This window comes from Carettochelys insculpta, chromosome 33, assembly GCF_033958435.1.
Source record: "Carettochelys insculpta isolate YL-2023 chromosome 33, ASM3395843v1, whole genome shotgun sequence".
Taxonomy (NCBI): domain Eukaryota; kingdom Metazoa; phylum Chordata; order Testudines; family Carettochelyidae; genus Carettochelys; species Carettochelys insculpta.
The window spans coordinates 2960206-3029647 of NC_134169.1; the positions used below are offsets into that span (position 1 = coordinate 2960206).

General features: G+C 53.4%; 10 non-coding genes across 10 annotated transcripts; 3 read left to right on the forward strand and 7 right to left on the reverse strand.

The window, feature by feature from the left end:
- Positions 1–7488: 7488 nt before the first annotated feature.
- On the reverse strand, positions 7489–7562 carry TRNAI-AAU (transfer RNA isoleucine (anticodon AAU)). Its single transcript has one exon. It is a non-coding gene; the product is annotated as a tRNA-Ile (tRNA).
- Positions 7563–11123: 3561 nt separating this feature from the next.
- Positions 11124–11196, reverse strand: TRNAA-AGC (transfer RNA alanine (anticodon AGC)). Its single transcript has one exon. It is a non-coding gene; the product is annotated as a tRNA-Ala (tRNA).
- A 4473-nt stretch (positions 11197–15669) lies between these two features.
- TRNAQ-UUG (transfer RNA glutamine (anticodon UUG)) lies at positions 15670–15741 on the forward strand. The gene has a single exon. It is a non-coding gene; the product is annotated as a tRNA-Gln (tRNA).
- Positions 15742–29634: 13893 nt separating this feature from the next.
- TRNAQ-CUG (transfer RNA glutamine (anticodon CUG)) lies at positions 29635–29706 on the reverse strand. Its single transcript has one exon. It is a non-coding gene; the product is annotated as a tRNA-Gln (tRNA).
- Positions 29707–32754: 3048 nt separating this feature from the next.
- On the reverse strand, positions 32755–32836 carry TRNAS-GCU (transfer RNA serine (anticodon GCU)). The gene has a single exon. It is a non-coding gene; the product is annotated as a tRNA-Ser (tRNA).
- A 7061-nt stretch (positions 32837–39897) lies between these two features.
- Positions 39898–39970, forward strand: TRNAA-CGC (transfer RNA alanine (anticodon CGC)). The gene has a single exon. It is a non-coding gene; the product is annotated as a tRNA-Ala (tRNA).
- Positions 39971–46550: 6580 nt separating this feature from the next.
- TRNAF-GAA (transfer RNA phenylalanine (anticodon GAA)) lies at positions 46551–46623 on the reverse strand. The gene has a single exon. It is a non-coding gene; the product is annotated as a tRNA-Phe (tRNA).
- A 4005-nt stretch (positions 46624–50628) lies between these two features.
- TRNAI-UAU (transfer RNA isoleucine (anticodon UAU)) lies at positions 50629–50721 on the forward strand. The gene is given in 2 exon segments: positions 50629–50666; positions 50686–50721. It is a non-coding gene; the product is annotated as a tRNA-Ile (tRNA).
- Positions 50722–59562: 8841 nt separating this feature from the next.
- On the reverse strand, positions 59563–59644 carry TRNAL-UAG (transfer RNA leucine (anticodon UAG)). Its single transcript has one exon. It is a non-coding gene; the product is annotated as a tRNA-Leu (tRNA).
- An 8272-nt stretch (positions 59645–67916) lies between these two features.
- Positions 67917–67989, reverse strand: TRNAV-CAC (transfer RNA valine (anticodon CAC)). Its single transcript has one exon. It is a non-coding gene; the product is annotated as a tRNA-Val (tRNA).
- Positions 67990–69442: the final 1453 nt, after the last annotated feature.

Sequence of the window (69442 nt, forward strand, 5' to 3'; positions counted from 1 at the left end):
AGTGAGACTGGAGCATTTAAGTATCAAGAGGGTAATAACAAGACAACCTGGGGCTTTGTTTGGTAACAAACCTGCTCAGCACCCAAGTGGTGGCCACCAGGACTTCAGCGTTTCTGTAGCTGGCAGGATATGAACCTACACAGGGCAATCCCCCCGGTGTCTTTGTCCCTCAAACTCACCCCAAACCCCTTGCTTGCAGTGCCAGGCTTCTGCTCTCAGCCCTTGGTCCTTGCCAGAGGTTTGCTGGGAGCTTCCAGCACATTGGGAAGCCCAGGTCACACGTCTCATGCCAGGTGGCAGTGGTGACTCTGGGTGGTGCTTGGAGCACAGTGTGCCACCCCAGGGCACTCACGCTGCAATGGAGACAGGCACCTCTATGGTCAGTGCCTGTCAGCATCATGTAAAGCATCCAAATGTCCATTGTGGGTCAGGCCAAAGGTCTGTCTGGCCCAGTGTCCTGTCCTCTGGGAGGGGCAACACCACGTGTTCCTGAAGCCAGCAGGCAGGTACCACCGGGAGTTGAACAAAGGATCTCCCCTTTACTAGGCAGCTTCTTTACCAACCAGGACATGGTGCCTGCTCTAGCTAAGCTCTGCCCTCTGCCCACACCTGACTCCTGCCAGCCCACACCAGGGCCTGCCTGGCTTCAGTGCTGTTTGGATCCTGTCAGGCAGAGGCTGGAGCAGTTTTACTCCCAAAGGGGGGTGACTCATTGCACAGACTAGAGAACCAGGTCAGTGTCACTGTGTGAGTCAGGGCTGTAAAACCCACACCCCCTCCTGAGTAAGAGGGACACTGACCTACCCCTGGTGCAGATAGTGCGCTACCAACCAGACAGCTTTTCCCACGGCACTGCTGGTGGTGGAGGTAGTTGGGCAGTGCAGACTCAGCACACAGGTGGCCTGTGACAGCTGCAATGGGGAGGCTGGTGCCAGTGCTGGAAGCTCCCTAGGAGTGGAAGGGGCCCTATTTTGCTTTGCCTGCTCCCTCTGAGGCCACCTGTGCTCCTCCTGCTCCCATGACACCTCTTGCTATCTCAGCTCTGCCTCTTCCCCTGAGCTCTGCCCCCAGCAGCCTGCTGCTCTCTCCTCTCCTCCCCACAGGCCTCCCCACCTGCTGCTCATGGCTCTTCCCCCCTCCCCAGGGACTGCCAGCCAACTCCACCTGTGCAGAGACCCGCTCATCCCATCCCATCCCATGCACCTCTCTGCCCCTCTCCTGAGCTCCCATGGCCAATGCTGCTCATCATTGACCTTCCTCTGGTGCCTGCTCCTTTTGCCCCTGCATTCCACCTCCAGCAGCGACTGGGGGACCTCAGGGAAGAGGCAGGACAAGTGTGGGAAGAGGAGCAATGCAGGCAGGGACTTGCACCAGTGCTGAGTTACCTGGGCCTGTGGTGCTGCTGCACCAGCTGTGCAGGGAGGGAGCCTGGGAGGGCAGAAGGACTGGGGAGGGAAAGGGGACCAGACAAAGCCAATTGTGCTGCTGTAGAGGGTTGGTGCCCTTGGCAGGGTGCAGGGGCTGGTGCTTGTGCTCCTGCTCCCCCTTCCAAGGTGAGCTGTGTTGCAGAATTGGGAAGTTGGGGATCCTAACCTGGCCCAGGCCCACCCTGAAGCCCCTCCCTTAGCCTGGGGTGGTGACTCTGGCCTGCTCCCTGCCAGCCTCGTTCCTTCAGCTCTTTTGGCCTCCTGCCCAGAGCAGGCAGGTGAAGGAAAAAGGGCAACACCTTCTAATGGCCAGCATAGGGCTCGAACCCATGACCTTGGTGTTATTAGCACCACGCTCTGGCCACCTGAGCTCGCTGGCCTGTACAGAACCCTCTCATAAGGAGCCTTTTGGAAATGAGCAACAGGCAGCTGCAGGGCCACTGGAATGAAATTTCCTCCCCTCCCCCACCAGCCTGGCCTCCCCTTTCAGTCTCTGTCACACATTCCCCACTGCTCTGAGCCCAGCTAGAAGTTCCCTCAGCCCCAGCTGCCTCTTGCCCCCTGCCCCCTCTCTTTGGCCTCGTATGGGTCTGTGAACAACCTGCCAACGTAAAACAAATCCTAACAAGCAACTATACACCGCACCACAGTTACTCTATCTCAGGGACCCATCCGTGCAACAAACCTCGTTGCCAGCTCTGCCCACATATACACACCAGCAACATCATTACAGGACCTAACCGGATCAGCCACACCATCGTGGGTTCGTTCACCTGCACATCTACCAATGTAATTTATGCCATCATGTGCCAGCAATGCCCCTCTGCCATATACATCGGACAAACTGGACAGTCTCTACGTAAAAGAATAAATGCACACAACTCAGACATCAGAAATGGCAATATACAAAAACCCACAGGAGAGCACTTCAATCTCCCAGGACACACAGTAGCAGACTTAAAAGTAGCTATCCTGCAGCAAAGAAATTTCAAGACCAGACTCCAAAGAGAAATTGCTGAGCTACAATTCATCTGCAAATTCAATACCCTCAGCTCAGGATTAAACAAAGACTGTGAATAGCTGGTTAAATACAGAAGCAGCTTCCCCTCTCTTGGAGTTCACACCTCCAGATCTACTGATGACAATACAACTCAGCCTGCCTGACTGAGCTATCCTCGTTATCCCCAGCCTTGCTCTGGCCTATTTATACCTGGCCTTGCAGATTTCCAGAACCAGCATCTGAAGAAGTAAGTTAACTCACAAAAGCTCATGCTCTAAACTTTTCTGTTAGTCTATAAGGTGCCACAGGACCCTTCGTTGCTGCTACAGATCCAGACTAACACGGCTGCCCCTCTGATACTCGAATTATTTTAGTCACCCTCCACTGGATTTTCTCCAGTATATCCACATCCTTCCTAAAATTGGGGGCCCAAAACTGGACACTACTCCAGGTGTGGCCGGTGTTGGTCCAAGCAGGATTAGCACATTTTGAGGGGGGAGCAAAGGGAAGCCACAAGAGGGGTCCCAGGTTGCTCCTAGGCTGTGCAGGTGCATCAGTTCAGCACTGGGGGCAGCTGGGGGAGGGGGAATTACCACTGGGGGGGCAGAGCTGGGTGTGTGCATCTGGGAGTGAGACTCTCCCTGTCACTCACTAGTGTGGGGTGTGTCTGCAGAGGCAGGTCTGGGGCAGGGGCTGCTCCCACAGACAGGGCAGAACGTAGCTCCTGCCAGCTCAGGGAATTGTGTCTGTGTTACAAATGTGCTGCAGGAGCTGGTCAGCACTGACCTGTCTGGAGAGGGCCAGGAGACAATACACACTGTGAACAGGATTCCCGAGTGCTCAGTGGCCCAGGACTTAATGCTGAGCACTGTCCTGCAAATATCAGTTTGTAAATCACAAGAATCAAGGGCATCACCTCCCTGCCTGAGTAATGGACAAAGGGCTTTGGGGTTCCTCCCATGCTCCCCAGGCCCACTCTGCAGACACCTCAGCTGTCCACATCTCAGTGTCTGTTATTTCTTCCTCCAGAAGGACGGCAGCCGCCTCCTGCAGCTCTCTGAACTCTCCAGCACAGCCCAGTGGGGCTGCAAAGCAGGTGAGAGGCAGCCAGAAAGATTTGGCCAGGCACCACTGGCTGCTGCTTTTGCAATCTCCACTTCCCTGGGAGGTCCACGGCCAGGGGAGCCACAGAGCCTCTCTGGGACTTTTCTCCTAACTTGTTTGGGTTTTGTCAGTGACAAGCAAAGGGATGTGAGAGTAGAGTAATCCTCTGTCTCCTGCCCTGCCCCACCTGGAGAGGTTGCACTGTCACCCTCTGGTCACAGACAGCCACAGAGCTGGCAGAATCAGATTCTGTTCTTGCAGGTAGAGGCACCACGTCCACAACACCAGTTACAACTGTGTTTTCCTGAGCTCTACTCTATACCTGAATGCTTTCCAGTGTTCCTTGACCATCAGCATTCACCGTCCCCAGCAAGGGCTGGGATTGCCAAGGGAGGGCTCCTCAGTTCCCCAAACACATGTAGGAAAAGGTTATGAAAGACTTTTCACAAGGCACCACGGGGAATTGAATCCAGCATCTCCTGTTTATTAGGCAGCTGCTTTAACCAGCAAAGCCATGATGCACCCTGCTTTTTAGTGTTGTGGTTCCTGACAGAGAGGTATCACTGTTAGTCTATGTCTTTAACCAAAAAGCCGTCCTGCAGCACTTTGAAGGTTGCCAACCTAATTTATCAAGTGATGAACTTTCACGCAGCTGAAACACTGTGATGGGCTGCCCACAACAACCCCTTCCCAATGCCCAGCACAGACATTGTGCCCGACGGAAGCTGGAGTTGCACCGAGAGGACAGTGAGGATGAGGGGAACAAAAAGGCCCCTTTCACTTACTGTCCCCTCTGCAGTGTGTGGGTCGGACTCCACCAATCTACCCTCCTCTCTCCCCACCTGCCCCAGTGCCAGGGTCCCACCAGCAGAGCCTGGAGTCCTGCCCCTCCTTTGCTCCCTCAGCCTGACTCCCCCCCTCACTTTCACTCTGTGCTCCCCACACCCTCCTTTCTCCCTGTTCACACCCCAGGGGTGGGGCGAGGAGGGCCCAGCTGTGGGGCAGAGTTATCTCCTGTCTCTCACGGAGTGGGGGATGGGCTGCGCTGCCCCAGCTGCAGCTTTTCAGGGTGAGTGTTTGATGCAGTGTAACTGGAAGAAGAAGATTTTGCCTTTCTGTCTCCTGCCCTTCAGTCCCACTTGTGACCCTCCACACAACCCCTTTGGTTTATTACCAGCCCAGTGCAAATCCCCTGGGGGTGGGGCTGACTTCCCAGCTTTCCCTGTGTGAAACCTTTGAGCAGGGCCAGGGGTTTGGCAGCCAATCAATGGTCTCCCCTGGGCTCTTGGCTTTTCCAGGAGATCCCACAGGCAGCCCGGTCCCAGACTCCTCTTACAGGGACCAGCTGCCCTTTGGACCCGCCACACGACAGTCACTCACCTGCAGGCAGTGTGGAGCTGTGTAGATAGAAGTGGCATTGGGAGCCCAGCTCGAAAGTGCCCTCAGGCCACGTCTTTCAGTGTCCTTCACCCCGAGGAGAGGCGATATCTGCCCCTTCCCCACCCGCCTGGTGCTTCGGTGTCACCTCAGTCTGACGGTGCAGGAGTGGGGGTGCACAAGGGCTTGTGCACAGGAGACAGGTGGGTGGACACCCGGCTGGTGCTCCGGGAATGGAGGTCTATGAGGATTCCCCCCGCCTTGCTGCTGGACCCCTCCTCTGCCATCCCGAGTGGTGGCTCCTCGGGTGGTCCCTGGGGTGCTGAGCTGGTCTCTGGGATGGACTCCAGCTCCAAGACCTGCTGGGATTCCGCTGCTGCCATTTCCAATGTACCCTGGGGGGAACAGGTGTCCCAGGGCCCAGGATGGCCCTGAGCTCCCTGTAACAGGGGAAAGTGGTGGGGGCAGCCCCAGACTGGCTGGCCAACTCCCAGGCCCCCGCATAACCCTTCCACAGCTGCTTCACCTTGCTATGGACATGATCCCGAGTGCGGGCAGGGTGACTCCAGGTGGCCAGGCCCTCGGCCAGTCAGGTGAATGCTTCTGCTTTCTGCTCCATGCACCCCATCACATGGAGCACGTCCTCCTCACCCCAGAGCCCCAGCAGGTCTCAGAGCTCGACCTCCAACCAGGAGGTGTCCCACCGCTTTTTGTCCCCCGCTTGGCTGCTGGGGGTCCCTGGGTCCCCTCAGGGGGGCAGCCTGGGGGCACTTAGGGGGCTGGCTCAATGCCATGGTGCTGGGTGGGTGGGTCGAGGTAGGTGGAGGGCTTGCAGGGCTAGCATGTGCGTGTGCTGCTGCCTGCATGCTCTCAGCTTCCTGCCACAAGAAATCCAGGTCTGTGGTGCTTAAAGGGCTGCTGCGCGCAGTAATCATAGAGCTGCACAGGGGCTGGACAGCACATCTCAACCCCTCAGCTGATTGCTGCCATGGACGACCCTGTTATTTCGAAGTAGCAGGATGTGGATCGTCTACACACGCCCGACTTTGATGTTCACCATTGAAGTAGGGCGCGATTCCCATCTTTGGATGAGAATAGCGATTTCGACATCTCGCCACCTAACGTCCATTTCAACGTCGAACTAGCAGACGGTGCGTAGAATCACAACACGCTATTTTGACATTTTGCCAGTTACTTTGAAGTAGCCAGCTCATGTAGACACACTCTGAGGGTGATAGAAATATGAATTACTCCTCTCTGGAGCTGAGGGCAAGAAGACACTTTTCCTGCCTAAGGCCAGGAGTTCAAAGGAGAGAGAGAAAGAGAGAGAGAGAGCAGAGCCTTGGCTGGGCATCTCTTTGCATCATGATTCTAGCTCGTTCCAATTGCTATTTTGAAGCAGGGGCTTTGGAACAGGCTCCTTTGTTTATAGATGCTGAATGTCAAAGTAGCAGAGCAGTATTTCCAAATCCATGCTGCGTGTTACTGAGCTATATTGGAATCAGCTACTGTGGAATACTGTGCAGTGATATCCCCAGCATGCCTCCAGGGTCTCTATTCAAAACAGGCTCTCTTGTGTGTGGATGTGCCATTTGGAAATATGTTTTGTTTATTCTGGGGCTTTCTTGTAGCGTGGAGGCGTTATTGTGAACTAGATTATTTTGGAGGAATAATTCTGGAATAAACTCTTCTGAAATAACTCTGCACCTCTCTGGTCAGGGCCTGTCAGCATCATGTAAAGCATGAGAATGTCCATTGTGGCCTGTGACAGCTGCACTGGGGAGGCTGGTGCCAGTACTGGAAGCGCCTGAGGAGTGGGAGGGGATCTGGTTTGCTTGGCCTGCTCCCTCTGAGGCCACCTGTGCTCCTGCTCCCATTTCACCTCTTCCTATCCCAGCTCTACCTCTTCCCCTGAGCTCTGCCCCTAGCAGCCTGCTGCTCTCTCCTCTCCTCCCCACAGGCCTCTCCCCGTTCCCCAAGGACTGCCAGCCAACCCCACCTCTGCAGACACCCACCCACCCATCCTGTCACCTCTACCTCTCTGCCCCTCACCTGAGCTCCCATGGCCAAAGCTGCTCATCATGGACTTCCTCCAGGGCCTGCTCCTTGTGCTTCTGCACCCCACCCCCAAGGGCCCTTCCTGTGCCTTCCCCAGCCCTCTGCCCACCAGAGCAGCGGCTGGGGGATGTGACTGAAGAAGCAGAACTCATGTGGGAAGAGCAACAAGGCAGGCAGGGACTTGGGACTGGAGAGTTATCTGGGCCTGTGGTGTTGCAGGAACAGGTGTCCAGGGAGGGAGCCTGTGAGGCCAGAAGGCCGCTGGGGAGATGGGGAGCAGAGAAAGCCAATGGAGCTGTTGTAGGGGGCTGGTGCTCTTGGCAGAGGGCTCCTGCTGCTCCTTCCTGTGGGAGGTGTGTGTTGCAGAGTTGCTGATCCTCACCTCCCCCAGGCCCACTCTGCAGCCCCTCCCTTAGCCTGGGGTGGTGACTGTGACTTGTTCCCTGCCAGCCTCCTTCCTTCACCTCTTTTAGCCTCCTTCCCAGAGCAGCCACATAAAGGAAAGCAGAAAAGACCTGTCCATGGCCAGCATGGGGCTTGAACCCATGACCTTGGCGTTATTAGCACCATGCTCTGACCAACTGAGCTAGCCGGCCAGTTGCAAAAAGTCTCTCACAAGGGGCCTTTTTGGAAATGAGCAACAGGCAGCTGCAGGGCCACTGGACAGAGATTTCCTCCCCTCCCCCACCAGCCTGGCCTCCCCTTTCAGACTCTCTCACCCATCCCCCACTGCTCTGAGCCCAGCTTGGAGTTCCCCCAGCCCCGGCTGCCCCTTGCCAGCCGTCCTGGGCCCTGCAGTGGATCCCTCTGATCCTGTCTCTCCCACCCCTCCCCAGTGCCCTGATCCCCTTGTCCTCTCACACCCTGCGGACCCCCCCACTGCCCTTTTCCCCTCCTCCCTCAGCCACAAGCCCTGCCCGGGTTCCCCTTCACACCTGCCACCTCTCCCCCCTGGCAGCCAAACTCCTCCTCCCTCTGCACTGCACAGTCACCAGCTGAAACCTTTGGCCCTGCCCAGGGGCTGTGTCACAACGTCTCCCACCTGCACAATTCATGTCCACTGCAGGGGTTTTGCTTCCCAGCAGGGTTAGGAAATGTTGGTGAGGAAGCAAAAGGAAGCTACAAGAGGGATCTCAGGTGTGTCAGCTCAGCACTGGGGACAGCTGGGGTGAGAGGTGAATTACCACTGGGGTGGGGGCAGAGCTGGGTGTGGCTGGGAGTGAGATACCCCAGTCACGCACTAGTGTGTGCACATGGTGTGCAGGGACAGGGCTGGGGGGTGTCTCTGCAGAGGCAGGTCGAGGGCAGGAGCTGCTCCCGCAGACAGGGCAGAACAGAGCTCCTGCCGACAGGGAATTGTGTCTGTGTTACAAACGTGCTGGAGGAGCTGGCTGGCACAGGCAGCCCCCAGAACCACAAAGCTGTGAGGCACAGACTCTCTTCTGGCAGCCACAGCAGCACCTTCCCCACACCCATCACAACTGCCTTTTCCTGAGCTCCAGGCTGTGACTAGATTCTTTCCAACGCTCCTTTTCCATCAGCCTTTACCTTCCCCAGCAGGGAGAGACATTGCCCAGGGAGGTCTTCTCTGCCCCCCAGCCAGACGTAGGGAAACATTCGGGAAGACACACAAAAGGGAGCCACTGGGAGTTACCCTGTGATCTCCTGGTTCTTAAGCAGATATGTTACCCAGCTAAGTCACAAGAACCACCTTGTTAAACTGCAGCTTGCTGATAGGGAGGTGACTGTGTTAGTCTGTATCTTAAACCAAAAAACAGCCCTGTGGCACTTGAAAAAAATGTGTTTTTGTGGGGCCAACACACACAGCTGGACTGCCCACAACAACACCTTCCCATTCCCCAGCACAGACATTGTGCCGGAGGGAAGCTGGAGTTGCTGCCCAGAGGACATTGAGGACGGGAGGAGTTAAAATGCTCCTTTCACATATTGTGCCCTCTGCAGAGTACAGGTCAGAATCCACCAGTCTCCCCTCCTCTCTCCCCACCTGCCCCAGTGCCAGGATCCCACAGGACACTGAGGATGGGAGGAGTTCGGGTTTTTCGGGTTTTTTATGTGCCTTTTTTGTTGCAGACCCTTGGGGTGCGTTTGCAGAGGGGGCTGCCAGGGGCAGGACATGAGCCCTGCAGGGCACTGGTGGGTGTGTCTGTGACATCACAAGGGCCTTTGGAAGAACCTCAGATGATTGGTTAAAGGAGGTGGGGAGGTGGTGACCTCACAGACAGTCCAGTACAATGGCCAGGTGGGACAGGCTGCAGGGCCGGGGCCATCGCAGAGACCCACCCCCAGGGCTTTGCCTCAGGGAGTCTCCTTCTTGAGAGCTCTGCCCCGGCGGCTGGGGAGAGAATTCATGGTGAGGAACGTGAGCGCAAGGAGGATCCTCTTTGGCCCATTCTCCTTTCCCATGACTAACTGCGCTGGACGGCAGCGTCTGTGTGGGGAGGGTCAGAGTCTGACCCAGCTGGTGGTGGGAAAAAGAGAGACAGGGAAAACACCAGGTTAAGGTTCTGCCCTCGTCAGTGCTAAATTGTGTCAGCCTTAATGTGTTGTGCCAATATTACTGTGGGTGCATGAAGTGTTTGGGAGAACTGCAGCACCAGTGAGTGGCAAGACCAAGATTTCCTAATACTGCATCTACACACAGGAAGCTAATTTCAGATGCATCCAATGGACGCACAATGGCTTATTTCAAAATAGGCTCTAGCCCCATCTCCACAGCCCCTGTTTCCAAATAGCTGCTGTTACTTGTACTTGTACTTGTACTAGGAGGTTTACCCATTTCAAAGTAAGCCGTCCCCTATTTATTTCTGAATTACTTCAAAGCAGCGGTTGCCTTGTGTAGATGCTGGGATGGTTATTTTTAAATAACTTTGTTGTGCAGAAGCCCCTTATAAATCCAGGGCTGTGACAGGCACAGCAGCAGCTGCTCAGAAGATAACAAGCCCTGCAGGTCAGGTTGTCACTCATCAGCACCCCAGTGAAGGCACATTAGGAAGGGTAATGGAGTGAAGAGAATAAAGGGCAGGGATCCTCCCTGCAAAGCAGAGTGAAGCCTCCTGAGCAAGACTCTGGTCAGGTCTCCAGAAGTCACTCAACTTCCTTCATGTCTTTGGACATTGGTGCCTATAGCAGTCCAGCAAAGGGTAACAGAGCAACACCCTGTACTTATCTACTGGCTAGCAAGGGCTGGACCCCTTGGTTTTTTGAGCACCATGCGCTACCCACCTCAACTATCCAAGCTACAGAGAAAGAGGTCACAAGGGCCCTTTCAGAAAGGAGCAACAGGCAGCTGTAGGTGCAGTGTGGTTCCTGGAGTGAGATTGCTGTCCCTCCCCCCTGCTTAGCATCCCACCCAGGCATCCCCTCAGCCCCTCCCCCACCACCCTGAACCCCAACCTGGAATCCTCCTCTTAGACTCTGTCTCCCTTTCCCCACTGCCCTGAGCCCTGGCTAGGAATTCCCTCAGACCCTGCCGCCCCTCACCCACTGTCTTGGGCCCCTGCCGGGTGTTGACTCACACCCTGCCTGTCCCCTCCCTCTCTTCCCCTGAGCATGACATTAACACGGCCAATGTTCCCTGGCAGAGGGGTAACACCATCAGCCCCTGCTGCAATGTGCTGCCAATGGAGGGACCCCAGTCTGCTGCCTGCTCCTGAGCTCAGCTGCTCCCAGCTCACCCACAGCACATGGCCTTGGAGCAGCAGCTGCCCTGGCTGCTCTCCTACCACAGACACAGAGCCCACAGGAGCAGACCCCACAGCTGTCACCCCAACTCCGGAACCTTCTGCAGGTGCAGTGTGAAACCTGCCCACCAAAATGACTCACCTGCTACTCATTCCCACCTGCTCCAGGGGTATCTCCCTCTTCAGTACATGGCTCACCTGTGCATCATCACTTTCTCTCACCTGAGGCAGCCCATGGCCCTGACTTCCTCTTTCAAATCCAGCCTCCAGGTGAGAGCACTTCCTCTTCCCACCAGGTGGGAGACACGATGTTGATCATGCTCTCTTGTGCCATTGCGCATCATTCAACACAGACAGCCCCAAACCCCCATGTACATTGTCAGCTTTTTCCTGGGAGGGGGGAAAGCCACTCCCCTTCATTTCTTGGGGAGGAAATTACAAGAATGTCAGTTTTATTGGAGAATGTGGGTATCGATCCCACTGCCTCTTACATGCTAAGCAAGCGCTCTACCATTTGAGCTAATTCCCCACCTCTTTGCTCATTTCCTTTGTTCCAGAAGCTCCCCTGGTTCCTTTCCAAAGATGACCCTTGTTAGCCCAGTTCCTACCAGCTGGCTGGCTGAGCTCTTTAGACACAGCTGCTAATAATGCCATGGTGACAGTTTCAAGCTCTATGTGAGCCCTTGGGGCATCTTGACTAAGTGGCCTGGCTGCTATGGACAGGGAGGTTCCAGCACACACAGGGAGCTGTGCAGTGCCAGCCTTGTGGGAGGGCTCTATGGGCATCACTGCCCACATCACAATGCCACTGCCTGGGGCTGCTGGTGCCTGGCAGCCTGGCTTTGCACTGCCTGGTGTTCTCTGAACATGTTCTACTGGCTGTGTCACCTCCCTGGTCTCAGAGTTTCACTGATCTACATGGGCAGGTGATATACATGCAACAGGGGTGGCTCTGTGAGCTGCAGAGGTCTGTCACATGCAGTGCTTTGGCAGATGCTTCATTTCTGAGAGCAGCTGCTGATAAAAAATCAGCCACTCCCCAAGAGGGGCCTCTTAACTGTGGGGCTCCTTTCAGCTGTGGGGCAGCAGATAGGTCCCAAAGAGGCTTTTCCCCCGCTGCTGAGAAGCACAGAAGAACTCAGGGCCTGCACAGGGTGATGCAGTTGAATGAATTGTTGTTCCAAAGGCTCCTTTACAAAGGGACGGCTCCATCAGCTGCTTGTTGTGAGCCTACTCATGCCCTGGTTGTGGGTTCAGCTCCTGGGATGCCTTTGCTAGGTGCCCTACCTGCTCTGGCCAGGGGCTCTCTCCCATGCTCAGGGCATTGTGCAGGGCCAGCCTGGTGGGTGGAGTCCCTGGGCATCACTGCTGACATAATCATAACAATTCCAAATGCCCCTGTGCTTGGGTGCTGGGGACTGGCAGCCTGGTGTCACAGCTCTGGGTCTCCTCTGCGCTGCTCTGCCTGTCCCCTCCCTGCTCTCACAGGTTTGCTCAGCTCCATGGGCAGGTGCACCAGGGATGGTTTTGTGACCAGCAAAAGTCTGTGTCTGATGAGCGTTTTGGTGGATTCTCCATTTTGTGAGAGCAGCCGCAGTGGACACGTAGTTGTCTCTGGCAGAAGCAGTTTAAATTGGGGCTCTGTGGAAGATTTCTATGCTTCTTTTTATGCTCACTAACCTGTGCTCTGCAGGGGCTGTGGTCCCAGGATTCTGGCCTCTCTGGAAGCCCCAAGGTTCATTAATAAAGAGCCTTGTCTGCAGGAGTCCCTCCAAGGGCATCTCATCCTTTCTTCTCAGGGGGACTTACTGACTCCTGCTTGTGGAGTGGCATTTGTCTGGCTAACTGTTGTCTTGCTTTGGGAGCTCCAGGCCAATGCATGTGGCTTGGCAGCTCTGAGCCATCAGGTTCTTTTCTCTCTGGTATTGGTCCCTCCTGCAGCCCCCACTCAGGAAGGGCTGTGCCTGGCTCTGGGCTCAGGGCCTTTCTGGGACTCCTGGCAGCTCTGCCCCCTGCCTGATGATTAAATTCCTGCTCAGAGCCATGAGCTTACTCCTGGGTGAAAGGCAGGCTCCACTGTTGCTGACTGTAGCTGTGTCTACACGTGCACGCTACTACGAAGTAGCGGCACTAACTTCGACATAGCACCCCTCGTGGCTACACGCGTCGTGCGCTATTTCGAAGTTAACTTCGACGTTAGGCGGCGAGACGTCGAAGTCGCTAACCTCATGAGGGGATGGGACTAGCGCCCTACTTCGACGTTGAACGTCGAAGAAGGGACCGTGTAGACGATCCGCGTCCCGCAACGTCGAAATTGCCGGGTCCTCCATGGCGGCCATCAGCTGAGGGGTTGAGAGACGCTCTCTCTCCAGCCCCTGCGGGGCTCTATGGTCACTGTGGGCAGCAGCCCTTAGCCCAGGGCTTCTGGCTGCTGCTGTGGCAGCTGGGGATCCATGCTGCAGGCACAGGGTCTGCAACCAGTTGTCGGCTCTGTGTATCTTGTGTTGTTTAGTGCAACTGTGTCTGGGAGGGGCCCTTTAAGGAAGCGGCTTGCTGTTGAGTCCGCCCTGTGACCCTGTCTGCAGCTGTGCCTGGCACCCTTATTTCGATGTGTGCTACTGTGGCGTGTAGACGTACCCTCGCAGCGCCTATTTCGATGTGGTGCCGTGCAACGTCGAAGTTGAACATCGACATTGCCAGCCCTGGAGGACGTGTAGACGTTATTCATCGAAATAGCCTATTTCGATGTTGCTACATCGAAATAAGCTATTTCGATGTTGGCTTCACGTGTAGACGTAGCCAGTGTGTGACAGAGCCAAGGTGCTGTGAGCTCAGCCTGCACCAAGGGCATTTCTGCGTCAGACTCCTGAGAACCCTGGCTGTGGGTCTGGTTCTCCTTCCCAGTGCAGCCCATGGCCAGCAGGGCCCTGCACATGTGCATTGAATTGTACCTTTGTCTGATCAATGGGAACAGAAACCTGAGCCTCCGAGGCTGGGAACTGAGGCAGCTGAGGGACAGGTTTGCTCGGTGTTTGTACATTTGCAGAGGAAAATGTTAAGAGTTTAAATTCTTCTCAAGCATCTAGTGCAACCCCAGTGGACAAGAGATGAAAACTGATTTCTGTTCAGAAAACCACCCAAACGGGAGCACCTGGGATATCTTCATCAGCATCATATGGTCCACCACTGAGCTGGGCTCTCTTTATGGCTGGAAAATGGGGAGAGATTTGTTACTGTGTAGAGGCCACTCTGCTTTCCTAGTAGGAACATGGATATGACTATGAGACTGGGAAAAAGATTGTTGGAAATTCTGCTGCGAGACCAGTTTAAAATGTGTGTGACACTGATCAGTGAGGTCCAAACTGCACTGGTTTCTGTGTTGGGTCTGCACAGTTTTTCTGCCTCATAATACAGTTCGGCGGGGTCATTCATTGCTATTTACACTATTGCCTCAGCTGTCAGTTATTGATCTGTTATTGGTTCTGTTATTTCTTGTCCTTTAACCCTGCATATTTGTTTAACCACATCTCAGCATGCAAGATAGGTGCATGTTGTGCCCTTCCTCTTATCTCTATCTACAAATTGACCTGCTGCAATGCCACCACTCACCATGTTTGGTAGTTTTTTCCCAGAGGCTTGTTCCTGGTTCATTAGATAAGGGGTTGGGCGGGGGGTGTGCAGGCTTCACCATCCCTAAACTTTCATGAACAAAGTTTTTCCCCAATTGATCACTGCAGGATTTAAGTCCAAACTCTGAATGGACTAATGGGTTACATTTCACTGGAACTCTACTGGGGACTATCCAACAGGTCACAGCACCCTCTTACTGAAAACATATTTACATTGTCACTAGGTCTGACATTTTAGCACAGTAGAAGCTCCTTTATTCAGCAACCCCAAGGAAGCTGCAGGATCATCAAAAGTGCCAGATAAAGAAGTTACTGCCAGTGATTGCAAACCCAGCAGCATCTGATTGATTGGTGGGTGTCCTTCAGTAGGTTCTCTTTATAATTATTGATGATGCTCCAAGCAGATGAGAGAGAGTTGCCCCACACCTCCTGGTAATCTGTCTCTCTAAGTGGCTGTAGCTCTGTTAGTGGGAGAAGCCGGAGAAGCAGGGGATGAGCTGTAGTATGTGCATGGACAGACAAAGTTTAATCAAACCCCATTTGTAAAACCACTGTGAGCTGGGGAAGGGACAGAAGCTGGGGGAAACAGTGTTTGCCCTGCAGGGGGCTGAAGATGAAGGAATGCAAGGGGCACTCTTTGTGTGGTGGTATAGTTCAGTGGTAGACTGTCTAAATACAGTTTAAGAGATTTTTTGTTTAAATCTAAAGTCCTCCCTTTTCCCATCACATTCTGGATTTCTATTCTATGTGTATGTCTCATATGGAGATGAACCCTCAACATGTGCTACTGCCAATGCATATAACCCTAGCAAACCCTTCCCTCAGCTGACATTAGAGAGTGATGTGAACAAAGAGGTGCTCATTGAGAGTCTATAAAATGTATCACATTCAGTAACATGTACCTGCGCACTTTTAAATGTGTTCTGGTCTGGCTGTGGTCTGAAGGAGTGGGTCTGTCCCACGAAAGCTCACCTAATAAACTATTTTCCTAGTCTTTAAAGTCCTACTTGACTGTTTTTTTGTTCTGATAGTGTATAGACTAGCACGGCTTCCTCTCTGTTACTATTTCAAACGTGTGTGAATTCAGAGCCAGGGTTATTCACCCAGATATTCCTCAACAGTCACCACCAGCCTTTCCAGTCTCTGCTTCTCCATTAGTTCTCTCCAGGCTGGTTACTTTAAAAGAATAATGAACCTGTCTAGTCTCTCTGGGCTTAGCAGAGAGAAGAGCAGGGATTGATGTCTGGGGGAGGACACCATCAGAGATGGGGCAGGAAGCAGTGTCCTGAGAGGAGAAACAGCTGGAGGGTGGCAAGCGCTACAAGGTGCCAGCCCAAAAAGAGTTACTGGAGCTGAGAAGAAAACAAATGGCAGGTCCTATGGTGTAATGGGCAGCACCCAGGACTTTGAATCCTGTAATCTGAGTTCAAATCTCAGTGGGACCTTCTGGTTGTTCACTGTAAACCCCTTCTTTGTCTGTCAGATAAATGGGATTCTTTGTGCATGTGAGTGAGGATTTCCTTCTCCTGGTTGATGAAAGAGGCACCCTGGAGCTAGGTCTCTTGTTGGGCTGGTTCACAAATATACCTGCAATAACTTTGGCCTCTATAGCTACTTGCACGCGACATCGAAATAGGCTATTTCACTGAGTAACGTCTACACGTCCTCCAGGACTGGCAAGGTCGACGTTGAGCAGCACCACATGGAAATGGGCGCTGCGAGGGAACGTCTACATGCCAAAGTAGCACACATCGAAATAAGGGTGCCAGGCACAGCTGCAGACAGGGTAACAGGGCAGACTAGCGCTTCTGGGGCAACAGCTAGCTGCTCCCTTAAAGGGCTCCTCCCAGACACATGCAGCCTGCACAGCACACGGTCTGCAGAGCCATAGGCACGCACACCTCGAGCGACGCAGTCATGGACCTGCAGCAGCAGCCAGAGGTCCACCCAGCCGCCCCTGCAGGAGCAGTGCTGGCCCTGATCCATGCCATGTGGGAGGCAGCTGAGCACCTCCTTGCCACACCGGAGGAGGAGCAGCCTGCAGGAGAGCAGGACTCAATCCCCAACTGTGCAGCACCCTGACCCCGCCCCTGCCTCACACACCGCCGCCTGTGGAGCTACCCCACCAGCACCAACTGGTGGGAGCGGCTGGTGCTCGGAGAGTGGGACGATGACCGCTGGCTCAGGAACTTTAGGATGAGCCGGCAGACATTTATGGAGCTGTGCCAGTGGCTCACCCCCGCACTCAGGCACCAGGACACCGCCATCCGGCGTGCCCTCCCAGTGGAGAAACGGGTCGGCATCGCTGTCTGGAAGCTGGCCACTCCCGACAGCTACCGATCCGTGGGCCAGCAGTTTGGCATCAGCAAGGCCACCGTCGGGGCTGTCCTCATGGAGGTAAGAGGACCCACTGGGGGAGGGGGAGGCAGCTCTGGGGAGGCAGGGGAGGGGAGGGGGGCCCTGGCAGGTGAGGGGAGGGCAGGAGAGGGGAGGGGGGCCCTGGCAGGGGAGGGCCACACACACCCTGCTCACCCCTCATTGGTGCTCTCCCATGTGCTTCCCCTGCAAGTCGTCCGCGCCATCAAAGCCCTGCTCCTCCACAGGCTCGTGAGGCTGGGGGACCCGGATGCCGCCATCACGGGCTTTGCCACCCTGGGCTTCCCCAGTTGCTTCAGGGCTCTGGATGTGACCCACATCCCCACCCGCGCCCCGGAGCACAGTGGAGGACGCTACGTAAACAGGAAGGGCTACCACTCAGTGGTCCTCCAGGCCCTGGTGGACAGCCGGGGCCATTTCCAGGACGTTTATGTGGGCTGGCCTGGCAGCACCCACGACACCCGGGTATTCCGGAACTCGGGCCTGTGCCGCCAGCTGGAGGCGGGGACCTACATCCCCCAGCGGGAGATCCCTGTGGGGGACACCACCATGCCCCTCTGCGTCATCGCACATGCGGCGTACCTGCTCCGGCCCTGGCTCATGCACCCGTACACGAGCCATCTGTCTGCCAGCCAGGAGTGCTTCAACCAGCGCCTGAACCACGCGCGCCAGGTGGTGGAGCGCTCATTTGGCCGCCTCAAAGGGCGCTGGAGGTGTCTCCTCACCTGCCTGGATTCAGGCCCCACCAACATCCCCCAGATTGTGGGTGCATGCAGCGCCCTACAGAACCTGGTGGAGAGCAAGGGGGAGACCTTCTTTCACGGCTGGGCTGTGGAGGCTGGCAGGGCCGATGTGCAGCCATCCGCTGCCCCCAGTCGCCAGGTGGACCCCGAAAGGACCCGGGTCTGGGAGGCCCTGCGGGCCCAGTTCAACGAGGCCGCGGGGTGAACGCTGGCAGGCCCCCCCCCACTGCCCCCATCCTCCACAATACTCCCTACCCCTACGCCCACACCACAGAGCACCCAAGAGCACCCCCCCACTTTTCTTGTAAAAATAAAAGCAGACAGTTGTTTGTCAAATCAAACATCTTTTGAACTCTTATTCTAACAGAAATTCTAACTTATATATGTATATATTATAAAAACAGGGATAATATGAAAGGGGAAGACAAGGAAGGGGAGAACTATTTACATGGGGGGGAAGGATCAGCATTGGAAAACGGGGGTCACAAATACAAACTATTTACAGCAAAAAAGGACTTAAAAGTGGGGGGGAATATATACAAAGGGGGGGCCACGTCCTGGGCCCCACGCCCCTACAGTCCAGCGCTGGGGGTGGGCGGCCGGGATCCCAGCCTCGGCCTCAGCCCTGGCCGGGGATGGCTGGGGGCCAGGCAGACCAGGAGATACGGCCGGCGAGTGTCAGCTGGCCCCAGGTCCCCCTCGGCGGAATGGCCCTCGGTGGCAGGTGGCGGTGCGACGTCGGACAGTGCGGCAGTTGGAGCAGTGGGTGGTGCAGCGGGTGGAGCTGTGGGTGGATCACTCAGGGCGGGCGCAGCGGCGGCCGGCACGGCATGGGGGGGCCAGGTAGTCCGCAGTGCAGTTGAAAGTCTGCATGTAGGCCCCCCATGCCTCCTGGCACCAGGCCAGCACCCACTCCTGCAGGTGGAGGCGGCGTTGCTTCACCCGCAGCCGCTGCTCGGCGACCTCCACCTGCCGGCGGTGGATGGCCAGCAGCTGGGGGTCCGTCGCCGGCGGCTGCTGGTGCTGGGTCTGCCATCTTGCCCGCCGTGGGGCCGGTCGGTCCTCTGCCGAGGGACTGGCCTGGAGTGATGGCCCCGGAGGCCTTTCTGGGACCACTGACGCCTCGCCGGTGCTCTCCGGTCCTTCTGATGGTGCAGCTGCAGAACACAGGAGGAGGGGAAGAAGATTGGAGACAGCCATTAGTGTGGACCCCGAGCTGTGGCCCTTGTCCCCCAACCCCTCTGCTGCAGGTTCCCCATCCCCGTCCCCGGGAGATGCTGCTGTGATGGGGTTCAGGGGTTCCCCTGCACTGCACCCCGTCTGCTGGCAGGAGTGACCCTCACTCAGCAGGTATGACAGGAGAGGTTTATTAGGCAACAGATGCCCAGTTTCTCCCAGAAGCGACAGTACAGCAGTCAGAGACGGTCCTTCCAACCCATCCTGGGGAGAAGACCCTGAGGGGTGCCCCTCTGGGGTGTAGCTTTCCCCCTCCTCAGGCTGGCTGCCTTCTAGCTCTCCCTTCCCCCAGCCTCTAACTGCCACCCCCGATTCAAAGCCAGCTCGGCTCCTCCCTCCTCTTTGCTCAGGGCAGAGGTGTCACCTGCCAGTTATAGCCCCAGGATCATCCTTTGCCCCTGGGAGCTATTCGGCTCTTGTTGCTCATATCTAGCCTGAGTCTTGCATTTGCACTCCCCCCACTCCATCACATGCTGCTGCTGCTGCTGCTGCTGCTGCTGTGGGGTGTCCCACCCCCTTCTCCCGGGGGACCCTCGAGATTCCGCTCCCCCCTGCCCCGGGGATGGGGCATGGCACTGTTTTGCGGGGCGGGGGGGGGCGGGCAGGGGCTGATGCACTCCTGTGAGGGACATGGCCCTGCTGTCCTTGGGGCCATGGCCATGTGGGCATGTGGGGGGCCCTGGGCACATATCTATTACCCCCCACCCCTCAACCCCAGGGGTGTACACCAGAGGGGGGTACATACCTGTCGGTCCACTCCCACGGTCTGGAGATCCCCGGGGGGCGGACACCTGGCTGCTGCTCCGGGAGGGCAGGAGGAGGATCTGCAGCCCAGACTCTGCAGAGGAGGAGCCCTCCTCCTCCTCCTGCTGCCGCGATGTCCCGGGGGTGGGCTCCGGGGGGGGCCCCCCGGGGTGCGGGGCTTATCTCCAGGGCGGACTCCAGCTGCAGGGCCTGCTGGGGCTCGTCGGCCAAGGTATCAAGGGTGGCCGGAGGGGAGGAGGTGTGCCGGGGGCCCAGGATGTCCCTGAGCTCCCTGTAAAAGGGGCAAGTGACGGGGGTGGCCCCAGATCGTCCGGCCGCATCCCGGGCCCGGGCGTAACCCTGCTGCAGCTCCTTTACCTTACTCCTGACGTGGTCAGGAGTGCAGGCAGGGTGACCCTGGGTGGCCAGGCCCTTGGCCAGCCAAGCGAACACATCTGCATTCCGCCTCTTGCTCCCCATTACCTGGAGCACCTCCTCCTCGCCCCAGAGCCCCAGCAGGTCCCAAAGCTCGGCCTCCGTCCAGGAGGGGCCCCGCTGCTGCTTCCCCGCCTGGCTGCCCTGGCTTCCCTTGCGGGGGGGGTCCCCTGAGGGCGCTGCCATGCGGCCATCACATCTGGGGTGCGTGTCTGTGGCACTCAGAGACGTGCAGGATGGCCGAGTGTCTGGGCTGCCGCCTGCGCGTTCTCTCAGCTTCCTGCACAGAAAGGGAGGGGGCGAGGAGCTTTAAGGGGCCGCTCCACGCGGCCACCATCGAGCTCAGGGGCTGGAGAGAGTGTCTCTCAACACCTCAGCTGATGGTCACCATGGAGGACCCCGCAATTTCGAAGTTGCGGGATGCGCAACGACTACACGGTCCCTACTTTGATGTTGAACGTCGAAGTAGGGCGCTATTCCCATCCCCTCATGGGGTTAGCGACTTCGAAGTCTCGCCGCCTAACGTCGATGGAAACTTCGAAATAGCGCCCGACACGTGTAGCTGTGACGGGCGCTATTTCGAAGTTAGTGCCGTTACTTCGAAGTAGCGTGCACGTGTAGACACGGCTCAGGGGCCCAGAGGCAGGGCCTATTTAAGCCCTTGGCCCAGCTGGATTTCTCGTCAACTTTTCCCTCCCAGGTGTCGTGAATTTTCTTATCTCTCCCAAGGCAGAGGGAAGTGCAATACACAGCTGACGTGTGACACCTCACCTTCACCCTGGTGCACACAACACAATTCATGCGGTAGGAGTGGGACCACGGGGTCTGAGTGGGGGACGGGCTCCGGGCTGGGAGAGAGGGTTGGGGTACAGGAGTGTGAGGGCTCTGGCTGGGAGTTCGGGCTTTAGGGAGCTGCTGGAAATTAGGGAATTGTGCTGCCAGAAGGGAGCTCTGGGTGTGGAAGGTGCCTAAGACTCGGGGGTGGGTGTGAGAATGGGGGTCCAGGCTCTGGGCTGGTGTTCTGGAGTGGGTTTAGGCTGTTGGTCGGGAGTGGGATGTAGAAGGGGTCAAGGGTCCAGGCTGGGAATTGGGCTTTGGGGTACATGAGGATACTGGGTGGAGATAACAGATATGACCCCCATGGAAGTTCCTGTGAGCCGGTGCCCATGACAGCCATCTTCCCCTCTCCGGCTCCCCACAGCAGCAGCTCTGCTCACCTTCACTCTGGGATGCCAGCAGCTTGAGGCACCAAGCAAGCGGCAGCAGGAGGTTGGAAGCCCAGGGCACAGCACTGAATCCCTGAGGGCATCTGAGTGGGACACGATCCCTCCGTGCAGGGCAGAGGTGGAGGGCAGGGTGGGTTCCAGCGTAACCATTACCCACACAATGAACGTCTGCCCCAACATGTGGCTACCACTGGCCTCTCCCAGCGAGTTAGCGACCCAGACGGAGCTGAAATTCCCCACGTCTGTCTGCACCCAGCCAGGATGGACAAGGACACTCAGGATCCCGTCCCCGCCATACCCCAAGACGTGTCACTTGATGAGCATGTTCAGAGCAGCCTGTGGGTGAGATGCAGAAGGCAGAGACAGCAGAGTGTGGGGAAGGGAATGAGCCCCATAGGAAATGACTTGCCCTTCCCAGGGGTGGGATGGGATGGGACAAGCAGAGAAGGAAATGAGAGCAGCATTCATTTTAATTTTGTCTTTCCATGTGGAGAGAAAATTTTATGTGCACCGAGGCAAGTGCAGATGGGAACTGCCAATAAAAGCACAAGCTGCTGACTCTGTGTGCACCATTCCTGCCTCCCTTCTCCCTTAGGAAATTAAGCAAAGGAGGCCAGCAGGAAGAGTTGGCCTCCAGAGACCAACCACCAAGGGCAGCGGGGTCCAAACCACAAGCCTCCTGAAAGTGACTGGTTTAACACTTGCAGCTTCCCCACACTGAGAGCAAAGGGGATGCTCAGCTGATGTCACCACCTTCTGTCACCCAGGAGTCAGACTTATTGGAGTGTTTGGCTAGGGCACAAGGAGATGAGCCATCCAGTGTAAAGGGGAGAGACAGTAATGGAAAATTTGATGCTTCTGCTTGGTTTTGAACCAGGGACTTTTTGTGTGTTAGGCAAAGGTGATAACCACTACACTACAGAAGCCCTTGTCAAACATCTTTTCCATCCCCACAGTTCCATCCACGAGGCACCAATTGCCCTGGCGCACACGGCTGGAGAACCTTTGAGAAATGGGGAGAGCCCCTCACACACTCAGCTGCTCCAGCAGAGGGTTGCAGCTGCACCCAGGAATTATGCCTTGGGCTTCAAGGGGAGTGTGACGTACTAGAGCTGGGAAGAGCAACCAGTAACTCCCATCTCCCTGCTGTGTGTGTCAGGGGGATCTGGCACAGAAAGCAGCCCAGAGAGAGAGCAGCAAAAAGTCAGGATCTGCATAAAGTCATTTTCATATCGACATACGACAATCCTCAATGCACAGGAAACGTTAAGAAATGAAATAAGCTGTGGGTTGTGAGGCAGCAGCTGTTAGCTGGACAGAGCCAGAGACAAGGGAGGTGAGCAACACCTGGTGGGTGTTGCTGAACAGACATTACGATTGTTAAACAGGGGAGCCACAACTCACCTGCATGAGCCCAGCCCAGCAGAATGGCTTAACTTTGCCTGGAGACTTCACAATGCCCCCAGATGTGCCTGGCCTTGTGTTCTCCAAGCACACGTGGAGTTTGCAGATGAGATCAAGCTGGGAGGGTTTGCAACTGTTTTGGAGGATAGGCTCAGAATTCATAATAATCTGCACCAAGTGGAGACAAGGTCTGAGGTAAACAGCTGCTAACCAGGCAGCAGGAGAAATCAATGCATTGAACTGAGCAGGGGTCCCAGGATCTCCAGGGTGACTCATCCACATGGAGACCTGCATTGGGCCCTGTGGCTGGTGCTGCAGGCTGATCTCTTGCCCCCAGTGTCAGAGAAAGGGGAATGTGACATTCAACCCCCCTGGGCAAGTGTCTACTCCTTTTCCAGCTGCGCACTGCACAGCCCAGCCCAACAGCTGGGAGAGACCAGAGCCCCTGAGCCAGCCTTGGGAATGGGCCCTTCCCTCAGAGGCAGCTGCCCATGTCACTGGCTGCAGCTGAGACAGGGCTGCCCCCACCTTGTCCCCATGTCTGGCTGTGGCAATGCACCCTGGTTGTGTCTGGGGCCCTGCTCACCCCAGGAAGCCGCACTGCAGGGGACAGGAGTGAGCAAAGCATTGGTGGGCCAAACCAGCCCATCCTATGTGCCCAGCCAGCCAGCGAGTGGCAGGAAGGTTCCTGGCAGGATTGACTTTGGTGGGTATGAAAACCCACCATGCAGGTGGGGTTATTTAGCTGAGTGGTGAAGGTGATGGTTTGCTAATCCCTTGTATTCGGCACGAATGGGTTCAAATCCCATCTTCAGGGTTGGAACTGCTTTTGTTGAGCCCCAGCCCCAAGGGGAGGCTGCCAGTGGAGGGGTGAGATGATTTCATTTACCCTGACAGGGCCCAACCTGTCTGCAAAGGCAGCCGAATTGTGCGCTGCTCCCTGGGGCTCAGCAGGGCCCCAAACTCAGCCAGGGGTGTGGTACCTTTGCAAGGAGAGGGCAGCCTGTGAAATGGGCAGCTGCCTCTGAGGGAAGGGCCTGTCCCCAAGGCTGCCTCATGGTCTCTGGTCCCTCCCAGCAGTGGGCTGGGCAGTGCCCATCTGGGAAAGGATACTTGCTCAGGGGGAATGAATGTTTCTCTGCCCTTAACAGCAAGAGATGCAGCTACAGCTTGGGCCTGGGGCAGGTCTCCATTCAAACGTCCCACTCAGGGTTCTTCTGCACTTCTTGGCAGCCAGGGAAAAGCTTCTTTGGGACATACCTTCTGGCCTGCAGTTAAGGAGCCCCAGCTGGGGATTGGCTGATTTCCTACCACCTTGTGATGATGGCATCAGCACACATGCTGCTTTGGGGGTGGCATTAGTGAGGGTTGGGGGGGAGCAGCCAGGCTCAGGGGTCTTTATAGTGAGGGTTGGGGGGGAGCAGCCAGGCTCAGGGGTCTTTATGGAAGTCCTCTGGCTGCATGTAGCCATGGACCTCCCCTTCTCTTGCACTGTTCTCGGGTGCTCAGTTGCATTTGAGCCATCCTACAGAGGTTCAGTTCCAGCAGCCCCACCTCCAGGGGCCCACAAGAGCAAAGGTGAGCTGGGCTCCAGCCTGGGACTCTTCCTCTCACCTTCTGTCCCCTAATATTTTAGCCTGATCTTCATGTTCCTTCCTTTAAGTGCCATGCCTGCAATAGAAATAGCCTGGCAGCTCCAGGTACAGGCATCGGCACCAATCATGTAGATGAAAGAGAAGCTATGGGAAACAGAACCTCAGACATCTCAACACAGACTGATGAGTTCTAGAGCCCCAATCTGTTACAGGCATGTGAGTGAGTCAGCCCAACCAGAGGCCGATCTCCAGTGGGCCTCACTCATTAAGCAGGATGAGGAGCTCTAACTCGGATACACCTGTGTGCATAAAAGTCCAGCCCTTGCAGGGAGGGAGAATTAGAACAAACCACCACTGTTCCAGCAGGTCTCACAGACGTTTGAATTCAGATTTCAGAATTCTGTGTACTGCCTTTTACACAATGCGACTGGCAAATTTTAGCTCTTTTGGGCACCTCTGAGACTTTTTGTAAGCTGACACCCTGCACTCTATGCCACCCTCCAGCTGTTTCACCTCTCAGGACACTCCTTCCTACCCCATCTCTACCCCTCTTCTCCCTGAGACATTGAGCCCATACCTTCTTGCTCCCCACTCCACCTGGCTGGAGAGTGACTTTCTTTGAAACCCGCAGAGTTACAAAACAGGTTCATTTTTCTTTTATAATAACCAGCCTGCAGAGAATTTACAGAAATACAGATATGGGGAAGGATGTTGGTGCTTGTGTATAAATATCAAGCTGAGGAAGCACATAAGGGCCCTGGCTGTGAATTCCTACAAAATTGACATCCTCTGTACACACACATTTACAAAATGTGCAGCTACTTCATTGCTGAATGTGCTACATTTGATAGACTCTGAATGAGAACCTCTTTAGAGAAATGAGACCCAAAATTATTCATATCGGTGTCAACTGTCAGTTGCCCTGTTTAGCCAGATTTCAACTGAGGGAGGGATTTGCTAGGTATATATGCAATGACTCTGGCAAACATTGAGGGTTGATTTCCATTTTAACCCCCTGCCCCACGCAGTAGAAATCCAGAGTGTGTAGGGAAAGGTGAGACAGCTGTAGTCATACAAGTAGCTGCCTTTTAAAGGAGAGGCTCGGACTTGAAACAAGACCTCTTGATCGACAGTCAAACACCGTAACCCTGACCTACCCCCACATTTCACTCTAGCTTGTGCCACTGATCTTCCGGCCCCTTTGAACAAACCCTTCTTCCCCAGCTTCCCTTTTCTGTCCCAACCCTCAGGGGTTTTACAAATGGGGTTTTATTAAACTTCTCTCTCCAGGTGCACACCACAGCTTCCCCTACTGACCATGCTGGGTGTGGGAGCAGAGCTGAGAAGACAGAGGGCCTGAGGCAGTGGCAGACAAGGGAGGAATCACACTCATGAATTGGGCTCCTTGGAGGCTGGTGGGACTGGGTATAGCTGTGCTATAGTCATTATTCACCTATGCTGGGCGAGCCAGTCCACAGCCCCTGGGTAGGTGCCCCAGGCTCAGCTAGTGCTGCCACGTCCTCACTGCTCTGGGACCTGAGCTGCCAGGTGTACAGGGTTTGGGGTGCAGCTCTGCACCTTCGAGCTGGAGCAGGGTCTGCAGTCATTGCCTGCTCCATTGTGTGGGTCTCAGCCCCAAGTGCTGCAACACTGGAAGCCCCTTGGGAAGCTTCTGCTTCCCCCTCCAGCTACTGCTAACTCCATCCCCCTCTACCTGTTCTCACCTGCATTCGCTCTCCTGCTGCGTCCCGGCAGGTGGCAAAGACCCACTCTGGTGGGTTGGAGTTCCCCAGAAGCTGCTTGAGGAGTTCCAGGCCGATTCCTTGATTGGCCCCGGTCACCAAAACGCTGCAGAGATTCAAGCCAGCCATAGTCCCTCCCTGTCTCTGCTCAGTGAGAGCTGCACTCGTCAGAGCCCTGAGTTCCCTGCCTGCTCACACTTGGGGTTATGGAATGATACATCCGGGGAAATAACTCTGCTGCTATCAGGTGACAAAACAGAAAGCACTCGAACACGCCAGACCTTATTTGTCTATTTGTTACTACTCCTCTCAGGTGAGTGGGTTGGTTGGTTTGGTTTGGTTTGCTACTTACTCATGTTTTGGTGCAGGGCCAATCAACTTCTGGCTGCCTTCCTGCGCAAAACGGCAACACCACTGCAGTGACCATGCCCTGACCGAGGAGTCACTGCAATGATGATCCACTTTCCACAGCTGTCAGAGGTGCTGTACGCAGAAGAGGGAGAAAGTGGGACTGGGTGAAGGACTGTAAGATTATGTAGATGGAGGCCAGGATTTTGCAGTAGAGTTCTGTGGCTTGTTGATTTTGGCTCCAAAGCGGAGGGCAAGGCTGTGCACGGCTAAGGATGTAGATGTGTATTTGTAGAGGCAATGACAATGGGTCAGGTGCCTGTACCCAGCCCCACTAGAGCTGGAGAAGATCTTACTCTGTTGCAAGAGACAAAGTCGGGTTCTTGTCAAGGAGTCTCTTCCACAATCCAAGGCAGCACTTTCCCGAGAGTGACCATGTTTCCGTTTGCTGAATACGGGACACCTGTAAAATTCCTCAAGTTTGAGCAAGTTCCGTTGGCTTCCTGTAGAACGCAGCCTGCAGGGTCACACGCCCACCCCAGATTTCTGTCAGGGTTCCCATCAGAATGTGCCCAGCAGCAATTTTTGTAATGTGTGTGGGAGGAGAGGGACAGGAGCTGCTTCCAGCCACAGCATGTGGGGTGGGTGGGAGGGATGACTTGGCCCATGGCTTTGCAGAGCTCTTCTTTTCTCCCCACCCTCCACTGTGGCTGAAACAAGTTGTCCTTTCTCGTCTGCACAGAGTCAAAAGGCAGCAAAGAGCTCCAGGCTGCTGCTGTCCACCGACATAAGCCAGCCAGCTCATGCCCCCAGCTCCAGTGTGGACAGGCATTCTGTCTGTACTGTCCGTGCGCCTGGATCATTTCTGTGTTTCCAGTTTCCATAGGCTGCTTTCCAGGTTGGGTCTATCACAGAGGCGGCATATTGCCTTCTGCCCTGGAAATGATCCCGTGTGCTGATTCTCAGCCAGTCATTCCCAGGCGGTTCTGCGGAGCACTGGTGCTCCATGCAATGGGAATGGCCGTTCTGGGAAAGAATTTCCATGCTCGTGACATTTTTCCTCCTGAAATATTAACTAAGAAGTGACGTGTCTCTAAAAACACTGGTGGGTTTGAATCATATTTCGGAGGGCCGGGACCAGCAGCTTTCTGCCCTGCGTGGGCTTGTTTTGGTGGGGGGCTACCAAGTGGGAAGGGGAAGGAGGCACTAGAAGCACTTAGCCCCTGGCCTGACACTGCCTTGGAGAAGAGGGAATAAAAACACACCTCCCCCTGGAGAACGTGGGCATCAGTGCTACTGTCTCTCTCATGCTGAGCAAGCGCTCTGCCACTTGAGCCAATTCCCCTCTGGCTGAATGAGCTCTTCTGACCCACTGAACTCATTCCAGAGGCCACAGCGTTCCTGCAGCTGCCTCATGGCTGGGGCTCGGGCACACAAAGTTACGTCTGCACAGTGGTAGTCCTGAAGTTTGACATAGGACTTATCAGTAGGACTGTCGAAACCCACGGAAGCGTCTGCTCCTAAATAGCTGCTCGTCTGTGAGGCGCCAAAGGACTTCTTGTTGTTTTTATCAGCTACTGGCTCTTTGCTGAAACGTGGTCCTGAAGAGCACCCAGAGCTTCTTTTCTGAGGGTGGTCTCAGGGTGCGCTTCTTGCTCATGATGAGAAAGCTCCAGGGTTCCAAAGCCCAAACTAGCCCTTCTTCTGCCTTTCTCTGACAGTGTGTCAGGACAAGTGGGGGCTGGTGTCCTTGTGTGTGTTTTTCTTCCCTTCAGTTGCTCAAGATGTGGCCCCTGCTGTGACGACACCTGTCCCGTTTGCTGTGGCAGCACCTCTCACTGGCAGAAGCTGCAAAGGTCCAGCTTTTGACTCAGCACTTTTCTGGATAACTTGGCATTTCCCCCCTCCTGGGACCAAGTCCTTCAATTCTCTGTCGCTCCCACAGTGACCCTGCAGTCTTCTCATTCCCTGCCACAGGCCTGATCTACACCATGACCTCAGGGGCAGCTGGGGGAACCTAGGCCCATCCTCCCTCTGGTTCCAGCCCCGGAGGGACCCTACACCCAATACAACTGGGCTTTCCCCTCCCAGCTCTCACTGCTCCTCCCTGGACTCCTTCCTACACCTCCCCCTTCAGTTGGCTGGACTGGCTCTGAACCCTCAGCCTCTCAAGTGTCACTCTGTGAATGTCTTGTCTCTTCACTCTCAAGGCCACCTTCTGACCCATGGCAGTGGTGCTGGTGTTAGCCTGCCTCACTCATGGCTTGATTTAGGGGGCTCTGGGCCAATGCATGCAGCCAAGGCAAGCCCAGCTTCCCCGACACACTCACTGCCATGTGGTGTGTGTGCGCCCAGGGACAGGACTGGAGTCTGGGGTGTTAATGATACGACTGTCAATGGTTGTAGAGGGACAGTGGAGCTTCACAGGCCAGAGCCCAGATGAGGCCAATTCTCTCTCTCTCTAATCGGTTGCCCTACAGCACCCGAGGCAGAGGCCCAGGCCAGGCAGCTGGAGGGACATTAGCTCAGCAAAGGTGCCCACTGAGTGTGTTTCTACAGGACAAGGTGAGCCCAGGGGAGGAGCAAAGAAGTGCACAATAGCACAGGGGGCCTCTTTAAACAGCCACACCTGCCCCTCGGGTGTCCCCAGCCAGCCAAGGAGTGTCAGAAAGGTTCCTGGCAGTGCTCACCTTGGGATGTTTCAAAAGCCCAGGCACCACTCAGGTGAGGTGGCTGAGGGGAAAAGGAAAAGGATTGCTAATGTGTTGTACTCTGCACACTGCATTCAAATCCTGTTATTGTTTGGCCTTTCTGCTTCCTTTCCTACTGACGTCTCTTCTGTGCCTCCTGCTTTCTGCACACCCCGTCCCCGACCCTGCTGGGTTCCAGCTCCTCTGCTGGGCAGACTCCAAGCACAAGGTAACTGCTTGAGGCTGGAGGGGTATGCTTGAATGTTCCATGGCAGGGCCCAATCTATCTCCTATGCCAGCCCCACAGTGCCACACTCCCCCCTGCTAAGCAGGGCCCCAAACACACCTGGGGAGTGTGATGTCTCAGCCAGGCAGAGGGGAAAGGACAGCTGTGACTCAGCTGCAGACAGGGGCATGGGAATCTGCCTGGGAGGGAAGGCCCTTTCCCCAAGGCTGACTCAGGGGCTCTGGTTTCTCCCAGCTGCTGGGCTGGGCTGTGCAGAGCTGGGAAAGGGGCAGACCTTTGCCCTGGGGAAATGAATGTGGCACTCCCCTCTCTCTGCCCTTGACAGCAATGCATCTATTTGCAGCACCTGCCACAGATCCTCCTGAATTCCTAGAAGGCCTGCTGTGTTCTTGAGGCTGAACTTATTGCAGGTATATTAGTGAACCAGCCCAACAAGAGACCCAGCTCCAGGGAGCCTCATTCCTCAACCAAGAGGAAGAAATTGTCACTCACAGGCATGAAGAGTCCCCCTTCATTTACAGATACAGAAGAGATTTACAGTGAACAACCAGAAGGTCCCACTGAGATTTGAACTCAGATCACAGGATTCAGAGTCCTGAGTGCTGCCCATTACACCATAGGACCTGTCCCTTAGTTTTTTTCTCAGCTCCTATAACTCTTTTTAAGCTGGCACCTTGCAGCACTTGCCACCCTCCAACTCTTTCGCCACTCAGGACACTGCTTCCTGCCCCATCTCTGCTGCTGTCCTCCCCCAGACATCAATCCCTGCCCTTCTTTCTGCTAAGACCAGAGAGACTAGACAGGTTCATTATTCCTTTAAAGTAACCAGCCTGGAGAGAACTAACGGAGAAGCAGAGACTGGAAAGGCTGGTGGTGATTGTTGAGGAATATCTGGGTGAGGGAGGATACAATAAGCCTGGCTCTGAATTCACACACATTTAAAAGTGCGCAGATACATGTGGCTGAATGTGATACATTTTATAGACTCTTAGTGAGCACCTCTTTGTTCACATCACTCTCTCTTGTCAGCTGACGGAAGGGTTTGCTAGGGTTATATGCATTGGCAGTAGCAAATGTTGAGGGTTCATCTCCATATGAGAAGTACACGTAGAATAGAAATGCAGAATGTGATGGGAAAAGGGAGGTCTTTAGATTTGAACAAAAATCTCTTAAACTGTATTTAGACAGCCTACCACGGAACTGTACCACCACACAAAGAGTGCTCCTTGGATTCATTCATCTTTATTCCCCTGCAGGACAAACACTGTTTCTCCCAGCTTCTGTCCCTTCCCCAGCTCACAGTGGTTTTCCAAAGGGGGTTTGATTAAACTTTGTTTCTCGATGCACATATTACAGCTCATCCCCTGCTTCTCTGGTTTCTCCCACTAACAGAGCTACAGCCACTTAGGGAGACAGATTACCAGCATGTGTGGGGCAGCTCTCTCTCATCTGCTTGGAGCATCATCAATCACTGCAAAAAGAACCTGCTGAAGGACACCCACCAATCAATCAGATGCTGCTGAGTTTGCAGTCAGTGGCAGTAATTTTTCTATCTGGCACTTTTGATGATCCTGCAGCTTGCTTCCTTGGGATGGTTAGACTGCAGCTGCTATTTAGGGACACAGAGGTACAGACATTTCAGTGCTCTGTTCTGGTTCTGCTCCCCCTCCTGCAGAGAGGGCAAATGGAACCTTTGCAATTGGCCCACATTTCAAATAAGGTATTTCCAGATGAACCATGCAATTGGCAAGGCACAAATTGTGCCAGTTACTTTGAGATACACCTGCAGTCTAACCATAGGTGCTCAGTGTCTTTCCTCTTCCTTTCTGGCTGCCACCCCCAAAAAAGCCATGCAGCGGTGAGGGCCTCTGAGCTGTTGATCCAGCCTTGGCAGTGATTGAGCTGAGCTCTGAGGTGTACAAAGTGTGAGCTCCTCGTGTTTCAGTAGTGCAATGGCTTGGGGCCAATATTGCAAAGAAACGTTCTGAGTTCAAGTTTCCTCTACTGTACCAGATGCTGTTTGGGAAGAAGGGGCTTTTGAAATCCAGGGGAGTGTTTCGAAGGGTCCCCTATTACACTCACAGCGTGTATTCTGAAAGCAGCACTTTCAAAGCAAGAGTGGCTGCCATTCTGTTAATGGGGTGCTGCACATTCACGGCAGTGCCTCATTAGCATCTGGCGACGTGGCTCATTACCACAGCCCCTCTCAAACAAGAGGCTAGTGTGGCCAGAGCCTCTGTGAACTCCCAACCAAGGCTGTTGTGGCCTCCCTCAGCCAGATATTCCCACCCAATCACCACCAAGCTTGCCAATCTTTGCATCTCCATGACTTCTTTCCAGACTGGTAACTGGAAAAGCAAAGAAAAGAAAAATGAGCTCTGGGGGCTTCAGACAAATGTGCCCCTCTGGCCAGTTGGCGCAAGTAGCAACAAGGGTTGGGAGCGATGGCTGGGAGTGGGCAGGGGGAGATGGGGCAGGAAGGAGCACTCAAGGTAAGTGACTCCCCTGGTATTTTACAGCCCTGCAGCACAAGCCAAACCCAGCTGTCCCAGCTCTGAGAGCGGCACCTGGGTGTGCTAGTGGGTGAGTGCCCTGGCTGGGGCTCAGAAGTGGCCGTGTCAGCGTCTCACTCAGGTGAATTCTGGAAGGGAGTTAAGCCGGTGAAAACAGCCCAGGGGCAGGGAAGTGTTTCCCTGGACTCTCCGGCATTTCAGTGGGTCTGGCTGCTTTGGAGCCCGGACACTGACCTGTCCTGCTGCAGTCGTTACCCCAAAGGGGCTTGCGGGTTCCAGTCTCAGACACAGCACACAAAGCCGGGCTCAGCAGCACTGCAAGAGCCACCCCACAGTGTGGCAGTCGCTATGTGCAGTTTGACGTGAAAGCCCAGAGCTGCTCCTTTCCCACAAGGGCAGGAGTGTCCAGGAGGGCCTGGAGCACTGGCCTGTCACGAGCATGTGAACCTTCAGAACATCCATTGTGGGTTAGAACAAAGGTCCCTTCAGGCCCATGTCCAGTCAGGGCCAACACCAGGGGCTGCAGAAGGTAGCAGCCCGGCACCCTTGGGAGCTGAACCCAGCAGCTCCTGTGTGCTCCTTTCAGCTGTGGAGCAGGAGATATGTGCCAAAGAGGCTTTTCCCAGCTGCTGAGAAGCACAGAAGAACTCAGGGCTTGCCCAGCGGGGAACAGTTGAATGGAGACCTGCCCCAGGCCCTGTGGCTGGATCTATTGCTGTCAGGGGCAGAGAAAGATTCCTTCCCCCTTGGCAAGTATCTGCTCTTTTCCCAGATGTGCACTGCCCAGCCAAGGAGCTGGGAGAGACCAGAGCACCGCATCAAGCCTTGGGGAACCAGCCCTTCACTCAGAGGCAGCTGCACCTGTGCCTGACCTCAGCTGAGTCAGGGCTGCCCGCTCCTTGCCAGGGAACTACAGCCCTGGCTGTGTTTGGGGCCCTGCTTAACCCCACGCAGCAGCACTGCAGGGGGCAGAGGTGAGTGGAGCTGACACTGGAGTCAGGCTTGGCACTTTCAGGGCAAATGAAAACATGCCACCCCCACCTCTGCCAGCTGGAGCTCAGCCCAGCCTCACAGAGGTGTCCTGTGCTTGGAGGCAGCAGGCTCAGCTGTGGTGGAAGTAGCATCCCAATATAAGGCTGGAAATCAACAAAGAAATTTGCGATGAGGATGGGATTTGAACCCATGCATGCAGAGCACAATGGATTAGCAGTCCATCGCCTTAACCAGTCGGCCACCTTATCTTCTCCTGTTACAGGTTTTTCATAAGTCCCAAAATCAACCCTACCAGGAACCTTTCTACAACTCACTAGTTGGCCAGGGACACAGGATGGGCAGATTTGGCCCGGCAGTGCTACTCTCACTCCTGTTCCCTGCAGTGTGGATTCCTGGGGTGAGCAGGGCCCCAAATACAGCCGGGGTGCAGCACCCCAGCCAGACATGGGGACAAAGTTGGGGGCAGCCCTGGCTCAGCTGCAGCCACTCACATGGGCAGCTACCTCTGAGAGAAGGGCCTGTCCCTCAGGCTGGCTCAGGGGCTCTGGTCCCTCCCAGCAGCTGGGATGAGCTGGGCTGTGCACAGCTGGCAAAGGGGCAGACACTTGCCTGTGGGGTTGAATGTCACACTCCCCTCTCTCTGACACTGAGAGCAATAGACCAGTCTACAGCACCAGCCACAGGGCCTGAGGCAGGTGTCCATGTGGCTGTCCCACCCTGGAGCCCCTGGGGTCCCTGCTCAGCAGTGCCCTCATAAAGGCTGTTTAGAAATAGCATAAGAACATAGCTGCCCTTACCCAGTCTATAAGGTGAACATAAGAACGGCCATACTGGGTCAGAGCAAAGGTCCATCTCGCCCACTATCCTGTCTGCTGACAGTAGCCAGTGCCGGGTGCCCCAGAGGAGGTGAACCGAAGACAACGGTCAAGCGATTTGTCTCCTGCCATCCGTCTCCCGCCTTCAACAAAAGGCTCAGCACCATCCCTTACCCCTTGCTAACAGCCACCTATGGACCTAACCTCCAAATATTTATCGAGCTCTTTTTTAAACTCTGTTCGAGTCCTGGCATTCACAGCCTCCTCTGGAAAGGAGTCCACAGGTTGACTGTGCCCTGTGTGAAGAAAAACTTTCTTTTTTTAGTTTTGAACCTGCTACCCATTAATTTCATTTGGTGTCCTCTACTTCTTTTATTATGGGAACAAGTAAATAACTTTTCTGTATCCACTTTCTCCACTCCATTCATGATTGCATCTACCTCTATCATATCGCCCCTCACTCTCCTCTTTTCTAGACTGAAAAGTCCCAGTCTCTGTTGCCTCTCCTCATGTGGGACCCCTTCCAAACCCTTTATCATTTTAGTTGCCCTTTTCTGAACCTTTTCTAATGCCAATATATCTTTTCTGAGGTGAGGAGACCACATCTGCACACAGTACTCAAGAAGTGGGGATACCATAGCTTTATAAAGGGGAAGTATGATAGTCTTATTTCACCCACTGCCATTTTCTCCCTCCCCTGCGTACAACACCACTTACAGCCGTGGAAGCTCACAGCTTTAGATCAGAGTTCGCATCCGGTGAGGAACTTTCTCTTGTGCCTGTCTCCCGCCAGAGAAATCCCCATGCAGTGATGGGCCGGGTGCAGCTCAGCGCCAGTCGAGCCAGTGTCAGCTCAGGGAAGGGTCACTGAGGAGCTGTTAATTCTACCCCTTTCTAAGGGTGAGCATACCCCATTTACAGACCATCCCCAGTTCAACTGAGGGGGCGCCAGATCCTCACTGCATCTGGAAAACTTATGGGAAAACCAAAAGGAGCATCAATGTCACATTTCCACTTTTCCCTAACCAACCAGACCCTGCATAACCGAGAGCAGCCTCAGCACGGCTCTCAGGTGTGCTCACCTGTCATAGCTCACTGGAGGCCTCAGCATCAGTGGCTTATCAAAGTGCAGCTATACCTGCATCTCTGTGGGTTGTTGTCATCATTGAGAGCATGAGAGAGTGTAGCCCACAGGAGTGTTTTGTTCTCACGAGTGCTTCCCAGAAGCTGAGTGCTGGAGTGGCCATCCAGGAGAAATTCAAATGCTGCCCAGCTGATTAGAAGAGCACCCACAGCTGGCAGCATGTGTTTTTATTGGCGGTGTCCCTCCACACATGTCTCAGTGGACATAACATTTGTTCTGCACATGGAAAGACAAAATTAAAATTAATGCCGCCTCACTTCCTTGTCAGCCTTTCCCGTCCCTCCCCTCGGAAGGGCAAGTGATTTCCTACAGGGCTCATTCCCTCCCCCACACTCTGCTGTCTCTGCTCATGGCATCTCGCCCACAGGCTGCTCTGAACTTGCTCACCAAGTGCCAGGCCTTGGGGTACAGCGGAGACGGGATCCTGATTGTCGCTGTCCGCCCTGGTGCTGTGCAGACACACATGGGGAATTCCGGCTCTGACCAGTTAGCGATCTCGCTGGGAGAGGCCAGTGGTAGCCACATGTTGGGGCAGATGTTCATTGTAGGGGTAATGGTTACGCTGGAACCCACCCTGCCCTCCACCTCTGCCCTACATGGAGGGATCGCGTCCCACTCAGATGCCCTCAGGGATTCAGTGCTGTGCCCTGGGCTTCCAACCTCCTGCTGCCGCTTGCTTGGTTCCTCAAGCTGCTGGCATCCCAGAGTGAAGGTGAGCAGAGCTGCTGCTGTGAGGAGCTGGAGAGGGGGAGCTGGTCGTCATGCGCACCAGCTCGCAGGTACTTCCATGGGGGTGATATCTGTGATCTCCACCCAGTATCCTCATGTACCCAAAAGCCCAACTCTCAGCCAGGACCCTGGACCCCTTCTACAGCCCACTCCCTACCCAGAGCCTAAACCCACTCCAGCACCCCACCTCAGAGCCTGGACCCCCATCCTCACACCCACCCCAGTCCTGAGCATCTTCCACACCCAAACGTCCCTTCTGGCAGCCCAAATCTCTTATGTCTGGCACCTCCCTAAAGCCCAAACTCCCAGCCAGAGCCCTCACACTTCTGTACCCCAACCCTCTGTCCCAGCCCGGAGCCCATCCCCCACTCAGACCCCTTGGCCGCACTCCCACCACATGAATTGTGTTATGTGCACCCGGGTGAAGGGGAGGAGTCACACGTCAGCTGCGTGTTGCACCCCCTCACCTCGACACACATAAGAAAATTCATGCCACTCGGGTGTGGGACAATTCAAGGGAATGCCAGCTGGACCCTGCCTGTGGGCCCCTGGTGTCCTGAGTCAGTCCCAGGGCAGGCTCCCCCCTAACTCTGCTTCCCCCCGCAGGCTCTACTGACGGTGGAGGCGAGTGTCCGAGGGATGCTGCACGTGCTCTCCACGCTCTGCGAGAAGGACAATGGGGCCTTTGGGAACTGGGAAGGGGAAGTTCTTCCCTGGTGAGACGCTCCGAGCCCTGCGCCAGGAGCTCTGGGCCAGGCTGTTCCAGTGACCCTGCTGTCAGCTGTGCCTGTGTCCTCAATAAACCCATTGAGCTAACGCAGCAGCACTGCCTGAGCCGGGCCTGCTCTGTCCTGTCCTGGGAGACACTGGCTGCGCCTGGGTGGAGCTGCCATGTGACCATTGGTTCCTCCCCGCACAGCCAAGGCGCAGAGCTGGCCTGTGAAGGAGGAGCTTTGGGTGGGTGGCTGTCTGGGAGGGGGTGGCTGAGGGTGGCAGCCGGGGTGAGGAGGACACCCAGGACCTCACTGTTGCAGAGAAGAGGGCCCAGGGAGAGCCCATGTGCAATGATACCACCTTTCCTGGACTCATGCAGTGTGTTGAATTAGCTGTGCCGAGATATCCCAGCCGACACTCCCTAACCTGGGCCGAGAAGCCCCTGTCCCCAAGGCAGGCAGGGGTCACTGGGATAGGGTGGCCAGGAACCTCTCCATACACTGGATCTCTCTCTCTCTTCATGTGTCTGTAAGACAGGAGGATACTCTGGGTACAGCTGAGAGAGCCTAACCAGGGCAAATTGCTTCAAACTGGGTGTAGAGGTTGGGTCAGGCATGTGCGCCCCCTCTGGGGTGGAGCAGGCCACAAGACCTCTCCAAATCAAGGCACTGCCTGGTTCTGGGCAGACAGCAGTCTCCATGGGCCCCAGTCCCATTTAACAGGGCTGCAGGTGGGCAGTCAAGGTAGAAGCCCCAGCCCTAGGGCAGTCCCTTAGTCAGACTCAGCCTCTACACAACCAGTCTGTGCAGAAGCCCTGGGCCTGGGGCAGGGCTGGGTGGCGTTTAATCAGCCTCAGCAGCTTGTTCGCAGGGCGGGGCAGTCCAAACAATATAAGAGCCCTGGGCCAGGGGCAGGGCGGAGCGGTTCAAACAGTTTGCCAGTGGGTTTCCCCTGAAGCAGGGTACAGCCCCAAGCACACCACCAAGGCACTCTGGGTTGGGAGAGGCAAAGGAGATGGGGAGGGGTCACAGGCACACCAGCTCTGGTCAGCGGGGATCCCCCAAAACACATCGACATGGGCTCTGATGGGGCGTTCCCCCGGCTGCTTCCTACCTCCACCTCCCTTGTCTCAAGGTCCCACGCCGTGTTATCTGGGAGGTTGGGCAGTTCTTTGTCGTCTGGGTAAGTCGCCGCCATCAGGTCTGGAAAGTCGGGCATGTCTACGTCATTGGGCTAGTGCAGTGACAGCAGAGCTGTAGGCTCAGGATGGTTCTGGACCCCTGGGTCGGTCTGGGATGCACAGGTAGCTGGCAGCCAGCAGATCAGGACCTTCCCTGGAGTGACTTCATAGAGGGGCACAGAGCTCAGGTTAGTCCAGGACCTCTGAGTAGCAGGTAAGCAGGAGGGTCATCTCCACCTCTGGGGTCATGTCAAAGCAGCAGGTGGGCCCTTCTGGCCAATCAGCCACCTGGGTGTATGGTCTTTGTCTCCTGATTCCAGGACCTCAGCCAGACTCCTCTGCTTGGCGTAGAGGCCACTCTTTTAGTGAGCCCTGGGTCCTGTCATCAGCATGTCCTGTCTCCTGTGTCAGTCTCTGTGGGGCTGGGCGCAGGTGTTCTGGGCTCACCCACTGAGGCCTCCAGCAGGCGTCCCCTTCTGCTGGGGATGGGGGTGCAACACCCCTTTGCTACACAGGGCTACTTCCATCCCAGCACTGGGTGTTCTCCCCACATGGCACCAAATCAGTCACAAAGAGCACATCTGTTGCCAGCCTGGCCAGCAAGAAGTCACACAAGCAGTTTTCTTGCACACCCAGCTTCCCTTGTGCCACAGCCCGTATCCTCCTCACCCAGACGTAAACCAATCTCACCAAATCCACCCAGGTTCTTCCAGTTCCAAAGGACCTGCCACAGCCCCAGGTCAAGGTACCCAGAAGGTCTTTCCCAAAAGAGCCCACTGGGCCAATCCTTTTGTGTTTATTAAGAAGAAGAAAGACGAGGTGGAGGGTAAAATTGCCAAAACAATCAAATTGCAGACCCCAGTCACAAAGTTTTTGACGCAGACTTGCAGCAGAAGTGGGGCAGGCTGCTGTCTTCAAAGTCTCTACAGCTGGCAGAGAACTATTTTCATCCCTTGACCACTGGGTTCTGGGCACAGCACACCTGTGCTATGCCACTCCACTCAGCTGTGAAGGCTTTACCCAGCATGCAGTCTGGTGAGTATCCTGCACTGACGCTGGCAGAGGGCGAGTATTCTGCTGGCGAGTGGCTTTGCAGCCATGTGGTGGTCCTGTGGCTGTTAACTGGAAAGACGGTGATTCAAGCGCACCCAGGAATGGTGCTATTAAGAGTCTGCTACTGACTACCTTTGTGTGAGTTTCCTTACAACTGGAAGCAGCCTTCCCTCTCAGCTTCTTACCCAAAAGGGCAGACTGTGCCAATACCGCACAATCTAAATTCGAAAGCTTTCTTCAGAAATAAGAAAGGGAGAAAATGTTGACAGTCAAATGGTGAGAGCCACCCAATTACCGACCCCAATTGCAAAAAATTTGTTGCAGGCTTGTAGAGCAGCAGAGTAAACTGCCAGCTGGCTGAAACAAGACTCTTACCACCACCTCCTCCTGTCTGAGCGTGGCTCAGAAGGCCTTTTGGACTCACTTCTTAGTACATAGGTTCCACAAGAGAGGAGTTGAAATGAAGACCAAAGTGGAGGCGCCCACCTGCATTCTGGGGGCTCTTGTTCCCACAGGGGAGTGCACTAGGCTGAATAAATAAGTTTCCCAACCTTGGCCAGAAAAATCACATGAATATCTGAGAGGTGTCAGGCAAAAGGAGTAGCATTGTCCCCTTCAGTGGTGTAACATGGAAGATTCCTCACCTTCCTCCTCCCATTCAATTCCAGGGGACGGAGAAAAGGTTTCTGCAGAACTATCTAGAATAACAGTTTCTGTACTGCTTCCATCCAGTGGTCTAGCCATTGTGGGAGGGCAGCAGCCAATGAGCCTCAACCTCTGCAGCCCTCATCCCTTCCTTTCTCAGCCACCAGAGAACCAAGGCCACATCCGTGTTCCCTCAGACATTGCCCATCCTCGGGCTGGAGGAATTTCCTTTTGGGCGGAATGAATTTTTCATGGGTGACAGCAATGCTGGTGTCGTGTAGATTTGCCTCATGGGTACAAATAAATATCTTTGTTGTAAATACGTATTTGGAACAGCTCATAGGTAGGGAAGACAATCAGATTTAAGCAGCTGATAACTGACAAGGAGCAATGAGTCTGATGATTATTTCATATGATGTCATTCTAAAAAGAATATTAACGCCCCATTTCAGGACCTCTGTTTAATCACCCATTCTAACAGCTCCAGCTGTTAAACACACCCAGATGGGACACTCTGAAAATGGCTTGAGAAATAAATGACAGACTTGGCTATTCAGTAAAAGGTTAAAAATATGCCCCAGAGGAAACCCCTCCTCCCACAGAGCACTAACTCTCCACTGCAGCTGCTCTCAGAAATGAAGCATCTGCCAAAGCACCGCACACTACAGACCTCTGCAGTTCACAGAGCCACCCGTTACATGTACCTCACCTGCCCACGGAGCTTAATCAAGCTGAGTCCAGGGAGGGGACACAGCCCCCAGAACATGTGCAGAGGACACCAGGCACTACAAAGCCACAGGAGCCTCCCTATCCAGAGCAGCCAGGCCACTAAGTCAAGATGCCCCAAGGGCTCACCTAGAGCTGGAAACTGTCATTTTGGCATTATTAGCAGCACTGTCTGAACAGCTCAGCCAGCCAGCTGGTAGGAACGGGTCTTACTAGTGTCGTCTTAGGAAAGGAGCCAGGGAGCTGCAGGGACATAGGGACTCAACAGTGAGGGGGCTGGGGCACAAACTGTGCCTGCAGCCAGGGGAATTGGCTCAAATGGTAGAGCGCTTGCTTCGCATGCAAGAGGTAGTGGGATCGATACCCACATTCTCCAATGACTCCTTCCTTTCCCTCACTTTTCTTCCAAGGCAGTGTGAGAGCAGTGCCTCCTTCCTCCTCCTTCTCTGTTACCCCCCAGAAAGCTCTCGATGTACAGGGGGGATCTGTAGCTCTCTGTGCTGAGCTGTGTGCAAGGGCTCAAGAGAGCACTTTGAGCATCTCCTCTCCCACCTGGTGGGAACAGACACAAGTTTGATGTGGAGGCTGGATTTGAAAGAGGAGGCCGTGGCCATGGACTGCCTCTGCTGAGAGAAAGTGGTGATGGGCAGGTGAGCCATTTACCTCATAGGGAGATACCCCTGCAGCAGGTAGGAACGAGTTGCAGGTGTGTCATTTGGTGGGCAGGCTGAGTGCTGCATACACAGAGGTTCTGGAGTTGGGGTGACAGCTGTGGGGTCTGCTCCTGTGGGCTCTGTGTCTGTGGTAGGAGAGCAGCCAGGGCAGCTGTTGCTCCAAGGCCCTGTGCTCTGGGTGAGCTGGGAGCAGCTGAGCTCAGGAGCAGGCAGCAGGCTGGGGTCCCTCCGTTGGAAGCACGTTGCAGCGGGTGGTGATGGTGTGACCCCTCTGGCAGGGAACATGGGCCTTGTTAGTGTTGTTCTCAGGGCAGTGGGGGTAGGGGATAGGCAGGGTCTGAGGCAACACCCGGCAGGGGCCTAGGACAGCGGGTGAGGGGCAGCAGGGTCTGAGGGAATTCCTAGCCAGGCCTCAGGGCAGTGGGGAATGGGAGACACAGTCTGGGGCGGTGGGGGGAGAGGAGCCAGGTTGGGGCTCAGGATGGTGGGGGGAGGGGGTTTGGGAATGCGCAGGTGGGATGCTGAGCTGTGGGGGAGGGACAGCGATCTCACTGCAGGGGTAATACTGTCCTTGCAACTGCCAGTTGCTCCTTTCTGAAAGCACCTCGGAGAACCCTGGTCCTCTGTGGGTTGGCTGGCTTGTTTGGTTAACACTGAGCCCTTTGCTACCTCGGAGACAGCTTCAGGGTGCTGGTCTGTTCCCCTTTGCTTAACTGCTAGAGACAGCAAGGGCCAAAGATCAAGGAAAGGCGTTGAGTGGCTTGTAGGGAGCAGGCCAGAGTCCTGCTGAGAGGAGCTGGCAGGATGGAGATGCTTTACTGGGTGTGGGGGAGGCTCTGCCCTGTATCCCCTCACTCATTTACCATTCCAAATCCCCTGTCACTGGGGTGCTGGTGAGTGACAACCTGACTTGCGGTGCTGGGTGTCTTCTGAGCAGCTGCTGCTGTGCCTGTCACAGCCCTGGGTTCATAAGGGGGTTCTACACAGCAAAGCTATTTCAAAATAACTATCCCAGCGTCTACACAAGGCAACCGCTGCTTTGAAATAATTCAGAAATAAATTGGGGTTGGCTTATTTTGAAAGGTGTAAACCTCATTGTACGAGTAAGAGCAGCTCTGGGGAACAGGGGCTGCTAAGACAGGGACTGGAGCCCATTTTGAAATCAGCCGTAGCTTGTCCAATGGCTGCATCTGAAATAGGCTTCCTGTGTGTAGACGCTGTATTTGGAAATCTTGATCTTGCCGCTCACTGGTGCTGCAGCTCTCCCAAACACTTCCTACACCTCCCGCAATATCGACACAACAAATTAAGGCTGACAAAATTGACCTCAGTGCGGAGCCAGTGCAGTCGGTAGAACAGGTCTCTTTTTCATGTACAGCTGCACTGCACATTACAAGAGACTTTTCTGTGGCAGATGGCCTGGTAGCCCTGCGCCAGAGAAAAAGGCATTAGTGGCTCCCAGACTGTTGCGCTTTCCAGCTCTGGGCCAAGGGAGCTGGAAGGAGAATCCTGATTCATTTACTGTGCGGTTCCATTGGGGATTGCAGAACCTTAAGCTGTTGTTTTCCTGCCTTCAATTTGCCCAGCACCAGCCGGATCAGACTCGACCTTCCCCACAGGGACGTCTGCCATCCAGCGCAGTTAGTGGTGGGGAAGGAGAACACGTCAAAGAGGCTTCTCCTCACGCTCATCTTCCTCACCCTGAATTCTCTCCCCAGCCTCCAGGGCAGAGCTCTCAAGAAAAAGACTCCCTGCAGCAAAGCCCTGGGGGGACTCTGAGAAGGCCCCTGTCCTGCAGCCTGTCCCACCTGGCCATTGTTCTGTACTGTCTGTGAGGTCACCACCTCCCCACCTCCTTTAACCAATCAGTGACTGCTCTGCAAAAGGCCCTTGTGATGTCACTGCCACACCCACCCTTGCTCTGCAGGGCTCATGTCCTGACCCCGGCAGCCCCTTGGGTGAACACACCTGAAGGCTGTGGAGCAAAACAGGCACATAAAAAAGAACCCAAATAATCTGTCTGTCTCTCTGTCTGTCTGACTGTCCGTCTGTGTCTCTCTTCAAAATGTTCTGCCCTGCAGGGATCTTTCTCATAGTTCTGGAATTGTTTCCTTGAATTCTGGGGCCCAGAGGTGTGTCACTGTGGAGTGAAGGGCACAACTCTGTCCCATTACATAAAGGGAGAGGGACATGGATGGTTCTTAGCCAGGAGAGTGAGAGAGGGGAGCTCATATGTTGGGTGTCCCTAGTCTCTGTGTGCCAGAGGTGTGTGGTGCAATGGAAAGCGGTCTGGCCTTCTAAGCTATGTCCAGAGGTTGGTGTCTGGTGTTTGCCACAAAGCAGAGAGGTTACTCTCGACTTCCTTTTCTGCAATGTCCCAGTTTCCCTGTGCTACATCTCTGGGGACTCCATACTGCCCACCATTAGATGCAACGCACTTCTGCTTAACACCAACTTCCACATCCTGAGATCTTTAATCTGTCTCAAGGTCACATCCCTTAGTGCCAGGTCGCAACCCTCACACACCAGGGTGGAAGCACCTGCTCCTGATGGAAGGCTCCATGTCACAGCACTACTGCTTTGGGATTTCCCAGACACTTCTTCCACCCAGCTCCCAAAGATCTCAGTTCAGCTCCGGTCGTGTCATTGACATGTCTTTTTTTGCCAGCGTTCACACAGGCCCGTGTTTCCCAGCTGGTGTTCCGCAAAGTGACTGCCCTTCCCCAGGAGCCTCTGTGTTACCAGCTTCCATCTCTGACTTATAGCTCCATCTGCTCCTGCTAGCAATGAATCTCTCCTCCCTGCCTTTTCCTGCAGGTACAGCCAGAGCAATGGTGGGCGGATACCCTGGCACAGTTACCTTTTGGTTTCATTCATTCTGAGGATTGTAATTTGTTCCGGTCTCTGAATGTGTTTTGTGGCTCTGAGTGTTCAGTTCTTGATCTTCGATCTTTTTCATGGCCAATCTGAGCAGCAGGAAACATGTCAGGCTGCTGTTCCAGGTAAGAAACCCCTCATCCTCCAGACTCTGGCCTCTCTGGGAGTCCCAGGGTTAACTCATAAATGAGCCTTTTGGGGCAGAAGTCACTCCAGGGACCTCTCATCCTTTCATTCTCAAGGCAAGTTGTCACGATCATGAGGGTTAGCCAGCAGCCTGGGAGTAAAAGGATTAACCTCCTGAGCCAGGTGGGGTTGGCCTATAGGAATGGAGGTAAGAATTGAATTTTGGCTCCTCCCTCTTCTCTTCTCTGTCTTTTTCCTTCTTCTTCTTTCCAGCCATGAGGGAGAGAGACACAGAATATCTCCCTCCAAGAACAGACCCTCCAATCTTCTGTGAGTCGGGTAAAGTTTAGATAGATCCGTTCGGCTTCATTGCTCTATGGTTTGGGAAGTGGGGTCTGATGTCTGTGCACTTTTTAGAAATGTTCTTTTACTCTCCTTGTAACTAAGTTCTAGGCCCATGGTGGAGACTCCCCATGTGTTTTACTTTGTGACTCTTCCATCTCGCCATGAGGCTTGCAGCACAAATATTGTTGTAATAACAAAAGTTCTTTCTTTTTCTTTTTATTAACCTGGTATTGGTTAATGTTTGTGTCCTGGTTCTTACTTTTGGGGCTGAGATTTCCCACGTCGTCTCTCCCTAGTTTCCTTATTATTACTTGGCTGGTGGCAGTGAATTTTATCCCCAAAATTTAAGGTTTTTAGAATTTTTGGAGGGAAGTTTATACCAAAACCTGGTAGATAAGGTCTTGGAGGTACTTTTGCTGGGCCCCACTTCTGCATTTCTCTTGCTAGAGTGGGGAAGGAGCCATGGAACAAGTTTCTAACCCCTGGCTGTGGGGTTGGTGTTAGCGTGGCTCACTCATGTCTCACTTTGGGGGCTTTGGGCCAATGCATGGGGCTCTGCAGCTGGGAACTGTCAGTGACTTTTCTGAGATGTGTTGGTCCTTTCTGCAGCCCCCACTGTGGGAGGGCTTTGCCTGGTCCTGGGCTGGGTTCTTTTCTGGGGCTTCCAGCAGCTCTGCCCCTCCCATTTGAATGTTTCTTGGTCAGAGACACAGGCTTCTTCCTGTGCCTGGGGTGGGCCCTGATGCTGCTGGACGAGCGTGATGAAGACAAAGTGCTGTGAGCTCAGTCTGAACCAAGTGGTCTTTGTGTGTTAGATTCCTGAGCCCCCTGGCTTTGAGCCTGGTTTTCCTGCCCAGCACAGGCCACTGTGAGCAGGGCCCTGCATATCTCTGATGTACAGTACCCTCGTGTGTTCAATGGAACAGAACCCTGAGCTTTGCAGGCTGGGAACTGATCTCCGCTGAAGGATAGGTTTGCTCAGTGCTGGTACATTGGCAGAGGAAAATAATAAGTGTTTAAATCTATTTCAAACATCCAGGGAAAACCCCAAATGGACTGGAGATGAAGATGTATTTCCCTTAAGACAACCATCTGTGAAGGAGCACCTGGGACTTTTTCAGCTGCAGTCAAATGCTCCACCACGAACCTGTACTCTTTACCAGCGGCAAATGGTGAAAGTTTGGTTATGCTGTGGAGGCAAGTGTGATGGAGTGGGAGGAGTGCATGTGTGAGACTCAGGCTGGATGTGTGTGAGACAAGCAGAGCAGCTCCCAGCAGCTAAGGATGACCCTGGGGCTATAACCTAGGCTGGCAGGTAACACCTCTGCCCTGAACAAAGAGGAGGGAGGAGCTGATCTGGCTTTGAATCAGAAGGGGCAGTTAGAAGCTGGAGGGGAGAGGGAGCTTGAAGCCAGCCAGCCGGGCAAGGGGAAAGCTACACCTCAGAGGGGCACCCCTTGGGCTCCTCTCCCCAGGACGAGATGGAATGACTTTCTCTGATTGTTGTACTGACTCTTCTGTGAGAAACTGGGCCTCTGTCGCCTAATAAATTTCCTATTCAACCTGCTGAGTGAGAGTCACTCCTGCCTACAGCCAGGGTGCAGTGCATGGGGACCCCTGAACCCCACCACAGAAACTCTACCTTTCTCAGAAGGAATGCATGTATGCCAGTATCCATAGCCAAGGTATGCAGGGTGCCAACCTCCAAAGAGTCAAAGGTGCCCAGAAAGTGTTTATCTGCAGGTCCCATGGCGTAATGTCAGTATTCAGAGCTCTGCATTCTGCAATCTGATTTCAAATCTGTGGGTTTTGCTCTAAATCTCTGTCTCTCCAGGGCCTTTCTTCTCCACAGGTACACCTGAGTTGGGGCTTTTTACCCCTAGTGGATGAGTGAGGCCCTCTGGAGCTCCATCAACAGTATTTTACCTTTAGGGGAACCTCCCAGAAAATGGCCTATGTTCCCTACTGCTTCAAATCCCTCCCTGTGGACCAAGCACAAATCTGGTGCTGCACTTAGTTGGCTGGAAAAATATGCAAGGGGTTGTGGACTTTGTTGTCACTCCACCATTTCCCGTTTGTCAGACCTCCTTCCCTTTTTCAGCCACCCACTTGCCTGGCCACTCTTTCCTCATCCAGCAGCTTAAAGCTCGAAACCAAGAAAAGAGAGGCCTTAAAGGCTTCTCGGCCCACCACCTCAAAGGGTGTCTCAAGTGGGGAGAGGCAATCTCACATCTCAAGGAAGATGGGCGAGCTCAGCAACTTCTGAGCCGGCTGCTTCTTATCGCCTCAAAGAGAAGAAATCAACAGCATACAGGCACCTAAGTGCAGCAAAGGGGACAACTACTGTTGGTGGATGTTTTCTGTTTCACTAATTACAAAAGTGTTCCCATGTCTCATTGAAAGGTACCGCAGGCTGTCTGATTGCTGGCACTCATAGGGGCAGGGAATGCCCGGCTCCAGGCCAGCCATAGAAGCAGGAAAACAGGCCAGGACACAAATGACATACTGTGTTTTTTGCTGATTTCAGCTTGGAAAGTTTTGTGATTATCAGTGCACCACAGAATCTCGGCTGTGTTCCTCTGACCCTCCCCTGCAATGCCATCCACCAGTGTGGCATTTGCTGTGACACCTGAATGGGCCAACCTGCAGAAAGTGGTGGTGAGAGGGCCTAAGAGCTGCCTTTCACTCACTCATCGGGTTGAGCAGTGGACTTTTGGGAACACTCAGCACGATCTGTGAAGTTGCCTGGATCATAATGGGCACAATGGGGTCTTTTCTCCTCCCCTTCCTGAGGAAGAGCAAGAGAAGAAAGGAAGAGCACGCTAGCGCCTTGGTGTCCCAATAGTGCCAACAATATCCTTTCCAGGAGCATTTGCCAGCAGCAAGGCCCCACGCAGTCACTAATTGCTCTCTGGCTAAAGTTTGAAAAAGCTCTGCTGAAGCTTGGGATTGAACCAAGGACCTTTAAATCTTCAGTCTAACGCTCTCCCAACTGAGCTACTTCAGCAGCTGTTGATGAGGTTTTCAGGCCATCACCTCAAATTGGAGATGTTTTTCTCAGCTATTGCTGTGATTGCAAGTGTCCTTGAGAGGCAGGAGCAATGTTGGCAGCTTCCTTCAGCTTGAGTTCCTCTTTTGCCCCATTTCTGCCTCACTTCCTGGGTTCACCCAGTGACCGCAGGGGACGGCAGGATACTGATGGCAAGGAAGGAGATGGGATTTGACTCTTTTGCCACAAGAGTCTCTTTCCACACCCTAGCCACTTGGCCCCAGGATCATTGTGTGACCGGATGGTGCCCAAGCTTTTGGTGAGGGGCAAGAAGTAGGCAGGGCCACTCATTTGTAAAGGCCAAGAGTTACAAAGACAAAACAACCCAAGGAAGAGCCTTTGAAGAAGTGACCCCGAATGAGGAAGCATCTAGAGGTCCTCGGGTGCTCTCAGCCGTATTCCTTGTTGAAGGAAAAGGTCCAGGACCATTGGAGATGAATGTGTGGTTTTTGCAGAGAGCTATGTTTTCTTCAACCATGGGATTCTGTTCTGGGCATACACAGTGCTAGGCTGAGATGGGGTGACTTAAAAAAGAGAAGATTCTATGTTTCTATGACCCTATTGTGTCACTATATAAGGGGAGTTCAGAGAGAGTTAAAAGACGATTTAAAAACAAGCCACAGACCTGGTCTTGAGATCCAACAGCACCTCAGCTCAAGAGAGTTTCTCTTGAAAAGAGAACTGGCTCCACAACCCTGAAGTTTTTATACCATTTTAACTCTTTGTTCAAAAAAAGTCTGTAATTATCAGGTTGATTAACCCACCCACCCCCGTTGTTCTCCTTTTATGAAGGGAAGGGGAGTGGGGCGTGGGAGTAGCTAAGATGCCTGCACAACTGGGCTTTTTTCTTTGGTCTGTTTTTTTCATTTTGGCTTAAAGTCCATTTATTTCCTGTTTCATTGGAAATTAGAGCCCTGTCTGACCTTCTTATAGGATTATAAAGTAAATCACTACACTTAACAATCCTTAAAATGTTGTGTCCATAACTGAGCTGCTTTTGGGGTTTTACCACCTCTTGGTTTAAAATACATTCTGTTTTCTGTTTTTCAGTGGGAACCAGAGCCTTGTAGGACTTCTTAGAGTATTTAACAGTAAATCATCATGCACAACAATCCTTCATGTCAATGTGACCTTGGCTGGAATGAGGACCCTTTGCAAATATCAAAGTGTTTTTTTTTTAAAAGATGCTTCTTTCATATTTTGAAATAAATCTATTGCAAGCATAGGGTTCACTCGACAAATACCTCTACGTTTGTAATATCTGTTAATTTTAACAGCAATTGCTTGTTCTGAAGTATGGTAGAAAAATTGGGAATCCTTGAAACATTTCAGTTTGGGTTAAAGTTGGGGCTTTTTTCCCCCAAATGTTCCTGAGTTACTAGAAAGGGTGACTCATAGGCAGTTTCTACACAGGTCACTTCCTTCGGAAGTGGCATGCTAATACATGGAGAGAAAGAGGCTATGAGGTACGGATACAAATTCCCTGTGCGTCAATAGTATTACATCACATGATTTGGAGTCCAGAAGACCATTCTTCCGGACTCCAAAATGCCATGTAGAAGCGTGGCCCAGCGGCCCCTTCCAGAGGCCCCTTCTTCTCAAAAATTTTCAGGGGCCCAGCTTCTACATGATGTTCAGGAGTCTGGGAGAGCATCTTCTGGACTCCAAATCATGTGACCTTATGCTAATGAGGTGTAGGAAATTTGTAGGAAACCCTTGCTGGGTTCTGGGCAGTCTCAGACCAACCCTGGACCAGCCTGGAAGCCCTGTTTACCCTGATTCATGTTAGACAGTCACAGGGTCAAGTTACCACCTGCAGCTCTTTCTGAGCCCCTTGAGGCTATTGCCACTCCCACCATAGTTCCCATCCCCTGTGTGAGTGGCGTGGGGCAGGACTGAGCATCTTTCCCTTTCTCCCACTCGGGTACCACAAGTACCACAGACAGGTGTGTGGCTCCCTCCCTCTCGCATGGCATCGTTCTGGCCACAGGCTGAGACTAAACAGCAATCCCAGGGCACAACCGCAAGGTGGGAAAGTGACAAAGGGCTTTGGGGTTCCTCCCATGCTGCCCACACCCACTCTGCAGCCACCTCAGCTGTCCACCTGTCAGTGTCTGTTACTTCTTCCTCCAGAGTGGTGGCAGCCGCCTCCTGCAGCTCTCTGCATGCACCAGCACAGCCCAGAGGTGCTGCAAAGCAGGTGAGAGGCAGCCAGAAAGATTTGTCCAGGCACCACTGGGTGCTGCTTTCCTAATCTCCACTTACATGGGAGGTCCATGGCCAGGGGAGCCACAGAGCCTCTCTGGGACTTTTCTCCTAACTTGTTTGCGTTTTGTCAGTGACAAACAGAGGGATGTGAGAGGAGAGTAACTCTCCCTCTCCTGCCCTGCCCCACCTGCAGCCAGCCCCAGAGAACCACAGGGCTGGGAGGATCAGCCTCTGTTCTTGCATCCAGAGGAGCCACCTTCCCAACACCTCTTACACCTGCCTTTGACTGAACTCTTGTCTGTGACTCAATTCTTCCCAATGCTCCTCTCCCATCCGCCTTTGCCTTCTCCGCCAATGACTGCGATTGCCAAGGGAAGGCTCTGTGGTTCCCCAGACAGATATAGGAAAACCTTGTCCAAGATGTCTAATAAGGCACCACTGGGAGTTGAACCCACGACTTCCTGTTTACAAAGCAGGTGCTTTACCCAGTTAAGCCTTGGTGCCCCCCCTTTGTTTTGGTGGTGGGTCCTGACATGCAGGTACCTGTATTAGTCTGTGTCATCAGCCAAAGAGCAATCCTGGAGCACTTTAAAGACAACCAACCTAATTTATCAAGTGATGAGCTTTTGTGGGGGCCGACCCACTCTGCTGGACTGCCCACAACAACCCCTTCCCGTTCCCCAGCACAGACATTATGCCCGAGGGAAGCTGGATTTGCCGCCGAGAGGACATTGAGGATGAGAGGAACGAAAAACCCCCTTTCACTTCCTGTCCCGTCTGCCGTGTGCAGATCAGACTCCACCAATCTACCCTCCTCCCACCTCACTTGCCCCAGTGCTGTGCATTCTGTCTGGACTGTCCGTGTGCCTGGATCATAAGAAATAACATAAGCTGTTTGTGACGCTGACCTACCCCCACATTTCACTCTTGCTTGTGCCACTGATCTTCCGGCCCCTTTGAACAAACCCTTCTTCCCCAAGTTCCCTTTTCTGTCCCAGCCCTCAGGGGTTTTACAAATGGGGTTTTATTAAACTTTCTCTCCCCAGGTGAACACCACAGCTTCCCCCTACTGACCTGGCTTCTCCCACTCACAGAGCTGCCCTCACTCAGGGAGGCTGGTTTCACGTGAGTGGGGAACAGCTCTCCCATCCACTTGGGCTTTAGCCACACTTGGCCACAACTTTGAAATGCCCATGCAAATGGCCATTTTGAAGATTACTGATGAAGTGCTGAGTTGAATATTCAGCACTTCATTAGCATTAGGACGCTTCCAGCTGCGGTACTTTGACAGCGCTGCTTTCCAAAGCACGTGGCTCAGCACGGCTACACGGGGGTCCTTTTGGAAAGGACCCAACTCCTTTCTAAATCCCCTTATTCCTCTCAGCGGAGGAGCCCTTTTAGTGCCTTACCCACAGCAGCTGTGTGGAATAGCAGAAGCACAAGCTGGAGTTGGAGGAGAGGCAGCCAAGGGGGCTGAGCGGGGGTAAGTGGGGATGGGCCCCAAGCTGCTGCCCCAGTGTAAAGAGGGGGAAGGATCCTGATGCCATGTCACAGCCTGGGAGAGGGTTTGTGATCTGCCCCACACTGGCCCCCCAGACAGATTCTGCTCTGTGACTCCCCCACTGGGTCCCAAGGCCATAGCGGCATTTGGCAACATGGATGCGATGGAGGTGAGGGGCTGTGACCTGTCCAAACAGGTCCTGCTGCTGAAATATGACCTCACCCCTAAGGCACATTGGTCCTTTCAAAAACACAGCTCCAGTGGCGCAATGGGTTAGCGCACAGTACTTATAGAGCAGTACTGCCCTAGACATGCTGAGGTTGTGAGTTCAAACCTCACCTGGAGCGTTGCTTTTTCACCTGGTTGGCTCTGAATCATCAAATACTTTGACTGGAAGGGACCTCGAGAGGCCAGCGAGTCCAGGCCGCTGCGCTCATGGCAGGACCAAATACTGTCTAGACCATCCCTAATAGACGCTTCTGTAACCTGTTCTTAAATATCTCCAGAGATAGAGATTCCACAACCTCCCTTGGTAATTTATTACACTGTTTGACCACCCTGACAGTTGGGAACTTTTTCCTAATGTCCAACCTAGACCTTCCTTTCTGCAGTTTAAGTCCATTGTCTCTTGTTCTATCCTCAGAGGCCAAAAAGAACAAGTTTTCTCCCTCCTCCTTGTGACACACCTTCCGATATCTGAAAACCGCTTTCAAATTCCCCCTCAATCTTCTCTTTTCCAAACTAAACAAGCCCAGTTCTTTCAGCCTGTCTTCATAGGTCACATTCTAAGAACATAAGAACGGCCATACTGGGTCAGACCAAAGGTCCATCCAGCCCAGTATCCTGCCTGCCAACAGTGGCCAGGGCCAGGTGCCCCAAAGGAGGTGAACTGAAGACAATGATCAAGCGATTTGTCTCCTGCCATCTGTCTCCAGCCTTTGACTAAAGGCTAGGGGCACCAAACTTTACGATTGGCTAACAGCCATTTATGGACCTAACCTCCAAAAATGTATCAAGCTGTTTTTTAAATTCTGTTAGAGTGCTGGCCTTCACAGCCTCCTCCAGCAAGGAGTTCCACAGGTTAACTGTGCACTCTGTGAAGAAAAATTTTCTTTTATTAGTTTTGAACCTACTACCCATTAATTACATTTGGTGTCCTCTAGTTCTTATATTATGGGAACAAGAAAATAACTTTTCAATATTCACCTTCTCCACACCATTCATGATTTTCTCTAGACCTTTAATCATTCTTGTGTCTCTTTTCTGGACCCTCTCTGATTTCTCCACATCTTTCTTGAAGTGAAGTGCCCAGAACCGGACACAATACTCCAGCTGAGGCTGATTCAGCGCACAGTACAGCAGAAGAATGACTTCTTGTGTCTTGTTCACAACAGACCTGTGAATGCATCCCACAATCATGTTTGGTTTTTTTGGAACAGCATCACACTGTTGGCTCATATTTAGATTTTGGTCCACTATTTCCCCTAGATCCCTTTCTGCTGTTGTCATTCCAAAACAGTCTCCCCCCATTTTGGGCTGGTACATTTGCAGAGGAAAATGTTAAATGTTTAAATCCAGTTCAAACATCTAGTGTAACCCCCCACATACTGGAGAGGGAGATGAAAAGATATTTCTTTTCAGGAAACCCTGTGAAAAGGAGCTTTTGGGACCTCTTCAGCTGCAGCCAAGTGCTCCACCACTTTGCTGTTTACCAGTGGAAAATTGTGAGACATTTGTGGAAGCAACTTGACCTTTCTCTGAAGGAATGTGCACATGACAGTCTGGCTAGCCAAGGAGTACATGGTACCGGCCTCCCAAGACTGTCCAGAAAAGGCTTAAGTTGCAGGTTGCCTGGTGTAATGGGCAACACTCAGCAATCTTAACTGTGTAATCTGAGTTGAAATTTCAGTGGGACCTCCTGGTACAGTGAGTGTTGGCTGTAAATCTCTGTCTGTTCAAGGACTGGGCCTTTTTTATCCACAGGGACACCTGAGTGTGGGACTTTGCCTCACGCTGAATTAATGAGGCCATCTGGAACTTCACAAAGAGTATCTCACCTTCAGAGGAACCGTCTGGAAATTGGCCCATGTCCCCCACTGGTTCAAAGCCCTCCCCACGGACCCAACCAAAGGGGAATTTTTTGCTGTGTTTAGCTCAGCTGCTCTGAGGGAGGCTGTGGCTGAAACCCTCCTGCAATCTCCTGCCACTCAGCCAGCCACTGTTTTCCTGAGAGAGGGGCCCCTCCTAATCTCCACTATCTCCCCTCCACCAGCAGCCACCACAAACCTGGCACTGCACTTAGTTAGCTGGAGTAAATGCAAGTCGTTGTCATGCCACCATTTCCCACTGGTGTGGTCTGTCCCCTGGCTCAGCCACCCACCAGCCTGGCCCACTTTCCTCCTCTGCCAGCACTGGAAAGCTGAAAACCAGCAAAGCAGACCCCACAAACCAACATGCTCTTTCTTGTTCCTTCCACTGTACCAACTGATCTGTTAACAGAAGGGAAGGAAGAAACTCTGGCATTGAACGCAGACCACCTGCTCGGAAGACAACCAGGCTAACACTTACACCACACCCTCTTTGCCCTCCTTGTAACACCCAGAAATAGGGATCACTGAGAACCTGTCTTCATCCCCGGTGCAGCCACAGCACCTCTGGTGCAGTTCAGTCGTCTTCTCCGCTGGATATTAACTTTCTCTGAGAGGCGCGGGGGCTGGCTCCAAGCATAGTGCTCTGGTTTGGCTGCCACTTGCTGCATGGACAGTCTCAGGTGGGACTTTGACAGGGACTCTGCACCAGTCACACCTAACGTAGGTGTCATACGGCCAGCTGCGTTCTGCTCTGTAGGGGCTATTTTGGGATTGGCAACAAACAAGGAAGAGGAAAGGCCCGGAAAGGCTGAGCGGTTGTAACTGAGAGAAAGGCTGCAGGTGGATCTCAAAATAACTTACACATTTTGCATATTTGGAGATACCTTATTTTGAACTTGGGGGATTGGAGGATTTGGAGGATTCCATTGGCCCTCTTGTGATGAGGGGAAGTGGAACTGGAATACCACATTGAACATCTCTGTATCTCGGTCTGATGAGCTAGCTGCTGCAGCCTACTGTTGGGAGTAAGGGACCTTGGATGTTTGGCAGGTACTTCGAAGCACCTGCTGCTACACTGCCTGTCAGTGCCTCAAGGTCAGCAGCTTTGAAGTTCCCAAGGTGGCCATTATGCTTATGAAGTGCTACATATGCATCACAGCACCTCATTTGTCTCCTCCGACATGCCTGCTTAGCACACCCCATTGGATGGAGGGGGCTTGTATGGAAGCACCCAGAGAGGAGTTACTGACACTGAACGCAAACCCAGCAATACCTGTTGGATAACGTGGTATCCGTCACTAGGTTCTCCCCTACTTCTTTGTAATCACTGCTGAGGCTCCAGGCAGATGGGAGAAAGCTGCCCTTCATGCACAAATCATCTGCCTCCCTAAGCTGCGGTAGCTCTGTGGGTGGGAGAAGCCAGGTCAGTGGGGGGGCAGCTGTAGGGTGCCCCTGGAGAGAGAAAGTAACAGAGAGAAAGCCGTGCTAGTCTGTATACTATCCAAACAAAAAAGCAGTGAAGTAGAACTTTGAAGACTAACAAAATAATTTATCAGATGAGCTTTCGTGGGACAGACCCACTTCTTCAGACCAGAGCCAGACCAGAACAGACTCAATGTATAAGGCACAGAGAACCAAAAACAACAATCAGAGTTGACAACTTCAGACTCTCTCAGACAAAGAAGAATGTTCAGTCTGCTTTGGAAAAAGAGACTGCTGAACTCTCTTTCGTATTCAAATTCGACACATTAACATGCGGTTTGAATCAGGATGCAAATTTTCTGAGATACTATGGGGCGCTTTTGCATACTTGGCTTCATCTAATACTTGACTCCCAACCCCCAACTCCACCCCTCTGCTCTCTGATTTGCTGACCTTGATAATAATTTTTTTCTGATTTGTCAACCATGATGACTATTTTTGGTTCTTTGTGCCTTAAATATTGAGTGTGTTCTGCTATGGCTCTGGTCTGAAGAAGTGGGTCTGTCCCACGAAAGCTCACCTAATAAATTTTTTTTTTTGTCTTTAAAGTGCGACTTTACTGTGTTTTTGTTCCAGAGAGAGAAAGTTTAATTAAACTCCATTTGTAAAACCACTCTGGACATGGGGAGGAAAAGGAGCTGGGGAAGCCAGGTTTGTCCTGCAGGGGCCTGAAGATCAATGACTCAAAAGAGAGTGTCTGTCACTTGCGTACAGAGGAACTGCAAAGCCCAGGGCAGGAAGAGGAAAGTGCTTGTGCTGCCAGCGGGAGAGAGCTCACTCCATCAGTCTCCTCAGGCTGAAGGCAGGTGGTAACAGGAGCCTCTTGGGTACCCACAGCTTTGAGTCTCTTCCTTTCCCACAGTGGCCCATTTTCACCAGGTAACACCTTTGTACTGCAGACAAAGGGGGAGGTGGAGCCCAAGGAGTTTAGATTGAAACTGGGAGGTGGGAAGCAGTTAGTCTGGGCTGGGAGGAAGAAAGACAAAGGAGTGGGCAAGGCCTCAGCTCTGGGGGCCCTCAGGGCCTCCTCTCCCCAACATGGATTGGACTGGCTGTCTCCGCCTGCTGTACTGACTCTTCTGTAAGACGCTGTGTCCTGTCAGCTAATAAACATGCTCTTCTCATGCTGAGTAAGAGTCACTCCTGCCTGCAGATGGGGTGCAGAGCCTGGGGAAGACTGAACCCCATCACAGATGCAAACAAGGAAGTGATATGAATATGCAACAACTCATTTGCATAAAGGCAACCACATGCATTTCTAGAAGTACCCCTAATGCACCATTGCTCCTCTCTGGTTTTCAAAGCCCCCATTTTTATTTACCTTGAGACTGACAGTAGGGTCAGAGAGCTTCACCCCAGCTGGGATTTGAACCCACAATCCTTGGCTTAGAAAGCCAAGGCCTTATCCATTAGGCCACTGAAGTAAGAAAAAACAATGAGGGATAAAATTCTCTCTCAAACATGTACATTTCTTACTTTGGAAGACAAGAAGTTGCTCTTTCTTTGTGTTTGTTCTTTCTTTGTTGTGAATCTGAGAAACACCCAGGGACTAATTCTGCAGTAGCAACAAAGGAGTGACCCACACCCACCTAGATGTTAAGTTACCATCCCTGGCCATTCACCAGGAAGGGACATGTAGGAGACAGGTTCACAATTGCCATGAAAGGCAGCTGCTCAATAGGCTGTTCGCCCTGAGGTGCCTGGCTCTGAGACACACCGAAGATCTTTCTGGCACCCAGTGGAGCATGTAAAGTAAGGGACATTGACATGATCATTTCTCCTCTCCTCCTGTACCTATACTGAAGGCAGCAACAATGTTGGAAAGACAAAGAAATCTTTGATGTGGCCTAATTGGAAAAGCATCCCAGGAAGCACAAACTGCTCGAAGTTATGGGGAAGGGAAACCTTCCAATCTGGCTCAGCATGAGCACATTTAGGAATTAGACTGGAATTTCTCTTGTAACAGTTCTGGACTCCTGCACCAATTCCACCTCGAAACACATACAACTGATCTCTTTGTGGGGAATAAATCTCAGCTACTGAAGTTTTGATTGACATTTGGGGAGTGTGAGCAAGGAAACGTGCAGGGAACTGGGCTTGTTGACCTCGTGAGGTCCCTTCCACTTCTAGTACTCTAGGAAAGAGACTGGAGGATAGTCACCCCTTTGATTTACTGAGGGACTCATGAAGGAGCTCAGTCTGATAAGAGGGTCTACAGCTGTGAAATGTAAGCCTTTTGTCAGAATGAGTCGGGAGCAACCAGGGTCTGTTTCAACATCGAGGGGTCCCTTTTCATCCATTTCACATAGAACCGGCTGCAGCCCCCACCCAGAACCCTGGGAAATTTGCGGAGCCCTGGGTGCCTCGCAGGGGCAATGCTTCCCCACTCACAAGCACAGAGTCTGAGTGTAGAAAATGAGCTTTTAATGAAGAGGCAGAAAAGTCATATGGCATAAGCTTGGGAAAATACCACACCCAGAGTTCACAACCAAGCCTCAAGTAAGTATCCCAGCTCAAGCAGATGGAGCAGTGCCCTTTGCCTCTCAGGCTCAGCAGTCCTATACTGGAAAGAGCCAATCCACACACCCAAGCTTTCTCCGTACCCACTTCAAATGCCCCACTTCCAAGTCTTCCCAGTCCCTGCACTCCCTGACACATCACTTTCGACTTGTCTACACTCGCCCCTTCATAAAACTGAACAGGAAGAAGGGACATTTGAAGAATAGGTGGTCCTTTCGACAGGCCCCCCCCACACACAGATGGTACACGATTCGAAAGTGGCACTTTTCAATCGCCTTGTGCTCCATTATGCTTATGAGGCACTGCACGTTGATGGCAGCACCTCATTATCATCTTCCGACCTCACTCATTACCATGCCCCTTCCGAAAGGAACAGGCTAGTGTAGACATGGCCCTTGCTGCATTCCCTCTCTGAACTGGAGGTAATGCAACCTTTGTGCTGGACCGGCGTTCCGCATCCCCTGCCAGCTGCCCACCCGCCGCTCACACCTGCTGGCTGCTTCTCACACCAGATGTCCCTCTACTGTCTTGTGGGTTTTGCAATAGACAGAACCCTGTGTTTGAAGCACTCCAGGGCCTCAGCTACCAGCTCATAGGGGATTTCAGTTCACACTGGTATTCAGCTCTGCATCGAGGTACAGCATCTCGGTATTCACCAGGATGAATTCTAACAGAATAGTTATTGACCCATTTTTAGGTCCACCTTCTAACAGCGGGGGGAAGAAATAGTCAAACCAGTTTTACCGCTGTATAGCCCAAAGGCTTCCAGCAAGCTGAATCAGCCACTAGTCCTACCCTTTCTCACTTCATAATGTTTCCATGAAGGGATCCCTCTGTAATCCATATCTGACACAGCAGTCATGAGTGCCCTGTAGCCCACAACAACTTCAAGCACCGGTGAGATTCCACAATTCTTACATTGGGGAAAGTCATAAAATGTGACTTTCCAACAACAAGCTATTTACAAGAGAGGAAAACGCTTTGCTTCACTTGCTCCCATCAGGCTTTGTTTTCAAGGCATTACATGGGCGCACCTTTACATTTGAGGACACATTCCCCAAATCCTTCAGCAGTACAAAGCTCCTGTTGGCACATTCTTTACAGGAAGAAGAAAATTTCTGAGAAGCAGGAGATTAGCTGGTGTCTCCCTGCAGAGAGTTCATGAGCAGGGCGGGGGACCGTACATGCACTTCACCTAGCTGTGCCTCTTCACACTGACAGCCATGTGACAAAAAATCAAAAAGGGGCTACTTGCTAGTGAAGAGGAGACAGTAAAGTGTGTTCTGGGGCACTCAGATATCCCAAAGTCAGACTGTCAGGGTTTAAAGGAGAAACAACCCTCCAGACCACACTCTGGCAAGCAAGTAATGAAGCCTCGGTCTCTGATGAGACAGCTCCCTGCAGCCCTATTGACAGTCCCAGAGCAGCTGACTGGCTGGCTGGCCCTACTTTAGCCAGCACAGGAATAAAAAGCTGTGGAAACAACCAGTGAGAACTCACAAATTTACAGCTTCTTACCAAGGCCCTTGATGACCTCTGTCCCTACACAACTTGCAGGGGAAAGAAGAACCAGGCAGCAGTTCTCTGTCTGTGCTGGAGTTCACAGAAGCAATGAATGATGGTTTCCCTCCCCTGGGACTCAGCAGGTACAGTTACAGACCCCTCTATCTGGCACCCGATTCTCACTCTGATAATCTCTTGGTTGATCTGGAGCTGCTGAACTTGTGGAGGGTATTTCATCTCCTCCAGCAGTTACTTTCTTTCCCATTCTCAGAGTCTGGGCTGGGCTGAATGGGTGGGGAACCAGCCAGAGGGGAATTTTAACCCAAACTTGGCTCTTCTGAGCATCTCGAGCACAATGGTTCTCAACTTGTTCACTACTGTAGGCTGCATATGAAACCACAGTGTGTAATGTGGGCTGTGTCCAATACTACCTGTGTGTTTGTGAGGATGTCACAAGTGGGTGCTGACTGAGCTGCAAACAGGTCACGGATTGTGAACCACTGCTGTGGTGTGGAGCTACTGGAGCTGATGTGGAGGCAGCCAGAGGAGGCAAGTGTCATTTTGCACACAAAGAGGGCAGAGCAGGGACAAGGGAACTCAGCTTTTCAATCTTCTAAGCTGAGTGTGACGCTCCTCAGGGACACCCAGGATTGTGAGGGACCTGCTCCCACCAGCCTGTGGTACCGTACAAGCAAGGCACGAACAAACTTCCACACACTTTATTTCCAAAAGTAAGACCTCTTGACAAAGCTGCTACACTATTTTGTAGCTCTCTGTAAGGCCCCTGCTAATCTTCTAACTTCTTCTTCATGTTTCCTGTGTTTCCAGACTGCCAGCAGCCTGGATTCACAGTTCTAGAAATTACAAGCAGTCTTACACCTAAAGCACCACATTCCCTCCCCTCTTGAGAAGCCTCTTCATTTTAAAATAAAACTGATTCTAACTACAGCAACAAATATGGAATAAGCCACTATACTGTTGGCAGAAATACGACATCGAAAGCACTGGAAATACGACATAACATGGTCTCTAGTCTAGCCAGGTGGTCGTTTGGATCTGGCAGACCTTCTCTCAAATCCAGTTCCTGATGCAATATCTTGTTGTGTTGGCAACTACGGTGAAGTCATCCAATGGGGTTGGGTGTTGGCATCATCTCCTTTTGGTGCACAGGCAGGTTTCCAAAGGACCCCGCAGACTTTGAAATCCCCCTATTCCTATCAGCAGAGTAGCTGGCCATTAGCATGACTATTCTGAGGTTTTGGCCAAATGTGGCCAAAGCCCATTTGTCCTTATTGATCCTCATCACATTTCTTTTGACCCCACCGTGCAATTTATCCAAGTCACTCAGGACCTTATGCCTACCCTCCAGCAGATCAACCTCTTCCCCTCGTTTAGGGTCATCTGCAAATTTGCTAAGGGTGTAGTATTCCCCCTCATCCAGCTTTTCAATAAAGATGTTGAACCTTGCAAGACAGAGAATTGATCATGAGGACATCATATTTGAAACCCATCTCCAAACAGAGATGTCAGTTCCAACTGTTGGGGTCTGGCCATCAATGCAGCTTTCTATCCATCTTGCAGTTCATAAAGAGATGGCAGTGGTGGGATTTGAACACACGCCTCCAATGAGACTGGAACCTAAATCCAGCGCCTTAGACCACTCGGCCACACTACCTACAAAAGGCACTTTAAGCGAGCATCAACCTCTCTTGACATTTCCTGAGTTTCAGAACAGTTTACACCAAGAGGACATAGGAAGTTTTAAAACGCCTCCTATGTCATACCTAGTGAAAATGTCAGCATGTTTTCAATAAAAGGGGGCTGTGACACAGTATTCCAAAAAGATGGCTTTTAGCACATCCTAACCTTCCCCTGCCGTCTCTCTCGGCTGCTTTTTATCCCAGATCACACTGACGCACAGAGGAAGGTGATAGGGATTACTGGTCATGATACTCTTAAAGCTGGAGTCACAGTTCCTGGGTGCAGCTGCCATCCTCTGCTCTGGCAGCTGAGCCTTTGAAGGGCTCCCCACGTGGGCAAGGGTGAGCAGTGACTTGTGGATGGATGTGATGGGAGGGGAACCCAACCCAGATAGAACTTCTGTAGCTTTGTGGCTGTTACATTTGCTTTACATGTGCAATGTACTTGTTTAAAGCCCCATGAAAACACCAGTGCTTTGGTTGCTTTGCTCCCCTTTGGGGCTGAGAAGAGCTGGTCTCATTCTGTCTCCGGAGTAAACCCAACTGCTGTGTGAAAAAGGGTAGAGGTATCAGCAGAGCTTATACGACGCTCTCAGACTGGGGAAGCTACACAAGTTCGGCCGGTCTTTTTCAGGAGGCTTGTGTCTTGGCCTCCTCTGCCCTTGAGGATTGACCTACTGAGGCCGGCTCTCCTGCTGGCCTCCTTTGCGTGACTTGCTAAAGGAAGAAGTGAGGCTGGAACGGGGCAGAAGAAGGAAGTAAAGCTGAGGCAGGCAGGACAGCAGCTTAGCACCTCAGTGCAGTTAATGGAGCACCACTCTTTCTCCTGCCAAAGCCTGTGCAGGTGAGGCTGGCTGCAGGGAGGCAGAATCCTGTGCCTGTCCAATGGTGCTCCAGGAATGGCCCCTGGTAACCCAGGAAGAGAAGTGGGATTCTGGGTGGAAGGAAAACAAGCAAAGCTCTGTCTGAGTGAGTAAGGAGCAGGTCCTGGGTGGATTGGGCAGTGGTGGTCTTGAGGGGCTCTCTGTCAGCCTTGGGGCAGCAGGGACCACTGTCCCTTTGTGACTGAGCCACGCTGGTGGTTCATGGCTTTGGATGTGTCTGGTTGTGAGCAACTGGGACCACAAACCCTCCACCTGCCTGTGTGATGGGCAGATGTGCTTAATATGACATTTGAGGGAAATGGTTTAGCTGTCAAATATCAGAACCTCTTTTCTGTGTGTGAACAGCCTTTGTAGCTGGGTGCAGGATGTGTCTGTCCGTCTGTCTGTCTGTGCTACAGAGCGTGTGGTAGGTTTCTGGGTCACACTCACAGACGATTGGGCAATACGCTGCCTCGCCTTCTTCATGTCCCATCCTGTAGCCCCTGCTCTCTTGTTGGCTCATTGGGAAAGCGAGGGGTACAGCTGAAGGCTCAGCAGCTCGGCTTTGCATGAAGTGTGGGCGTCTCAATTATCGGTAGCAGCCGAGGGCAATTTGAGGCCCTGTGGTCAACATCTAGCCTGTTAGCCCCCTTGTCTGTACGCTTCAGTCCAGGGTCATGCTGACACTGCACATCTGTGTTCTGAAGCATCTAAACGCTGGGCTTGAGATAGGCGCGTCTGTGCTTTCAAACGCTCTAAGACTGTGCTGTTCCTTTGTGCTGTGTGCTCAGAGGCACCGAAAAGGGGCAAGATGGAGTAGAGCAGGGGGATTGTGTCTGGTTACAGGACCCCAGGGGCTCCCGGGCGGGACAGTCACACGGACACCTGCCTCAGGCCCTGTGGCTGGTGCTGCAGGCTGATCTATTGCTCTCAGTGTCAGAGAGAGGGGAGTTTGACATTCAACCCCACAGGCAAGTGTCTGCCCCTTTCCCAGCTGTGCACAGCCCAGCTCATCCCAGCTGCTGGGAGAGACCAGAGCCCCTGAGCCAGCCTTGGGGACAGGCCCTTCTCTCACAGGCAGCTGCCCATGTCAGTGGCTGAAGCTGAACCAGGGCTTCCCCCACCTCGTCCCCATGTCTGGCCGGGGCACTGCACCCCAGCTGTGTTTGGGGCCCTGCTCACCCCAGGAAGCCGCACTGCAGGGGACAGGAGTGAGAGTAGAACTGTTGGGCCAAATCTGCCCATCCTGCTTCCCTGGCCAACCAGCGAGGTGCAGAAAGGTTCCTGGCAGGATTGACTTTGGGAAGGATGAAAAACTTGCAGCACATGAAGATGAGGTGGTGAAGGTGATTGATTGCTAATCCATTGTGCTCTGCCTCCAGGGGTTCAAATCCCGTCCTCACTGCATCTTTCTTTGTTGATTTCCAGCCCCATTGTTTGCAACTTCCAGCACACCTGAGTTTGCTGCCTCCCAGCTCCTGTGTTGGGCAGACTCCAAGCACAGGACACCTCTGTGAGGCTGAGCTGAGCTCTGGCTGCCAGAGGTGGGGGGTGGGATGATTTCACTTGCCCTGAAAGTGCCAAGCCTGACTCCAGTGTCAGCTCCACTCACCTCTGCCCCCTTCAGGGCTGCTGTGTGGGGCTAAGTAGGGCCCCAAACACAGCCAGGGGTGTAGTTCCCTGGCAAGGAAAGGGCAGCCCTGACTCAGCTGAGGTCAGGCACAGGTGCAGCTGCCTCTGAGTGAAGAGCTGGTTCCCCAAGGCTTGATGCAGTGCTCTGGTCTCTCCCAGCTCCTTGGCTGGGCAGTGCACATCTGGGAAAAGAGCAGATACTTGCCCAGGGGGAAGGAAAGTTTCTCTGCCCCTGACAGCAATAGATCCAGCCACAGGGCCTGGGGCAGGTCTCCATTCTACTGTGCCATCCTGGGCAAGTCCTGAGTTCTTCTGTGCTTCTCAGCAGCTGGGGAAAAGCCTCTTTGGGACATATCTCCTGCTCCACAGCTGAAAGGAGCACACAGGAGCTTCTGGGTTCAGCTGCCAGGGGTGCCGGGCTGCTACCTTCTGCAGCCCCTGGTGTTGGCCCTAACAGGACATGGGGCTGGAGGGACCTTTGTTTTGACCCACAATGGATGTTCTGGAGGTTCACATGCTGGTGACAGGCCAGTGCTCCAGGCCCCCCTGGGACACTCCTGTCCTCATGGGAAAGGAGCAGCTCTGGGCTTTCAGGTCAAACCGCACATGGCGGCTGCCACACTGTGGGGTGGCAATTGCAGTGCTGCTGAGGGCGGCTTTGTGTGCTGTGTCTGAGACTGGAACCCCCAAGCCTCTTTGGGGTAACGACTGCAGCAGGACAGGTCAGTGTCCCGGCCCCAAAGCAGCCAGACCCACTGAAATGCCGGAGAGTCCAGGGAAACACTTCCCTGCCCCTGGGCTGTTTTCATGGGCCAAACTCCCTTCCAGCCTTGACCTGAGTGAGACACTGACATGGCCACTTCCCAGCCCCAGCCCTGGACACTCACCCACTAGCACTAGTAAATGTTCTACCCCTGGAGCACATGACCCTCAGAATAAGCAAATGTCCTGACCCGCACAGCTCATTCCAGAGACCACAAACTCTCTGCAGCTGCCCATGGCTCCTTTCCACCGAGGCTGGCGAGATGACTTGGTTATTGTGAGTCTCCTAATGCTCCCATGAGGGGTTCAAGTTCTGCTGTACCTTTTAGCTCACCTTTGCTTGGTGTCCTGGCTGCAATGGACAAATAGGCTCTACGATGCCCAGGGGGCTGTGCAGGGGTCAGCCTGGAGGGTGGGGGGTTGCTGGATGTCACTGTTGGCATTACCATAAGAATTCCAAATGCCTCTGTCCAGGGGTGCTGGTGACTGGCAGTTACCAGCTGTTACTGTTCTTGGCATCCTCTGTGTTTCTGTGCCTGTCACCTGCCTGGTCACACAGATTTGCTGAGCTACTTGTGCAGTTGAGATACATGCAACAGGGCTGGTTGTGTCAACCGCACAAGTCTGCCACTTGCGAGCATTTTGGTGGATGCTCCATTTTCTGAGAGCAGCCGCAGTGGAGATGTCGTTGTCTCTGGCAATAAGAGTTCAAACTGGGGCTCGTGGGGTAGATTTTTGTGCTTCCTTTCATGCTTACTAAACTGTGCTGTGCATGGGCTGTGCCCCAAGGGGTCTGTTCCCTCTGGGTGCCCAGAGGTAAACTCACAAATGAGCCTTTCGGGGGAAGGAGTCACTCCCGGGACCTCTCTCCCCTTCAGTCTCAGGGCGAATTGCTGACCCATGGCTGTGGGGCTGGCATCAGCCTGGCTCACTCGTCTCTTGCTTCAGTAGCTCTGAGCCAATGTGTGAGACTCGGCAGTTATGTCTCTTTGTTTCTCTGCTGCATTGGTCCTTTCTGCAGCTCCCTCTGTGGGAGGACTCTGCCTGGCCCTCTGCCCAGCTCTGCCCCCTGCCTGGTGACTATTTACTGCTCAGAGCCACAGGATTGTTCCTGGGCCTGGGTCAGTCTCTGTTGCTGCTGGCTGAGTGTGACACGGCCTAGGTGTGTCAGCCTGCACCAAGGGCATTTCTGTGTCAGTCTCCTGAGCCCCCTGGCTGTGGGTCCGGTTCTCCTGCCCAGTGCAGCCCATGGCAAGCAGAGCCCTGCGCATGTGCATCGTACTGCACCTTTGTGTGATCGATGGGAACAGAAACCTGAGCCTCAGAGACAGGGAACTGAGGCAGCTGAGGGACGGGTTCGCTCAGTTTTTGTACGTTTGTAGAGGAAAGTGTGAAGTGTTTAAATCCATGTCAAGCATCCAGAGCAACCGCAAAACATACTGGAGCCAGAGGTGAAAATGGATTTCCATTAAGAAAACCATCCAAACAGGGGCATCTGGTATAGCTTCATCTGCAGTCAAGTGTTCCACCACTGAGCCAGGCTCTCTATCACTGGAGAATGGTGAGAGGTCTGTCCCCAGCCCATCTCAGCGTGGGGATTTCTCCGGCGGGATACAGGCACAACAGAAAGTTCCTTACCGGATGGGAAGTCTGATCTAAAGCCCAAGTGAATTGCAGGCAGACAAAATCTGACGGCCCTGCCCAGCACAGCGCTGGAGGCTGGAATGATGGCAGCAGGATGGGGAACAAGGGGAACACACCGAGTGACAGGGATTTGTGCAAGTAGCAAACCCAGGCAGCAGTCAGGCCCTGCTGGGTGTGCCAAGTACCTTGCTGCAGTGATTGGAGATGATTTGGACCATTTCCCAGCCACAGATATTCTGGATGGAGCCAGCCATGCTGCACATGTTGACGACGGCCGCCTTGCTGCAGCTCAGCCCTCTCTGGGGGCTTCCCTGGGCAGCCTGCTTCAGCAAGGGCAGGAAGGCCTGGGCAGAGGGGAGAGCAGAGCAGCCGTGGGGTCAGAAAAGGAACCAGAGTTCTGCTCGTGAGGCCGGGCACCAGAATGGAGGGTGGGTCTCTGCTCTTCCCACTGATGTCCAGCCCCCAGCCAGCCCAGAAGCAGGAGCCTCACCCAGGAAGGTGTGCGGAGCCATGGATCCTACTCATACCCTGTAGAGGCCAACAATGATCCCCAGCTCATGTCCCTGCATTCACAGTCTTCATCCAGGGCAGATTGAGGGGGTCTGTGGCTCCCCACTGATGCCCACTTGGGTCTTGCCATGGCCCACCTGCAGCTGTTCAGCAAGGAGGGTTTGCCCACGCAAGGGTACCCCCACCTGCGGCAGTGGACAGTCAGGTATGTACCCCACACTACACACACCTCCGTGACACGGGGCGGGGGCACCAGACATGACTGGGAGCCCCACACCCCCAGCGGACCCCGACCTGCAACTGCACAGTAACAGCCCCAGGCCCTGCTCAAAGGTTGCACACAGGGAAAGCTGGGAAGTCAGCCCCACCCCCAGGGCACAGTGATTTGCACTGGGCAGGTAATAAACCAAAGGGGTTGTGTGGAGGGTCACAAGTGGGACTGAAGGGCAGAAGGAGACAGAAAGGCAAAATGTTCTGCTAGTTACACCGCAGCAAATGCTCACCCTGAAAAGCTCCAGCTGGGGCGGCACAGCCCATCCCCCACTCCGTGAGAGACAGGAGATAACTCTGCCCCACAGCTGGGCCCTCCTCGCCCCACCCCTGGTGTGTGAACAGGGAGAAAGGAGGGTGTGGGGAGCACAGAGTGAAAGTCAGGCTGAGGGAGCAAAGGGGGGCAGGACTCCAGGCTCTGCTGGTGGGATCCTGGCACTGGGGCAGGTGGGGTAGGAGGAGGGTAGATTGGTGGAGTCTGATCCGCACACTGCAGACAGGACAGGAAGTTAAAGGGGGTTTTTCGTTCCTCTCACCCTCAATGTCCTCTCGGCAGCAACTCCAGCTTCCGTCGGGCACAATGTCTGTGCTGGGCAATGGGAAGGGGTTGTTGTGGGCAATCCATCAGAGTGGGTCGGCCCCACAAAAGCTCGTCACTTGATAAATTAGGTTGGTTGTCTTTAAAGTGCTACAGGACTGCTTTTTGGCTGAAGAGACAGACTAATACAGATACTTCTCTGCCAGGACCCACAGTTCAAGCAAGGGGGGGCACCATGGCTTAACTGGTTAAAGCACCTGCCTTGTGAATAGAGCATCCTCGGTTCAACTCTCAGGGGTGCCTTGTTGTATATCACGAGCAATGTTTTCTGACATGTGTCTGGGGACCAAAGAGCCCTCCCTTGGCAAGCCCCGTCATTGATGGGGAAGGCAAAGGCTGATGGAAGAGGAGCATTGGGAAGAATCCAGTCACAGACAAGAGCTCACACAAAGGCAGCTGAAACTGGTGTTGGAAAGGTGGCTTCTCTGACTACAAGAAGAGACTGATCCTCCCAGCACTATGGGTCTCTGGCACTGCCTGTGCCCAGAGGGTGACAGTGCAATCTCTGCAGGTGGGGCGGGGCAGGAGAGGGAGAGTTACTCTCCTCTCACATCCCTTTGTTTGTCACTGACAAAACACAAACGAGTTTGGAGAAAAGTCCCAGAGAGGCTCTGTGGCTCCCCTGCCCATGGACCTCCCAGGTAAGGGGAGATTAGGACAGCAGCACCCAGTGGTGCCTGGCCAAATCTTTCTGGCTGCCTCTCACCTGCTTTGCAGCACCTCTGGGCTGTGCTGGAGAGTTCAGAGAGCTGCAGGAGGCGGCTGCCGTCCTTCTGGAGGAAGAACAACCACTGACAGGTGGACAGCTGAGGTGGCTGCAGAGTGGGTGTGGGGAGCATGGGAGGAACCCCAAAGCCCTTTGTCTGTTACTAAGGCAGGGAGGTGATGCCCTTGATTCTTGTTATTCACCAACAGGTCTATGCAGCCAAGGGCTCAGCATTAAGGCCTGGGCCACTGAGCACTGGGGAATCCCATTCACAGTGTGTATTGCCTCCTGGCCCTCTCCTGCCCCAGACCTGCCTCTGCAGAGACACCCCCCACACTAGTGAGCAACAGTGTTGGCCTGTGCTTGGAGTCTGCCCAGCACAAGCACTGGGAGGCAGCAGGCTCAGCTGTGCTAGAAGTAGCATCACACAATAGGACTGGAACTCAACAAAGCTCAGCAGGATGGTGCCTATAAAGGCTCAGTGAGGATGGGATTCAAGCCCTGCAGAGCACAATGGATTAGCCGTCCATCCCCTTCACCACTCGGCCGCCTCACCCAGCGTGCCTGGAACTTTTTCATATGTCCCAACTTCAACCCTGCCAGGAACCTTTCTGCCACTCACTGGGTGGCCGGGGACACGGGATGGGCAGGTTTGGCCCAACAGGGCTATGATCACTCATGTCCCCTGCAGAGCTGCTTCCTGGGGTGAGGAGGGGACTGTAGTGCCCTGCCCTGGGAGCAGCACAGCTCAGCCCATGTGTCCCTGCTGGGTGGGTCCAGAGCAGGGCCATGGGCAGGGTCTGCAGCCTTTGTGTCTCCTCCTGACACGCTCTGCTCCTTTCCAGCTGCTCTGTTAGCACAGCAGCTCCAGCTGGATTGGCCCCTTATCTGCCAGGTCAGTCTGTGAGGGGCCGATGGGAGGCAGGTTCAGGAGCAGGCGTTGGCTGGGTCTGGCTGGGACTGAACATGTGGGATCGGGCAGGGGCACTTGCCTGGCACAGCTTCTTTTGAACGAGGGGCAAAGATACTTCTGTGATTCCCAGCCAGTGACATCAGTGAGGGAAAACCCTGCAACTACATGCTGGGACAGAGTTTCTGTGCACTAGCAGCAAGGCATCTCCTGGGCTCTCCTGCTGTACAACAGGGTCTGGTTCAACTTCTTCTTGTCACATGGGTGCTGGGCTTATCTGTAAGAGAGGTTATAGGAGAAAGAGATGAGCCCTTCTGGGCATAAGAGTGAGCCCCACAAACAGAGGCACTCATGCTTCTGCCTGGTTTTGAACCAGGGACCTTTTGCGTGTGAGGCAAATGTGATAACCACTACACTACAGAAGCTCTACTTTCTAAGGTCTTGTCCTCCTCTAAATTGCATCCTCAAGCCACGGCTTGCCCTGCCACATGTGGATGGGGGACCTTATAGAAATTGAGGGGAGTCCTTTACCAGCTCAGCTGCTCGAGGAGAGGGAAGCAACTGCATTCACAACTGGGACTTTCAATATCAACTCTTCCAGAATTGAGGTCCTGACCAGTTATGCAAATAGGACATGGAATATTTAAGTCTGCACCTCATTTGCATTTCCTATCGGCCACATTTCCACGCCACTTCCAAAAGGGCTGGGCACTGTAGCCACAGCCTTGCTGTGTAGCTGCTCCACGGGACTTTTTGAAAGAACTGTGGCTTTTCTGAAATAAAACTCTCTAGTACAGACATAGCCATGGGGAAAGAAGTAGTAAAGGAGAGCCAGGCTGCAGCCAAAACAATTGCAACAGCTTATAACAAAGAAATGTGTGTGTGCGTAACAGAACACAACAATTCTTTTAACAACTACGGAACAAACAAATGTTCAAACACCAGTTTTACTCTGAATTTGTGTTATTCACTTACACAGGGACAAGGATTTGAGTGCTCTGCCACTTGAACTAACACCTCGACCTAGGAGCAACTCTTAACCCACTCACCTTGTTCCTGAACCCCTAATGGGCCTTTCTCTGCCCTCTGAATCATTTCTGAAAGGGCCACTTCCAAGGCATTTTTCAGGTGGGCTGGCTAGCTTAGCTGTTTGGCTGCTTGTTGTAACAACAACAAGTTGGTGGGTTTAAGTTTACTTGGTATACTTGGTAGACTAAGAGTTCTATGTTCTTACTTAGCTCACAGCTGTAAGTGGGGAAGAGAAGCTGGTGGGAATGTCCATTTCAAAGTTTTGTGTAAGTGTAGACACGGCCCATCAGAGCTCCCATCAACCCCCTATTTAGCAAATATTTGCATGGAAGAATTCCAGCCCTGAGTTCCGCAAGCCGGCAGTTCCCACTTTGTCCAAAACTTTTTAGCTAATGACAAAGCACCTCCAAATGTTAGGTGAGGGTGATTCTTTATGAAAACCAGCTGTGCTGGAGAACACCAGTTTGGTGTTGAAAAAGACGTGCTACTGTGGTCTGCCTGAGCAATTCATCAAACATTACAGATAGCTAGGACTGAGAGTTCCCCTTTTTCACCACTGCCCAAGTGGTCTATGATTCCAAACTCAAGGTTCTGTCTGTCCCTTATTTCGGTATTCTGGTCTCCCAAGGGGGGTGTGGGTTCAAATCCCACTCCTAACATCAATTCTATTCTCTGCATGCTCAGCTGGCCTCGTTTCAATGTCTCTGCTAACATTGCGCCAGCCCTTGCTATGGGTTTCTGTTAGACAAGTGGTACAACTGAGGTATAATTCAGACAGGAACTTCATGGGAAAGTGATGGAGAAACTCCCACTCCTGCACTGCAGCTGCACAGTCATGTAGCCAGCACC